A 55,091-nucleotide genomic window follows, 5' to 3' on the forward strand; every position below is an offset into this window, starting at 1 on the left:
CACTTACTAATAAAGTATCTATTAACGAATGCTGAGAGTTTCAACATATAGTTGTTACGGGACGGATGGATTGTGCTAATCGAAACGTGTCTTAGAACAAGAAGAAATAGCTGAAGAGCTATTTCGTCTGTTCGTACAAAATTCCTTTAAGTGTGTGCTAAGCTAGCGCTAGTTTAGTATGTAGCGTCGAGGCCTCAGGCATCAACTGGTGCCTGAAGCTGAGCTCTATATCAGGGCCTTGGTCCCATAACAATTAGGCTTTTATTAAACAAGTTTTGTATATGAAAAAAGCAATTTCATTATTCTATACAGCTAAAAATCAATAACAATAGAAATAATAGATATTTTCAATATGAGTTCTTTAAAAAATTTGCACATAAACTCTTTAATTTTTCCACATTGTGAAGGCAACACCCAGCACACCTCGATGACCCAAAACACCCAGCACACCTCGATGACCCAAAACACCCAGCACACCTCGATGACCCGAAACACCCAGCACACCTCGATAACCCGAAATACCCAGTATATCTTAAATACTCTATCGACCCGATTTATCTAATTAATCTATTTAATTCTAAAAACCCAGCGAACCTAGCTAGTCTGTTTACTACTTTTATAATATTTGTTTTGTTTGTCTTCCAAGCCGCCCTGTAACAGATAAGCTGTAGACTTATATTTTTTTTTTTTTTTTTTCTTTTTTTTCTTTTCTTTATACTTAAAATTCTTGTATCTTAGTACTAAATAGATTTATTTTAATTATTTAAACAGCTTTTATATAATTTTAAGTATTCTCTTTAATTTTTTTTCTTTTTCAAGTTTTTTAACAAGACTTACAGTTAATTTAATATTGTTACAGGACGGATGGATTGTGCTAATCGAAACGTGCCTTAGAACAAGAAGAAATAGCTGAAGAGCTATTTCGTCTGTTCGTACGAAATTTCTTTATGTGTGCTAAGCTAGCGCTAGTTTAGTATGTAGCGTGCGAGGCCTCAGGCATAAACTGGTGCCTGAAGCTGAGCTCTATATCAGGGCCTTGGTCCCATAACAAATATATAAATAGTTATATACAGACTCGGAAACCCGCCCCGCACACATATTATCGGCGATAATAAACGATCTTAGAAAATCTTATTAATTCATAAACTTCTAGAATAAAATATAAATCAGTTCTAATAAAGATTCTCTTTTAAAATTAAAAATCCTAATTCTTATAAAGATTAAAGACCCAAGTCAGTATAGCACGTGACTTCTAAAACTCGAAGCCCAAGATAAAATCCTAAAAACTAATTTTACTTACAGATAAGATCCAGGAAGCCCTAGAAAACAACATTTTTTAAAAAAAATTTACTAAACTATTTAAGAAAAAATCTAAAAGAATCTTTAAGATAATTTTAAAAACCCAGAACAAGTTTAAAGAACGGATTAAGCAACTAAAAAAAGAGAATAACAGGCTAAAAGCCGAACTAATCCAAGCCGAAATTAAAAAAAAAGTTTTAAATCTTAATATTAACAGTCTGCAAGCCCAGAAAAAAACAGTTCTTTTTATATTCCGAAACCTAGAAATAAATAGTTTAAAAAAAAAGTCTACGAAACTACTTGACCTACTGATATTTAAAGATAGAAAAAAAATATTTTTAAAAACTAGCAGCTTATATTAAAGCAGAAACTTAAGACTAATACTAATTACTATAATATCTTTGTACTATATAAGACCTACGTAATAAGTCGCTGCAAAAAAAAATATACTATTATTTTTTTTCTAAATTTTATAATAGTTTTATAAATCTATATACCGACTTAAGTAATATTATTAATTATCTAACTAAAATATATATTAACCCGAATAAGTAATAAAATATAATAATCTAATACTGTAAGCTGATTATAACCCCCGGACAAAAGTTCTATAAATTTTTTATTAGATTTAGCTATCTAGTAAAAAAAGCTAAAGTTAATAGTAGCCAGTAGAAGTATAACTTATTTTATATTCTTTTTCCATAACTACAGAAGATGGTGGCTATTAAATACTATAATAAAAAAATAAACTTTAATTATTTTATTAAAATCTGTACTAAAGTCTTCGAAAGTATTAATAAGATTTTAAAATATTAATACCGCAATCCGCTACCGGCAGAAAGAAGTCTAAAAAACCCTAGAATTTAAAATACTACTATTAAATTAAATCTAATAGAATAAAATAAATCTTAGATAGATCTTAAACTGCGATTAAAATTTCTAATAAAAAAAAGTATTTTTATTATAAAGAGTAGAAATATCTAAGCTGTAATTACTCTAAAAAAAACCCCCAGATCTAGTTAATCAAAAAAGATATTATTAATAATTCGAAAAAAGACTCTGTCTAAAAAAAATCTTTATCTTAGATAAACTTAGTATTAACTATAAATATGTTAATCTAAGAAAGTTATTAAAAAATTCTAAAAATAATTTTATAATTTAGATTTTTATTTTAAAAAACGCTACAGCAGTATCTGCAAGAATATTAATAAATATTAAAATAAATACTTTTATTTATATTAATATAAACTATACTATATAAATAAAAAAATTTCTGGAAACCACCGCAGCTAGACTTAAAAAATTAAAAAAGATTACTGGATTCAATAAAAAGACCGCTATATTTCTTATTTATATAATCTGATTTAATCTGATAGTAGACGAATATTTGTTTAGAAAAGTACTATTTCTAGTCTTAGATCTTAAATCTTATAATATAATACTCGGCAAGATATAGTTAGATAAACAGAATCTTCTTTTTAATTATAAAAATAAGTAACTAGTATAATCTTAAGACTTATTACTATAAGAATATATTAAAACTAAGTTTTTAAAAACTGTTTTCTTCCAACTAATTACCAGTCGAAAAGTAAACCAGGATTATTAAAAAAATATTAAAAAACAAAATTATAAAATAAAACTAGAAAATAAAAGAATATTAATCTAAAACTTAAAATAAAAAACCCTCCGAACCTATAAAAAGAATTTAATAAAGTTATTATAATATATAGACTAAAAATTTAAAAAGAAGCCTACAGACGATTAAGTTCTAATTAAATTAAAAATTATTCCGAATAAAATCATAAGATTCTTTTCTGCTAAAATTAAAATCGCGTTAATAAAAGTAGTTAGATTTTACAGATATCTAAAAAAATCAGAGATATTTATCACGTTTCTTGTAGAAATTAAAAAAGCTATTAATAATAAGACTTAAAAAAAAGTCCTAATAAGTAAACTAAAAAAAATTAAAAAAACTCTTTTAAAAAAATATTATAAACTAGTTGAAGTATTTTTTAAATATATATCTAATATACTTTTTTTAAGTTGTTTATATAACTATAAGATTAGTCTAAATAGTAATACTCTAGTCGGAATCTTTCTGTTGTATAGAATAACCGCTGAAAAATTAGAAGCAGTCTAAATCTATATTAATAAAAATCTAAGTAAAAGATTTATAGTTTCTAATTCTATTTTTTTTATATCTCCAATTCTTATAGCTAAGAAATCCGAAGAAGAACTAAAATTATATATAAATTATTAAAAACTTAATATTCTAATAAAAAAGAATTCTTATCTACTCCCGCTAATTAATAAGATTCTAAACTAATTAAAAACAGCAAAAATTTTTATTAAACTTAATATTAAGTAAGAATTCTATCGAATCAGAATATATTCTAATTTTAAGAATCTGATTATCTTCCGAACTTAATATAGTATATATAAATATAAGATTCTTCTATTTAGCTTGATAAATAGTCCTGCTGTCTTTTAAAAATTAATAAATAAAGTATTAAGCAACTGTCTTAACTTGTTTATTATAGTCTATATAAATAATATTCTAATCTATAGTTAGAATCCCGCAGAGTATAAACTCTATATATAATATATTCTTTAGAAACTAAAAGAAGTAGAATTACAAGCAGTTATTTATAAGTATAAATTCTATATTACCAGAATAAAGTTTTTTAGATTTATAGTTTTTATAAAGAAAATTAGTATAAACCCGGAAAAAATCTCTGTTATACAGAACTAGACCGCTCCGATAATAGTAAAAAAAATTTAATTATTTCTAGAATTTTATAACTTTTACTAATAATTTATTAAAGCTTACAGCCGGATTACTCGGCTTTTAATCTGACTAATTTATCAAAATATTTTATTTATCTGAAACAAAGACTGCTAGCTGATATTTAAATTATTAAAATAGTTTTTTATTTTTATTTTATTATTAAACTACTATAAATCTTCGAAGCCTATTCAAGTAGAAATTGATGTCTTAAATAAGATGGTTACCGGAATTCTATTATAAATAGACAAAAATTAATAGCATTCGGTAGCTTTCTTTTCTAAGATTATATTTCCAGCAGAATAAAACTATAATATCTATAATAAAAAGCTTCTCGCGATTATCCGTTTTCTTAAAATATAAAGAATAGAATTAGAAAACTTACTAAATACTAAATAATTTAAAATTTTAATAAATTACCGAGCCTTAGAATATTTTATAACTACTAAAAAATTAAACGCACGACAAGTAAAATAAACTAAGTTTCTGTTTTAGTTCTATTTTTAAATATACTATTATTCTAAAAGATCTAATATTCTGGCCGATATACTAACTTTTTAAAAGCAAGATAATATCCTTCCAGACAGATATAAGCAGATTCTATTATAATTAGAATAATTAAATCTAGAAATCCACCGAAATAGTATTATATATCTAATATTACTAAAAAAAACTATATAAATTATTAACCGGATTCTAAGAGTAAACTATGTTTTTGCTAATTTAATAAAAGCTTAGTATCTTTTTTTTATCTTAAAAAATAATTATAAACTATATAATAGACTGTTATTATACAAGTTATAATTATTTATTTTAGAAGAAAAAGATTTAAGAATATAACTTCTAGATAAAATATATTAACAGCTATTAACAGTCTATTTTAAATAAACTAAGATATTAAAATTAGTAAAGCAGTAATATTACTAGAATATATAAAATAAAAATATATACAGATATCTCGATAATTATCTGATATATAATAAAAAAAATTATTAATAAAAATCTTTATTTAAACTACTAAACCTGCTACTAGTACTTAACTAACTATAGTAATATATATTAATAAATTTCTGTTTTCTTCCAACAGATAGTTATAGTTATAATATAGTATATATAATTATCAACTATTTTAGTAAGTAAGTTATTTTAATTTTATATATAAAAAAGATTACTGTAAGAAAGATAGCTGAATTATTTTTTAAGTATATTTATATATAAACAGAATCTAGAGTGGCTAACGGCCAGGTCAGGTCAGGTTAATTGGAATTTTTATACCTGACTGCCAGGTTATAGCCAGGTTAAGGAAATTTTTATACCTGACCGCAGTATAGCTAAAAAAGAGACGATTAACTGTCTTAACTATTCTTAGCGCTAAGACCTGCTCGCTATATCTATTTAGACTCTAGCACGGTTAAGATATATTCAGATTAAGCAGTTATTAACCTAACTATTTTAACTATTGTCTAAAAGTATATAAAAACAAGCTTTTAAAATCAGAAAAAAATAACTAAAAAAAATATTAGTATTTTCTTTATTTTTATCTTAAAGAATTAATCAGAGATTTCTGATAGTATTAACAAAATTCAGCTTTTTATAAAATTATAGTTCTTACAGCAAGAAATATATATAAAAATATATAATTATAGTTCGGTTTAAGCCGTATATCTTAATTATAATATATAATATCAGAAAAACTATATATTTATTAATAATCAGACTACTAAAAATAAATATACTGTTTTTATTCTACTATTCTTTTTTTTACTTCAGCTTAGATAGTCTATTATATTTTTATTTTCATTTAAAAGAGCTGAATTATCTGTATAATAGATTAAACTTAAAGAAAAACCTATATAATATTATCTATATAGTTTTTCTCGGTAACTGTACTTTCCAACAACCATCTTATTAAATATCAGATACTATGAGGGCAGTCCACTATTTTTATTTTTTTAATCTAGTTGATTTTTTTTATTCTTTTTATCCAGTTGATTTTTTTAACCTATTTAATTTTTTTAACTTTAAGTATTCCAGAGACCTGCTATTAACTATACTAACTTTATTTTATTTATTTAGTTTAACCGACTCCCCTGTATAATAATAATATATATTCCGAAGTCTTCCCGCATTTTTCTTCTCTTTTCTTTTTTTTTTTATACTTAAAATTCTTGTATTTTAGCACCAAATAAATTAGTTTTTAATTATTTAAACAGCTTTTACAGATACTATATTTTTTATAAAGAGCTTTATATAAGTCTTTTTCAAACTTTTTTTATAAATATTAGAATAATCTGACTAACCTGACTAATCTGACCGACTAAAATAAATAAGATACAGCAGATACTTTAACTATATTTAAAATATAATAGATTATATTTATATAAAAGCACATTTTAAAGCAAAACAAACTGTTTTTATAGAATTTTCTACTTTTTTTTTTTTATATCTATTATTTGCAGAGTAGTCTTAGAATTATAAGTTAATTATAATTATTTAGCTTATTTTTAGAGAATATTATCAAGCCCTCTTTTTCTATTTCTTAGATATTTATAAACTATAATAATATTTAAACTAAGATAAGCTTCTCAAGCCAGATCTTTTCTTTTTTTTTAAATCTTCAGATTACGCGCGTCGCAAAGAATCAGAAGATTATTTTATATTTAACTTATAAAAAAAAATACTCTACTTTTCAGAATTAGTAGTAGAAGATAATCTTTTCTAAAATTTATATACAAGCTCAAAAACCGCTATTTTACTTCGGTTGGAAGAAGATATTAATAATATAAAACAGCTTTTAAAAAGATATATTATTTTTCGATAGAACCTCTTATATTTATTATATTACCTATCTTTATATCCTATAATACCCGGGAATTAAAAATTTAGAAACTAGTTCTATAAGCTACTATCTTTGTAAGAGTTATAAAAAAAAAATACTATTAGTAGTATCTAAGTAAATAATCAGTTAAATACTAAGTAAAGAGCTATTATAAATATTTATTTATTTTTTTAATATAAATCTTTTCTAATTGTTATTTTCTTTAGATTTTTACAGTCTATAATAAACAGAACTTTTAGAATCAAGTTCTATACTTTATAATTATCTGTCACCTATTATTTCGAACTATTAAGTATATTTAATTTAAACAGATAATTAATTTTACAGTTTTATTTTTTTACTAAAAATTAAGTCCTTCTAATCGAGTGCAGATTAAAAAATATTTTTTAGAATTATTAAAAAATATATATATACAGCTGTTATTAAAGTTTTTAAATACTAAAAAAATATTAGTTATAGTAGACTGCTGGATTAGTTTTAATTAAAAAGTATTTCTTATTTTAATTGGATATTTTTTAATAAAAGATATAAATTATTATAAAGTTTTACTGGGCTTCCGACCGGTATCTAGATCTTATATTAATAAGAATCTAGCTATAATTATTTTATTAGTCTTATATAAATATAATCTGTTCTATTAGTTGTTAAATATAACAACTAATAATACTAATAATAATAGTTTAATATTTAGTATAATTTTATCTAAACTTCGGACTCAGCTCAGCTAAAATATCTAGCTTTATAATACTTTACTTAATCCTAATTTTATAATAATTATTTAAAGCCAATATTATATATCCTATCTTATTTATATAATTCAGCTTATAGTTAATATTCTTCTGCGGAAACTTCAGATTAAGACTTTAAACAGTACTGTCGAATATATATAGAAGAATTATAATAAAAGTCTTAAAGTCTTTTCTAGTATTTTAAAAATTTTTAAAAAAATATATTCTAGAAGCTATTTGTAAAAGACTAATATAAAAAGTTTCTACTATAGTAGAGATTATTTAAATTAGTTTTTTATAAATAGATTTTAAAGGTCTTTTTTTAATAATAGTTAATAATACTAATTCTTAATTATAGATTTAAAAGATTATATAATTTGTAAATATAAGTTCTTAATACTATAAAAAGTTCCAGCTTATTTAACAACTTGAATTAGACTTAGTTTATTATTTTCTTCTTAACTATAAAACTTGCTGGAACTTAATCTATCTTATAATTCGCCGGATACTTAATTTTTGTTAAATAATTAATAGTTTTATTCAGTATTATAATTATAATAATATTAATTATTTTTACTCTACTATAATTAAGTAGAAACAGATAGAGTATCTTCTTAAGCTTCTATACTTCTTTTTTTTTTTTATATCGTATTTATCTGAGAACAGTAGGCCTACTGTTTATAAGATTTATAATATTTATAATAATTTTTTCGATTATTTGGATTATTTAATTAACCGACTGGTAAGAAAGCAGGTATTTTAAAAAAAAAAGATTCTTAAAGGCTTGTAGAATATATATCAAAAGCTCCGAAAATACTATTATTATATTTATTAGATAAAAGACTATATCTATATAATTATAACTATTCTAAATCTAATATTAAAGCTTAAAAAGTTTAAAAAGAATATCTGGCTGGATAATAATACTAACTAGTATCTTAAGTACCGAACTGTTTTTAAGAAGATGTTTTATTTCTATTATAGTTAGAATCCGGTTATTAATATACTATTAACTATCTTCGGGTCACTGTCAGGCCTGGATAAAGTTTTTTATAATATTTTTAAATACCGGAAATTCTTACCGGCAGCCGAGATATTTAAAAAACTTAAAATATATCTAAATATTAAAAATATATAGCTTATTAAAATATCTTTAATTAAACTGATACTGTTCTAGATACTATAAGATATACTAATATTCTTGCTTACTAGAAGTCCCGCCGTAATCAGTTTTCTATTCTTTATTAAATAGCTAGAGATTTTCTTTCAGTTGCTATTAATAGTATTAATATTAAATATTTATTTAATAGTTCTCGAGATATCTGCTACTATCGCCGGAGCCGTTTCTATTCTAATATAATTAAAGCAGTAATACTTCAGATATATACTAATTATTTTACTATTAATAAAAAGTACCAGAATATTTTTAATAATCTTAATCCGGATTCGATCATTTTCATACCTAAGAAGTAAAAAAAGAATAAAATAATTACTATTTTCTATATTAATAAAAATAAGAATATAAATAATCTTAAAGATAATCCAGAAAATAGATTATTATTAGAAATAGAAAAGCTAGCTTTATCTGAGTTTTTAAATATTATATATACTTAGATAGAGATAGAGACCCGGTCTTCTCGATTTTTTTACTACTATAATCATCGTTCTGAATAGTATAAAGAGTAGTATAATTTTATTAGTTTATTTAATATCAAATTTTATATTTTTTATACTGGATTCTATAAATATCTTTTTTAAAGCGTAGTATACCCCTCGGGACTACAGAAAAAGAGGTCGAGCAGGTCGAACAGGTCGAATAAATTAAACAGATTAAATAAATTAAATAGATCAAATAGATAAGCTAAATCTAGATAATATTACTATACTATAATTAAAAGTATATTATACTTTATATATTATTTATATAAGAGAAATATATATATTACTAATTAACCTGTAGTTATTAATCTATCCGCTATATCTAATCTTTCTGACCGGCAGGTATAAACAGTTAAAATAATAGTTATATTTTAATCTAACCGTAACCGTACGGTTAAAATTTTTTTGTACCTTAACCTGACCGCCAGGTTATGATCAGGTTAAGGTTAAGGTATAACGGTCAGGTTAATCCACTCTAACAGAATCTTCTAATATAATTATATTAGACTGCGGACCCCAGTTTGTTTTTAAGTTTTAGATAAAATTATATAAAATCTTATAAATTAAACTTAAGTTTTTAATAGTATACTATCTACAGATAGACAGCTAGATAAATAATATAAATTAATATTTAGTCTAAAAACTTATTTCTTTTATAAACTATTTTTAAAATAATTAGTCGGATATACTACTAATAATAGATTTTACTGCTGCTTATTTATCGTATATTTTCTTAAAAATCTTTTTTTTTAAGCTAAATAAGATTATTAATTATAACTTTTATTTAACTGAACAAAACTACTAGAAAGAAAGTCGGAAACTAAAACTATTAAAGCTATTTATTAAATTGCTTTTTAACTATAAAAAATATAAAATTTTATAAAAAAAATATAATTTAAGTATAAAAATAGTAAGTATTTAGTATTAACTAATACCAAAAAAATACAATCTTTAAGAAAAAAAAATATGTTTATAGACTATATAAATTAGAATTAGAAATAATCTTTAAAAAAATTAGCAGATAAGTAATACAGATCTTATAAAATTTTAAATAAAGTTAAAAATATATATTATTTAGATCTTCTATTCTCCGTCCGTGTTTATTTAGTCTTTTATTCTAAAAAATTATAATAAATAGTTATACTAGAACTTATACCGGGACAGATCTCGGACTAAGTAATTCTAATTATAATTTAAAAAAAAGCTGAATATAAAGTTAATAAAATCTTAGTATCTTAAATTTGCTGGAAACATCTGTTCTATTAGATTACCTAGAAGAACTATAATACTATAAATAATACTTAGTATCTAGTAGAAAATCTTTATAATACAGCTACTTTTCTAAAAAACTTCTATAATATATATTTTAAGTATTTAGAACCTCCGAAATATCTTCAGGCCTGGTTAACCGCAGTAGAAGCTAATAATCTATTAACAGACTATCTAGATAATAATCTTCCGAATATAATAAAAAGTCCTACTGAAACTGCTAAACGCCTAAAAGAAAGACCAAAAAAATACCTGTTGCCTGCAGACAGTTAAGACTAAGAAGAGGAGTTATATAAAGGCAATACCTAGTACACCTTAATAACCCGAAACACCCAGCATACCTTAATAACCCGAAACATCTAGTACACCTTGAATATCCCATTAACCTGATTTATCTAATTAACCTATTTAATCCTAAAAACCCAGCGAACCCAGCTAGTCTGCTTACTGCTTTTATAGTATTTGTTTTATTTGTCTTTTAAGCTGCTCTGTAATAGATAAGCTGCAGACTTGTGTTTCTTTCTTCTTCTTCTCTTCTTTTTCTTCTTTTTATACTTGAAATTCTTGTATTTTAGCACCAAATGGATTTATTTTGATTATTTGAACAGCTTCCACAACATACCGGCTTCAGAATCATTTTATCTGTTGTATGAACGATCTAAGTTTTTTTTAATTCGAGTAATAGAGGATTTTTGAATCTTAAAATGTAAATTTTAAAAACTATTATTATCTGCTTTTTTTAGGGCCTAGAAAGTGAACTCAGCAAGAAAAGCACAGTATGCATAGAATTGAAGAAACTCGTGATAGACTGAGTTGGTGCTAGAGCCTGAAAGCAAAGAAAGTACTATTAGTGCAATACTAGACTTTGCAGAAGTAATATAGAGATTTTAAAATTATAAACTATAAAACCTGTGGAATATAATACTAGGCTCTAGTCTCTATATATCTGAACAAGGCTCTATGTTTGTTTAGAAAAGCCATAGTTAGAAAGAAATAAATTCATATAGGAACTAGAGATAGTAAACACCTGAATATTATCTAAGGCAAGGGGTCAGTGTATGAATACTTACATATACACGCACTCTCTCTCTGTTAAGTTCATAATCATCTCGATCACTCCAGACAGTACCGTACATAGCGGGCCGAGGGGGTAAGTTACAGTGGTTGTACTGCGGTTTGCTCCGATTATATAGAGTTATAATAAAGTTATATAAAGTTCTGACTAATTATAAGTTCTTTAAATCTAGAAGTACTAATCTTTATATAAATAATAGATTATACTAAAATTATATCTTTTTTACTAGATTTAAAGTAGTTTTCATACTATTTATTATTATAATATATTTTAATTTTAGAGTTATACTAACTGTTATATTTTTTATTTATATTTATTTATAATAATAATTTAAACTATTATTATAACTGTTCTATTTTATAAACTAAAATATAAATAAATATTGTTGGCTTCGAGGCCTCGAGAAGACGATGAATTGATAACTGATGGTTGATTATTCTAAGATTTGCTAGCTTAACTGCCTATTTATATAATATCACCGGTCCGAAGGCGGTAAAAAAAGATATTACTTCTTAAGAAGTTGAATATAATACTTTCTTTTATAGAAAGATAAAAGTATGTTACTAAAGTAAAAAACAATCTCAGTAAAAAAAAAACAAAAAAGATATAAGTCTATTAGCTGGATACTAAAAGCCTAATTAACAGAGATGTCGATGCGATAAATAATTTAAAAAACAAAGAAAAATAATTAATAAGTTAAAATTATAAAAAATAATAAAGTTCTATTAGATACCGGTTAATCTTTTGCGAATCGTCTTATCAAGAAGCTATTATATTAATAGTTTTAATATAAAAATAAGATTCTATTTATTTTTACTCAGAAACTACTTTTCTATATTATATAGAAAATATTGGTAATAGAAGAAGAATATTATATTAAATAGTTTATTAATACTTAAGAAATAGACTTTAAGTACTAATATACAGAGATTCTAGATATAATTATGTTATACAATACCTACTGCTACAGCAGCCCATATCTACCACTATGGCAGCCGCTTCAGGGTTAATACAGATTCGTCGGGATTTTAATCCGGATGTTTATATTATTATATTACTTATTTTTCTTTTTTATATAATATATTATTCTAAGATTCTTTAAAAAAGAAGATTTTTTAAAAATTAATCTTAAAATTAATAAAAGACTGCTTTTAACTATTTTATTTACTTTATCTAACCAGCATATCTACTATGTTAAATAGTTTCTAATAATTTCTAATTCTTCTTACTTTTAGTTATTTAAAAAAAAGTAATATATTATCTAATAAATCTTTATTAGAATTATCTTAAAATATTTTATCTGCTTTTAAATCATATTATCTAATCTAAATAGATATTTAAAAAGTATAAGCTACTATTTACTAATTAAAATAGTTAAAATAATTAAAAAAACAGATTTAAATATTATAAACAGAATATAAAAATATTAAATTTTTAATAAAATTATAATAATATTATACTAGCTCGACCTTATCTTCTAAACAAAAAAAAAAAATTAAACTTAAAAAAATCTCTATTTTTTTTCTTTAGTTTAGTTTATAACAGAGAACAGAGTAGATTTATAATTTATTATATACTTTTAAAAAAGCCCCTTAAAAATATTAAACAGAAAATCAAAAAATTTTAATTATAGTTAGCTATTTGGACTCTATCTGTCGGCAGAAATAATATTAATATATTAATAAAAAATCTCTAAAAAACTACCGAAATACTAAAAAATTATAAGATTATTTTATTTAATAAATTTTTTCTTTTATTTAAAATATAGTTATTTTATAGTCTAATATTATAAAGCAGCTTAAACAGGCCTATTAATAAACTAATTAAAATCTAAAAGAATTTTATTTTTACTTAGATATCTTAAAGTATTATTTTAAATTTAAATAAAATAATAAATATATATTAATCTTCTTTTTAAAGCTGGTATCGGAACTTAGTTAATATATTTATAAATATATATTAAAACTAGCGGACTTCCGAGAGAAAATAGTATCTATTATTATCTATTATTAAAATATATTAAACTAAAAAAAAAACAAGATCTAGAGAACTGAGAATATTATTTAAATAAAATTTTTAAAAAATCCGGATTTTTATAGTCTAATAATAAGTTTTTTCTGTTTAAATCCCTTTAAAATAAAAGAAATTAAAAAAAAGAAATTCTTTGCTGTTATAAATATAATAGTAAATATTATTTAGCCAATCGATATTTTTATAAAAATAAAGATAGAATTAAACCAGAACTAATAAAAAAAAATAATAGTTAAAAAAATCTTTATATTTTTAATAAACTAATTTAAAATAGAAATTACTATTTATTTTAATATATTTATTTATTTTAGAAATATACTCGAAATCTATACAGACTTAAATTTATATACTAAGATTAATTTTATTAATTATTAATTTATTTAATAATTCTATCTAAATATAGCTTATTTTACAGTCCTACTAATTACTATAATTAATTACTTTACTATAAATATTTATAATATATAAAAAATTTCTATTACCGCTACTAATTCGAGAAAAACTATATAATTATTTATAAAATATTATATAGTTATTAATTATAATCCAGATCTTTTCGAAAATCTTATTTTATTTTTAATAACTATCTTAAAAAATCTATATATTTATTTATCTGTATAGAATTAACAATAATAGTATAAGACTTAAATATTAAAAATCTTATTTTTTTATAAATTTATAAAAGCTTGCTAAAATCTTATTTATATTTATACTATTATTAAACTTTTAGAAAATATCTAGCTACTAAAAAATAAAGCCTCTTTAAATTATTTATAAATTAAATCTAATAAAATTATATTATTTTTTAAGCTCTAAGATTTTATAGATATATTTTTTTTTAGTTATTTTTAATAATTTTTTTTACAGACCCTCGGACTATACTATTAATCTAAAAAATAGTAAAATTTTACTATATAAATTTATTTATTTTTTATCTTAAGTTAAGCTCTAATTCCTTTGTTATTATATTAATAAAAAATTTAATTAAAATAAATTTAACTTTTTAAAAGTTCTGTAGAAGCTTTTATTCTTTTTATATTAAAAAAAATAAAGATTTCTAATTATATATAGATTACAGAAAACTTAATAAGATTTTAATTAAAAATTATTATTTTTTATTTTTAATTTTAGAAATTCTAGATAGAATTACAGAAGCTAAATATTTCTTTAAACTAGATATTTAGAATATATATTACTAAATTTATATTAAATAGAAAAACAAATAGAAAACAGCCTTTCGAATCTATTATAAATATTTTAAATATCTAATTATATTCTTTAGATTAACTAATACTCTAGCTATATTTTAAAACTATATCTATTTAGCTCTTTATAATATATTAGATATTTTTTATATTACTTATTTAGATAATATTTTTATTTTTTTAAAGAACTGCTCTTCTTATATTCTTTATTTATATTAAGTATTAGAATACTTATAAAAAGCAGATCTTTATATTAAGCTATTAAAGTATATTTTTTACTAAGATTATATTAAATTTTTAGAATATATTATATTCTTATATAGTATGTTAATAGATTTCCAATAGATATCCGATATTCTCATATAGCCGATACCAACTATATACCGTGAGATCTAAGTATTCTTAGGATTCTGTAATTTAGTGTTTTATTAAGAATTATTTCTTAATTATATTGTTACTGACCTTCCTTTTAAAAGATATCCAGAATAGGAAAAAGTCTAAAAAAGTAGTATTAACTAGTATAAAAACAGCAGTATTTTAACAGTTTTTTTATAGTTTTAAGACTACATCTTTATTAAGATATTTTAATTCTTAATAAAAGATCCGGATAAAAATAAATATTTTTTAATAGAATATAGCAGAAATACTATTTTAGTTAGATAACTATAAAATATACTACTCTATTATATTCTAATTAAAAAAGTTTAATAGTACTAAAACTTACTATTTAATTTTAAACTAAAAGCTTTTTACTATTATTTATTTATTTAAATATTAGTATTAATATTTTAAAGAGCTATTATATACTGTTAAAGTTTTTTTAAATTATTAAAATCTTTAGATCTTTATAAAATAGCTGAAACTAAATAATTATTAGACTCAATAATATATATATTTTAATAGTTATAATTTTATTATTTAATATTAGTCTGATAGACACAATCCTACTAATCTACTATTAAAAATAAAAAAAAATTTAGAAGTTCTGTTTAATATAAAAATTCTAAAGTTAATATAGTATTAAATAGCTAGTAAATTTTTTATAAAATTATAGCTAGTCTTAAAAAAGTTCTAATTAAAATATAATAAGATATTTTTATAAAAAAGCCTTAAATTTTATATCTGCTAGTATATATTAAGTTTATTAAAATCTAAATATAATTAAACCGGTATAAAAGCAGTTGGCTGGATTATTAAAATAAAAATATTTTATAATCTATATATTAATATATTAACAATATTCTAAGTATATAAATATAAGAATTTATTATATTCTAAAACTATTAGAATAAGCTTGTTCTATAATAAATATATTAATATATTAGTAGTATTCTGAGTATATAAAAATAAAAACTTATTTTATTTTAAGATTAATAAGAAATTATATTTTCTAATTAAAAAAATCTAAAATAAAGATATAGAGATATATTATTAAAAACTTACTATTTTAAAAAATAATTCTAGATCTAAATATTAGAAAATTAATAAAAATAATCTTATTATATATAAATAGAGTGGCTAACAGCCAGGTCAGGTCAGGTTAATTGGAATTTTTATACCTGACCGCCAGGTTATAGCCAGGTTAAGGAAATTTTTATACCTAACCGCGGTATAGCTAAAAAAGAGACGGTTAACTATCTTAACTATTTTTAATATTAAGATCTATCTGCTATATTTATTTGGGCTCTAGTACAGTTAAGATATATTTAGATTAAGTAGTTATTAATCTGATTATTTTAACTATTATCTAAAAGTATATAAAAATAAGCTTTTAAAATTAGAAAAAATAATTAAAAGAAGTATTAGTATCTTCTTTATCTTTATTTTAAAGAATTAATCAAAGATTTCTGATAGTATTAATAAAATTCAGCTTTTTATAAAATTATAGTTCTTATAGTAAGAAATATATATAAAGATATATAATTACAGCTCGGTTTAAGCCGTATATCTTAATTATAATATATAATATTAAAAAAACTATATATTTACTAATAATCAGACTACTAAAAATAAATATACTATTTTTATTTTATTATTCTTCTTCTTACTTCAGCTTAGATAGTCTATTATATTCTTATTTTTATCTAAAAAAGCTGAATTATCTATATAATAAATTAAACTTAAAAAAAAACCTATATAATATTATCTATATAGTCTTTCTCGGCAACCATACTTTCTAATAATTATCTTATTAAATATTAAATACTATAAGAATAGTTTACTATTTTTATTTTTTTAATTTAATTAATCTCTTTTATTCTTTTTATCCAGTTAATCTTTTTAATCTGTTTAATCTTTTTAATTTTAAGTACTCTAAAAATCTGCTATTATTTATACTAATTTTACTTTATTTATTTAGTTTGACTGACTTTCCCGCGTAATAATAATATATATTCTAAAGTCTTTTCGTATTTTTTTTTTTTTCTTTTTTTCTTTATACTTAAAATTCTTATATTTTAGTATTAAATAAATTAGTTTTTAATTATTTAAATAGCTTTTACAGATACTATATTTTTTATAGAAGACTTTATATAAGTCTTTTTTAGGTCTTTTTTATAAATATTAAAATAATCTGATTAATCTGATTAATCTGACCGACTAAAATAAATAAGATGCGGCAGGCGCCTTAGTTATATTTAAAATATAATAGATTATATTTATATAAAAGCATATTTTAAAGCAAAATAAACTATTTTTATAGAATTTTTTATTTTTTTCTTTCTGTATTTATTATTTACAGAGTAGTTTTAAAATTATAAATTAATTATAGTTATCTGGCTTATTTTTAAAGAATATTATCAAGCTCTCTTTTTTTGTTTTTTAAATATTTATAAACTATAATAATACTTAAACTAAGATAAGTTTTTTAAGCCAGATTTTTTTTTTTTTTAAATCTCTAGATTACGTGTATTATAAAGAATTGGAAGATTATTTTATATCCAACTTGCAAAAAAAAATACTCTACTTTTTAAAATTAGTAGTAGAAGATAATCTTTTTTAAAGCCTATATACAAGCTTAAAAACCACTATTTTACTTCAGTCGGAAAAAGATATTAATAATATAAAATAGTTTTTAGAAAGATATATTATTTTCTGATAAAATTTTTTATATCTACTATATTATTTATCTTTATATTCTATAATATCCGAAAATTAAAAACTTAGGAACTAGTTTTATAAACTATTATCTTCGTAAGAATTATAAGAAGAAAATACTATTAATAATATTTAAATAAATAATTAGTTAGATACTAAATAAAAGATTATTATAGATATTTATTTGTTTTTTTAATATAAATTTTTTTTAATTATTATTTTTTCTAGGCCTTTACAGTCTATAATAAACAGAATTTTTAGAATTAAGTTTTATATTTTATAATTACCTGTCGCCTACTATTCCAAACTGTTAAATATATTTAATTTAAACGGATAATTAATCTTACAGTTTTATTTTTTTATTAAAAATTAAGTTCTTCTAATCGAGCGCAGATTAAAGAATATTTCTTAGAATTATTAAAATATATATATATATAGCTGTTATTAAAGTTTTTAGATATTAAAAAAATATTAGTTATAGTAGACTACTGGATTAATTTTAATTAGAAAATATTTCTTACTTTAACTAGATATTTTTTAATAGAAGATATAGATTATTATAAAGTTCTATTAGGCTTCCGACCGGTATCTAAATCTTATATTAGTAAAAATCTAGCTATAATTATTCTATTAGTTTTATATAAATATAATCTGTTTTATTAATTATTAAATATAACAACTAATAATACTAGTAATAATAGTTTAATATTTAATATAATTTTATCTAAACTTCGGACTTAGTTCAGCTAAAATATTTAGCTTTATAATATTTTACTTAATCCCGATCTTATAATAATTATTTAAAACTAGTATTATATATTTTGTCTTATTTATATAATTTAGTTTATAGTTAATATTCTTCTACAGAAACTTTAGATTAAGACTTTAAACAGTACTATCGAATATATATAAAAGAATTATAATAAAAGTTTTAAAGCTTCTTCTGGTATTTTAAAAACTTTTAAAAAAATATATTCTAGAAATTATTTATAAAAAACTAATATAAAAAGCTTCTACTATAGTAAAGACTATCTAAATTAGTTTTTTATAGACGGGTTTTAAAGGTCTTTTTTTAATAATAACTAATAATACTAATTCTTAATTATAGATTTAGAAGATTATACAATTTATAAATATAAACTTTTAATACCATAAAAAGTTTCAGCTTATTTAATAATTTGAATTAGACTTAGTTTATTATTTTTTTTTTAATTATAAAACTTGCTGGAATTTAATCTATCTTATAATTTACCGGATACTTAATTTTTATTAAATAATTAATAGTTTTATTTAGTACTATAATTATAGTAATATTAATTATCTTTATTTTACTATAATTAAGTAGAAATAGATAAAGTATCTTCTTAAGCTTTTATACCTTTTTTTTCTTTTTATATTATATTTATTTAAAAACAGTAGGCCTACTGTTTATAAGATTTATAATATTTATAATAATTTTTTTAATTATCTAGATTACTTAATTAACCGACTGGTAAGAAAGCAGGTATTTTAAAAAAAAAGATTCTTAAAAGCTTATAGAATATATATTAAAAACTCCGAAAATACTACTATTATATCTATTAGATAAAAGACTATATTTATATAATTATAACTATTCTAGACCCGATATTAAAGCTTAAAAAGTTTAAAAAAAATATCTGGCTGAATAATAATATTAATTAATATTTTAAGTACCGAACTATTTTTAAGAAGATATTTTATTTCTATTACAGTTAGAATCTAATTATTAATATATTATTAACTATCTCTGGATTACTATCAGGCCTGGATAAAGCCTTTTATAATATTTTTAAATACCAAAAACTCTTACCGGCAGCTGAAATATTTAAAAAATTTAAAATATATCTAGATATCAAAGATATATAGTTTATTAAAATATTTTTAATTAAACTAATACTATTTTAGATACTATAAAATATACTAATATTTTTACTTACTAAAAGTCCCGCTGTAATTAGTTTTTTATTTTTTATTAGATAGCTAGAGATTTTTTTTCAGTTACTACTAACAGTATTAGTATTAAATATTTATTTAATAGTTTTTAAAATATTTACTACTATCGCCGGAGCTGTTTTTATTTTAATATAATTAAAGTAGTAATGCTTTAGATGTATACTAATTGTTTTATTATTAGTAAGAAGTATTAGAATATTTTTAATAATTTTAATCCGGATTTAATTATTTTTATATCTAAGAAGTAAGAGAAGAATAAAATAATTTTTATTTTTTATATTAATAAAAATAAGAATATAGATAATCTTAAAAATAATCCAGAAAATAGATTATTATTAGAAATAGAAGAGCTAGCTTTATCTAAGTTTTCGAATATTATATATATTTAGATAGAGATAGAGATCTAGTCTTTTTAATTTTTTTATTATTATAATTATTATTCTAAACAGTATAAAGAGTAGTATAATCTTATTAGTTTATCTAATATTAAATTTTATATTTTTTATACTAGATTCTATAAATATTTTTTTTAAAGCATAGTATACCCCTCAGGATTATAGAAGAAGAAGTCAAGCAGATCGAACAAGTCGAACAGATCAAATAGATTAAATAAATTAAATAGATTAAATAGGTTAAATAGATTAAATAAATTAAACAGATTAAATAGATTAAACAGGTCGAGCAGATAAGCTAAATCTAGATAATATTACTATACTGTAATTAAAAGTATATTATACTTTATATATTATTTATATAAGAGAAATATATATATTACTAATTAACCTATAATTATTAATCTACCTGCTATACCTAATCTTTCTAACCGGCAGGTATAAACAGTTAAAATAATAGTTATATCTTAATCTAACCATAACCGTACGGTTAAAATTTTTTTATATCTTAACCTGACCGCCAGGTTATGGCCAGGTTAAGGTTAAGGTATAACGGTCAGGTTAATCCACTCTATATATAAATACTACTTATATATTTCTATAGAATAAAGTCTTTAGTAATATTTATTAAATCTTTATTATAATAATCGGCTAGCAGGCTATTTTAAATAATTAAAAATAAAAGTTCTTTTTAAAAAAAAGTTTTATTAAATAAATCTCTATAAAGATATAGTTATTTATATTAAAAATATTTTATATATTAAAAAGTTATATTTATTAAATATAAACTATATAGTAAGCTTAAATTACTGCCGATTTCTAACTAATTTTTTATTAAACTATTTATAGACTTTATTATAGATCTATCTTCTATTATAATAAAAAATAATATTTTAAATTTAATTTTTATTATTATAAATAAATTTATAAAATAGTATTAATTTCTATTTATTTTATATACTATAACTGCTCCAGAACTTGCTGAATTTTTTTATAAAAAGATTAAACTCTAATTTAGACTATTTTAAAATATAATCTTAAATAAAGATTTTCTTTTTACTAGTAAATTTTAGTTCCGAGTTGTTTATTATACTTAAATTAAATTTTATTTATTAACAGTATTTTAATTCTAGACTAATAATTAAATTAAAAAAATAAATCAGACTTTTAAATAATATTTTCGATATTTTATTAATAAAAATTATCTAAATTAGTTTATTTTACTATTTTTTGCTTAATTTATTTATAATAATACTTTAAATTTAACTACTAGTTATTTTTTTTAAGACTTTTTTAAACTATTTATTTAATTTTTATTTTTATACCGAGGTCGGTACTTTCCAGAAAAAGATTTTTATAGTTAAAAATTAAATTAATAAGCTAGCTATACTATAAAAAAATCTATAAAATTACTAGCAAAAAACTATTAAAGTAATAAAAAAATATTATAATAAAGAATATCAGCTAATAACTTTTAAAAAAAAGATCTTATAAAACTGTTTACTAAAAATTTAAAAATTAAGATTTTATTTTAGAAGCTAGCTTTTTAATATATTAAATCTCTAAAAATTCTAGCAGCTATTAAAAAATAAATATATTAAATTTTTTTATTTAACTATTATAGTCGAATCTATAATATTTTTTATATATTATTATTAGAATAATAAAAATTTAATATAGATTTATAAAACCAACTTTATTCTTTAGATTTAGAAAAGAAAAAGAAGTTTAAAATTAAAGATATTAAAAATAAGCAGACTTTTAATAATAAATAGTATTTTCTAGTTAAATAAACAGACTGATTAAATAAATATAATAAATAAATCCCAGAAAAATCTATAAATAATATTTAGCAAGCTATTCAAAGCTATAAAAAATAAAAAAAAAATTAAAATAATAAAAAATATTTTATTTTTAAATATAAAAAAGACAACCGAATCTATATTAAATTACTATATTAAATATATTTAAAAGTTAATACTAAAATATATAATTAAAATAAAAACTTTTATAAATAAGCTGGACTTTTATTAAAAAACTACCGGACCAACCCAGCTAATTAGTATTATTTTTACAGAAAATAAGTAGTAAAAAGCTAGAACTATTTTATTTTTTAAATATAAAAATTCTAAAAAGAGGTCTTGTTGCTATATATAATATATATTTTATAATAAATTTTTTTAAAGAATATCTGCTTGATTTTAGTTTATAAAAAAATCTGTTATTTCCGGATATCAGATAAAATATAATCGGATTATTTATAATAAAATAACAGCCTATAATAAAAAAATAATAAAAAATTAGATTAAAGTAGTAAATTAGTTTATAAATTAATAAAAAATTAATAAAAAAATATATAATAATCTTAGACTTACTAGTAATAATTAGTTTATATTTATAGTAGTAGACCAGCTCGGCTGTTCTAAAGCTAATAACTAGAACTAGAATTAAATAATTAATCTAAATATAAAATATCAGATTTTAATTTAGATTCTAGTCGAGAATAGTATAGTCGATAAAAAACTTCTAATTTTAATTTAAAATTTATAAAAACTTAAAAATATTTTTTAATATACTAATTAATATCTAGTTTTTATTAGCCTAAAAAATCTACCGAAAAACTATCGAAATATATTTAATAATAAATCTGATTTCTACTAGAATATTGTTCATATACTATAGATATTATAGTATTAAAAATATAACTAGATATAAAATTTTTCGTATTAATAATATTAAAATTTTTAATACTAGTTCTTAAATAATATAAATAGAAAAAGATTTTAGATATAATAGAGATATCAGCTAAATAACAGTAAATAATTATTAGTATTATATTAAAAAATAGTAGAAATAAAAATTTTAAAAAAATAAATTAATAGATAAGATATAAAATAAATAATAAAAATAAGAACAAAAATAATAAGAAAAAAGAATATAAAAAAAAAGATTTAATAAAAAGTTAAAATATAAAAATAAATAAAAATATATTAATTTTTTTTATTTATATATATATTTTATATCGGATTCTAATTAGATTATTAATAAAATATATATTTTATTTACTGTTCTAGAATCTTCTATTTATAGAATATACAGTCTATTAAATAATTCTTCTATTATTATAATACTAAACTTTATTATTTAAAAAATACTACTAATAAGAATATCTAATTAAAATAAATAATAAAACTATTTATAGTTATACTACCGTATTAAATAACCCGATTTAATAAAAGAATATAATTATTATATAATATTTACTGCTATAGCAGCCTATATCTACTATTATAATAGCTATTTTAGGATTAATACAGATTTATTAGAATTTTAATCTAGATATTTATATTATTATATTATTTACTTCTTTTTTTTATATAATATATTATTCTGAGATTTTTTAGAAAAGAAGATTTCTTAAGAATTAATCTTAAAATTAATAAAAGACTGCTTTTAACTATCTTACTTGCCTTGCCTAACCAGTGTGTCTACTGCGTCAAGTAGTTCCTAATACTACCAAAGTAAAGATAGTAGTAATTTTAAAGCTTAATTTTTTAAAAATTCTAATAGAATTAAACTATTTTATTAATCTAATAAATTAGTTAAAAGACTATATATTTTTTTATATAAAAATAATTTATTTTCTTTAACAACATAAGACTTTATTTATAAAAATAATTCCCGACGGTTTTAGCAAGACTGTATAATAAAATTATATAGTAAAAGCTTTACTAACTAAACTAATAAATATAGAGTTTTAGTTTTTTTAAATAATAAAGAATTTTTTCTATAAGAAACCAGTACTTATATATTTTAATAAAATACAGATACTCTATATTAATATTAATATATCAAAAAAAAAAGAAATAAAAATAATATTTTTCTATACTTTTTTAGACGACAAGTTAAGTTTAAAATATAATCTAAAATAAACTCTAATTTTAATTCTATTAATAAATTCTATTTAATTAATTTTTTTTCTAAATTAGAAGCTTAGTAATATAAAATATAACTACTAGTCTATAGAACTTAAAATATTAGATTTATCTTAAATAATCTATAAGTACAGATATCTTATTTAGACTATTTAAAAAACAGTAGTATATACCGACTATTAAATAATTAAACTATTTTTAAAGCAAGTTTTTTTAATATTAATATTAGTAACTTAATTAAACCTAAGACTTATTTGTATAATATAATATTTTTAATCTTTTTATTTAATTATAGTCTATAAATCTAAAAAACTATATATTATTTCTAATATATTTTTAAAACTATTATTCTTTACTACCGAAACAGTAAATAATAATAATTTTTATCTAGATATACTATAAAATAAACCTATAATACTATTAGTCTATTTTACAGAGAACTTTAAGAATTAAGTATATAAAAACTATTCAAAAAATTCTAAATAGTCGAAGATTATAAATCAGATTAAAAAAAATAAAAAAGTTTAAGTAAAAGTTAATTTATTTTTTTATATAAAGAATAGGCTATTTTTTAATATCTAGTATTCTCTATATATACTAAGTATAATATTTAAAGAAACTGTTAAGAATATATATAATATACTTAATTATTTAAAAAAAAATCAAATAATTAAGAACTTAAAAAGACTAATATTCTTATAATACAGATATTAAATAAAATAATATATAGTATACTGTTATAAATATTAGAAAAAAAAATTTTTCCGATACCAACTATATAAATAGTTATAATTTATTCTTTTTTTATCTATATCTTTTTATATTCTAACTATTAATATTATAACTGTACTTCTTAACAGCAAAAATAAATAAGATTATAATATTATTCTAATAGTTATTTATAAATATATAAAATATATTATAATTATACCAGGTTAATATAATTAAAATATAATATAATAAATAAGTTTTTTACTCGAAAGACTTGCTTTTAACAATTAAAATATTTCTAAAGTTTTTATTAGTAACCGAGATTTAAAGTTCTTATCTAATTTATAAATAATACTATTTAAGCTGTTTAGTATTAAGTAATAGTTTATAACCGCCAGCTATATCCAAGCCGATAAATAAAATAAAGAAACTAATTAAATAATAAAAATAATAAATATAGCTAATTAGTTTAAGCTGCTTTTCCAACTTTAAAAAATCTTAAACTTTTATAAAAATATATTTACTTAGTTTTTATTATATATATTAATATACGGTATAGAGTTACTAATAATATTAAATCTTAATATAGTAATATAGTTAACTAATTAACTATAGAATTTTTCGGTATATATAATAATAACTAAAATACTCTAAATAGTATAAATAAATATAAAATATTAATATAATATCTAGTATAACAATATACTATTTAAAAAAAAAATTTAATAAAGTTTTATCTTTACTAAGACTATAAAACTTTAGTAATATTAAAGAAGAAACTTAATAATATATTTATAGAATCTTTCGAGGTTCTAAAAAAAAAATTAGTATTAATATATTTTATTAAACTGCTTTCGGATTTATAAATTTATTTAGTAATTAGTATTATTTATCTAAAACTATATATTAGAAAGTTAAAAAATATTTTAAGAAAGAATTTTTTCGACTGCTAACTATTTAAGCCTGATCTAGTTACCGGAGATTTATATAAGATTAAGACTTTATTTAATTAATATTTTTAAAATAGTAATTTTAAGTATTTAGTAAAGTAGCTCAGATATATAAATAAATATAATATATAATATAAGAAACAAGATCTACAAAAAATAAAAAAATTAGTTAAAAAATATAATTAATAGTATTCTCAACCGATTAGTAACCTGAATCTAAGAAGACTAATATATATAACTTATGTTCCAAAATACAGTCGAGATTATCTAAGGTAATAGTAATTATTTATTTTGTTTTTACTAATATAATATATAATATTGTGAAGACAACACCCAGCACACCTTGTTGACCCAGTACACCTAGCATACCTAACTGATTTTAAGCACCCTAAATATCCCATCAACCCGATTTATTCAATTAATCTATTTAATCCCGAAAATCTAGTAAATCCAATTAGTCTACTTACTATTTTTCTAGTATTTGTTTTATTTATTTTTCAAGCTGTTTTGTAACAGATAAGCTATAAGCTTATAACTTTTTTTTTTTTTTTTTTCTTCTTTTTATGCTTGAAATTCTTATATCTTAGTATTAAATAGATTAATTTCGATTATTTAAACGGCTTTTATATAATTTTAAATATTATTTTTAATTTTTTTTTCTTTTTAAGTCTCTTAATAAAGCTTATAGTTAATTTAATATATAAATAGTTATATACAGACTTAGCAACCCTTCCCGTATATATATTATCGGTAATAATAAATAATCTTAAAAAATTATAATTATAATTTTTATAATAAAAAAATAGACTTAACTTAATTCTATTAATTTTTTTATTACTATAGCTGTAGGCTGCACGATAACCAATTAAATAAAAAAAAAACCAAACTGTTATTACAGCTGGAGGCTGTATAATAACTAAAAAACTAAAAAAATATATTATAATAGCCTGTAATATATAGAAACTAAAAATAATTAAGCAAAGTAGTAAAAGACTAATACTACTAATAAATAATATTTAGAAAGCCCTAGAAGAAGATATATTTTATAAAAAATTTAATAAATTTTATAAAAAAGATTTAAAATATATTTTTAAGATAATACTACGGATCTATAATAAGTTCGAAAAGTAGATTAAAAATCTATCTAATAAAATAAATATTTTAAAAAAGAAATTAGCACAGGCTGAAATAGACAAAAAAGTTTTAACCTAAAATCTAAATACTATAAAATTAAAGAAAGATTATATTGTTATATAAAAAAATACTATTTTAGTAATATATAAAAATATAAATCAGATACCTGCAAGTAGCCGAAAAATATTAAAAATTTCCAATCCTTCTATATTTAGTAATAGAAAGAATATTATTTTTAATAATTAAAAGTTTATAATAAAATAAAAGTTTAAAACTAATACTGATTACTTTAAGAATCCAGCTATCCGAAAGATATATATAACTAGCTGTTGTAAAAAAGATGCTAGATAATATTTATTATTTTAACTAAGAATAAAAACTGATTATCCGTTCGAAGATATATCTAATATTTTTATATATTTTATTAGTATTTATATTAACCCGAACCGACAGTAAAATATCTGCTTAAAATATATATAGTTTAAAATAAATTCTGGCCAGAAGTTTTACGATTTTTATATTTAGTTCTATTATTTAATAAAAAAAGTAGACATTGATACCGATTTTTAAAAGTTTAATTTTTATTAAAAGCTATTTTTTAAGCTTAAAAAACTGATTTTAGTTAAATTCTACAAGCCGAATGTTGATTTTAAGTAGTTTACTATTATCTATACTAGTATATTAAAAAGTATAGACAAAAATATAGAATATTATTAACTAATTTTTTTTTTAGTATAGAGGATTAGTACAACTATTAGTAATCTATTTATTTAAGCTAAGAAAGGTACAAAAGAAACTCCTAGATTCTATATAAATAATAAAACACAAGTAGTGCTGTTTGCTGAAGAAAAATATTTTTACTATAAAAAACAGAAATATCTAAATTATAACTGTTCTAAAAAAAAGTCCTAGATTTAGTTAATTAAAAAAAATACTATTAATAATTCGAGAAAAGACTCCGTTTAAAAAAAGTCTTTTTTTTAAGCAAATTTAATATTAACTATAAATATATTAATTTAAAAAAATTATTAAAAGATCTAAAAAATAGTTTTATAATTTAAACTCTTATTTTAAATAATACTATAATAGTGCCCGCAAGAATACTAGTAAATACTAAAATAAATATTTTTATCTGTATTAATATAAGCTATATTATATAAATAGAAAAGTTCTTAAAAACTACCGCAGCTAGATTTAAGAAATCTAAGAATATTACCGGATTCGACGAAAAAACCGCTATTTTTTTAACTTATATTATCCGATTTAATCTGACAGTAAACAGATGTTTATTTAGAAAAATATTATTTTTAATCTTAAATCTTAGATTTTATAATATTATATTTAGTAAGATATAGCTAGATAAATAAAATCTTTTTCTTAACTATAAAAATAAACAGCTGGTATAGCCTTAGAATCTTTTTTTATAGAAAAATATTAAGATCAAGCTTCTAAGAATTATTTCCCCGCATATAATTAATAATTAGAAAATAAATTAAAATTATTAGAAAAATATAAAAAAGCAAAATTATAAAATAGACAAAAAGAATAAAAAATAATTAGTTTAAATTCTAAAATAAAATACTTCTCGAACCTATAAAAAAGATATAATAAAGTTATTATAATATATAAATTAAGAACTTAAAAAGAAATCTACAGATAATCAGACTTTAAACAGACTGAAGACTATCTTAAATATAATTCTATAATTTTTTTTTACTAAAATTAAAATTATATTAATAAAAGCAGCTGGACTCTATAAATATCTAAAAAGATCAAAGATATTTATTATATTATTTATAAAAATTAAGAAAGCTATTAACAGTAAGATTTAAAAAAAAAATTCAGTAAATAAACTAAAAAAGATTAAAAAAATCTTATCTAAATAGTATTATAATCTAGCTAATAAATTTTTAAAGTAAATCTTAGATATTTTATCTTTAAGCCGTATATATAATTATAAAATCTATCTAAAGAATAATATTCTAATTAGAATCTTTTTTTTATATTAAATAATTATAAAAAAATTAGAAACAGCTTAAATCTATATTAAAAAGAATCTAAATAAAAGATTTATAATTTCTAGTTCTGTTTTTTTTATATTTCTAATTCTTATGGCTAAGAAATCCGGAGAAGAATTAAGACTATATATAAACTATTAAAAACTTAATATTTTAATAAAAAAAAATTTATATCTACTTCTGCTAATTAATAAAATTTTAGATTAACTAAAAACAGCAAAGATCTTTACTAAACTTAATATTAAATAAAAATTTTACTAAATCAAAATATATACAGACTTTAAGAATTTGACCATCTTTCGAACCTGTTATAATATATATAAATATAAGATTTTTTTTTTCGGATTAATAAACAAATCTACTGTTTTTTAAAAATTTATAAATAAAGTACTAAATAATTACCTCGATCTGTTTATAACAGTATATATAAATAATATTCTAATATATAGTCAAAATCTAATAGAATATAAGTTATATATATAATATATTCTTTAAAAGCTATAAGAAGCAGAACTGCAAGCTATTATCTATAAATATAAGTTTTATACTATAGAGACTAAGTTTTTAGAATTTATAGTTTTTATAAAGAAAATTAGTATAAACCTAGAAAAGATTTTTGTTATATAAAATTAGACTATTCCTATAATAGTTAAAAAAGTTTAATTATTTTTAGAATTCTGTAACTTTTATTAATAATTTATTAAGATTTATAATCGGATTACTAAGCCTTTAATTCTGCTAATCTATTAGAATATCTTTTTTATATAAAATAATAACTGCCAAATAATATTTAAATTATTAAAATAATTTTTTATTTTTATACTAATACTAAAATACTACAAGTTCCTAAGACCTACTCGGGTAGAAATAAACATCTTAAATAAAATAGTTGCTAAAGTATTAATATAAAAAAATAAAGACTAGTAATATTTTATTATATTCTTCTTAAAAACTATATTACCAGCTGAACAAAATTATAATATTTATAATAAAGAACTTCTTGTAATAGTTTATTTTCTTAAAATATAAAAAATAGAATTAAAAAAACTATTTAATATAAAATAATTTAAAATTCTTACTAACTACCAAGCTCTTAAATATTTTATAATTATAAAAAAATTAAATATATAGTAAGTAAAATAAACTAAACTTTTGTTTTATTTCTATTTTTAAATTTATTATCAATTAGAAAAGAAAAATATTCTAGCTAATATTTTAACCCGCTGAGATTAAAAAAATATTATTTTAAATAAATAAAAACAGATTCTGCTATAACTAAAATAATTAAATTTAAATATCTGCTTAAATAATATCGCATGTCTGGCGCCTCTAAAGAAAGTAGTATAAATTATTAATTAGATTTTAAAAATAAATTATATTTTTATTAATTTTATAGAAGTCTAATATTTTCTTTCTAATTTAAAAAGTAATTATAAACTATATAATAGCCTGCTGTTATACAAGTCTCAACTAATAGTTTTAGATATAAATAATATAAAAATATAACTTTTAGATAAGATATACTAATAACTATTGATAGTTTATTTAAAACAAACAAAAACTCTTAAACTTATAAAATAATAATACTATTAGAATATATAGAACAAAGATATACGCAGATATCTAGATAACTATATAATATATAATAGAAAAAATTATTAAAAAAATCTTTTTTTTAAACTACTAAATTTATTACCGGTGTCTAATTAACTATAGTAATATATTTTAATAAACTTCTGCTTTCTTCCAACAGATAGTTATAAGTATAATATAATATATATAATTATAAACCGGTTTAATAAATAAATAATTTTAATTTCTTATATAAAAATAATTATTATAAAAAAATAGCAGTATTATTTCTTAAATATATTTATATATAAACAGAATCTTTTAATATAATTATATTAGATTATAGATTCTAATTTATCTCCGAGTTGTAAATAGAATTATATAAAATCTTATAAATTAAACTTAAGTTTTTAACAGTATACTATCTATAGACAGACGGCTAAATAAAAAATATAAATTAATATCTGATTTAAAAACTTATTTTTTTTATAAACTACTTTTAAAATAATTAGTCAGATATATTATTAATAATAAGCTTTGCTGCCGTTTACTTACTATATATTTTTTTAGAAATCTTATTTTTTTAAGCCGAACGCGGCTATAAACTATAATTTTTATTTAACTAAATAAGATTATTAAAAAAAAAATTAGAAACTAAAATTATTAAAACAGTCTGTTAAACCGCTCTCCGACTATAAAAAATATAAAATTTTATAAAAAAAATATAATTTAAATATAAAAATAATAAATATTTAGTACCAACTGGTACCGGAAAAACACAGTCTTTAAAAAAAAAGAAAAAGTATTTATAGACTATATAAATTAGAATTAAAACCAGCTATTAAAAAAGTTAGCAGATAAATAGTATAAATTTTATAAGATTTTAAATAAAATTAGAAATATATATTATTTAAATCTTTTATTTTTAGTTTATATTTATTTTATTTTTTATTTTAAAAAAACTACGCCGTGCAGCTGTATTAAAATCTATATTAAAATAGATCTTAAACTAAATAATCCTAATAATAATTTAAAAAAAAACCAAGTATAAAGTTAATAAAATCTTAATATTATAAATTTATTGGAAACGTCTGTTTTATTAGATTATGTAGAAAAACTATAATACTATAAATAATATTTAATATTTAGCCGGAAATCTTTATAATATAGCTAATCTTTTAAAAAACTTTTATAACGCGTATTTTAAATATTTAGATTTTTTAAAATATTTTTAAGCTTGGCTTATCGCTGCAGAAGCTAATAATCTATTAATAAACTATTTAAATAATAATTTTTTAAATATAATAAAAACTTTTACTAGAATTATTAAATATTTAGAAAAAAGACTAAAGAAATATTTGTTGCCTGTAGACAGTTAAGACTAAAAAAAGAATTATATAAAAATAATATCTAGTATATTTTATTAATCTAATATATCTAGTATATTTAACTAATTTTAAGCACCCCGAATATCCTATCAATCCGATTTATTTAATTAATCTATTTAATCCCAAAAACCCAGTAAACCTAGTTAGTCTGCTTACTATTTTTATAATATTTATTTTGTTTATTTTCCGAGCCGCCCTGTAACAGATAAGCTATAGGCTTATATTTCTCTTTTTTCTTTCTCTTCTTCTTTTTCTTATACTTAAAATTCTTATATCTTAGCATCAAATAGATTGATTTCAATCATTTGAACGGCTTCCACAATATTTAATTACTTTTTTCCTACTAATATACTTTTTCTTTTTTTTCTTATATTCTTATTTTATTTTCTTATCTCTGATTTATTAACCCAAAATCTTTTTCTTTTTTTTAACCGAATCTTTTATATTAGATAAAGCCTGTTATAAACACAAACAAGCCCTCTGAGAAGAGAAGAAATAGAAAAAGACTAAACTAAAACTTTTTTAAAATATTTAAATAATCCCTGTAAAACAGGACTTTGCTATCTGACTATATAAAAAATACTTTTTTATTTTTTCTAATTTTTTTTTATAAAGAAATATATCTGTTATAATAAAAAGAAACTTGCTTTAAAGCCGGAACGGCGATAAGAATATTAAAAAGTTAAGAAAATAAATATTTTTCTAGATATAAAAATAGTCTAATTTAATAATTTTCTTTTTTTTATAGACTTTCTAAACTCTATTCTAAAATAATATTTAATTCTGGATTAGACTTCAGCTCTGTGTCAAGGTGCGGGCTGGCTGGGTGGTAGGAATAGCAGAGCTGGCTGAAAAAGGTCTTAATAACTTATTCTCTTTATTCTTTAACTGCTACTCGGGTCAGGCTATTTTTAGGTTTATAGACAAGACGTAGCTTAAAAAGCTATAAAAAGATTTAGAAACAGACAGATTTTTAAATAAATGTGGGATTACATGCAGCAGGCGGTCGGAAAAACAAATCAGATTACTAGAATTAATAAAGTTAAATAAATTAAGCAGATTAAACAGGTCAAATAAATTAAATAAATTAAATAAATTAAATAAATTAAATAAATTAAATAAATTAAATAAATTAAACAGGTTAACAGAATATCTAAAATTATTAAAATTAATAGAATTATACTATAATAGTATTTTTTTTTATAACTGAGCTCTGTTAAAGTTGTTAGAATTAGAATCTAGATTTATTTAGATATTAATAATAAAAATTCTCGATTATTTTATAGATATTATTTAGATATTTAGCAGACTCTGTAATAAAATTCAGATATTTTATTTATTTAATTATATAAATTAAATAAAGGCAGCTGTATTTTTTATAATTTTATAAAAAATTATAAATATTTTTAATTTTTTATTTTTTAAGTTTATTAACTTTTATATATAATAGCAGCAGCTGGTGCTGTTTTAATAAAAAATTTTTACTAACTAGAATTAATAAACTAATATAAAATATAAAGTATATTTTTATATTTAATAATAAAACTAGTCGGTATATATATAAGCTAATAATTTTTTTAATTTTATATAGTTTTAGATTATTTTAGTCGAGTTTCTTGCTGGATTTTAAAGTTTTAATATAGTAAGTATCTAGTTATATTTTTTGGTTTTTTTTTAAATCTTTTAGCTAGTCTATATTTCCGGTTGGCTTATTCTATATATTAGATTTAAATAATAATTATTTTTATTTTAGTAAACTTAGTAATAGTCTATATTTTTATAGTAAACTAATTTATATTTCGGATAGTAGAACTATTTAAAATAAAAATTAGTTTAAATTTTATATAAAAATAAAATTTATAGTTTATAAAAAATAAAATAGTTTTAATTATATCTGAATAAATTATATTTAATATAAACTCGGCTAGTAGAAGCTATTAATTCTAGTTATTTTATAAATAATTTATATAAATATAAAGATATTATTTAAGTATAGTATTAACTTGTTTTATTTAACTGTTAGTCTTAGAATGATAAATAGTTGAGAGTTTACTAATAATATTTAATTATTATATTAAATATTTTTAGAACTTAAAAATAAACTAAAAATTTTTATTTAAAAGAACTAATTAGAGTAGTCTGTATAGTTTTTATATATATTATATATATATTATTATAACAGCGGAAGTATTTGCCGTTATATTATAAAAAATTAGATATTTTATTTTTATTAAATAATTAATAATAACTAGTATAGTATTATAACTTTAGCTTTTTAATAAATATATAATAAAGTTTATAAACATATTTTACTAGACTTATTTAAAAACTGGTAATAGTTTTAGGATTTTTTATTTAGTTTTTTAAAAGAATATGATTTATTGGTATATATAATAGTTTTTTATTTATTAATCTATATAATAGTAGATATTAGACTAGTAGTATTTTTAGACTAGAAGTTTATAAATATAGGCTTTTTTAAAATATCCGAACACGGACTTATTATAGATTAAATATATTAGCTTAGTCTTAATCTAGTTATTATTAAATATTTATAGTTGGTTTTTATAAAATAAAAAGCTTTCTTTTTTTAATAAAATATAAATAAAACTTTTGGATAGTAGTTTTTATCGGTAGCTAGAACTTTTAATATTTTTTTAATCTATTTATTTATTTTATATATAATATAAAAGGATTTTTATATTTTAGGTAGAAGTTATAATTCTTATTTATTTTTAAAAGCTATACTTCGGGTTTTAATAATCGGAGCTAATACTTCAGTCTGTTTTAAAAAGTTATTATTTTTAATTTATTTAAGAAATTATTTTATTTTTTTTTATTATTATTTTTACTTTTTAGTGGGGTTGGGGATAGTATTAATAAATAAATAAAATTAATATTCTTTTATTTTAGAATTATTTAGCTTTAATATAGTAAATATTTATTTTTTTTTAAAAGATTGTTTAATCTTCTGGTTAGGCTGTTAGATTTAATTTTATATTTTTTTAATCAGTAAATAATCTTAAAATTAAAATAAAATAAAAATTCCAACTATCTGGTTTACCGGCAGTTTAATAACTTAGTAGATATAAAATATTCTAAATTATAATAATCTAATATAATTTATATTAGAAATAGTATTTTTTTTAATTTAGAGTACTATTCTTCGAAGTAGTAGATAATAGTAAGTAGTTTCTTATTATAAATCTTATAATTATACTCGGCTAATATATATTTTTTAAAAAAATAAATAATTAAATATAATATTCTATTATTTCTATACTAGAATAGAACTTTTTTTAAGATAAAATTAGAAGTATTAGTTTCTATTATAATATTATAGATCTAATTAAATAGCTGTAGAATAGAGGCTTTAATAAAAGTATTTTTTAAGTTTTTGAATATTTTCTAGCAGGTAGAAAACCAGTCGAATAAAATATTTTTTTTTATTAAATATATAAGTAGTATAATTAGTTTAAAAAAAGTTTTAATAAACTAATAGTAAAAGTTGCTAAAATCTAAAAAAACTTGTATATTAGTTATATAAGTCGGGATTAACTACTAAGCTACTGTTTTAATCTTTTTTAAGTCTATTCTAAATTTATTATAATTTATAATTAGATTTAAAAACTTTGTTTCTAATACAGTAAATTTATATTTTAAAAATTTTATATAAAAACCGGCTTTATATAGCTTCTGTGAAATATAGTAGATATATTCCGAATATTCGGAATAGATATAGCTATATATCAGAATATTATTAAGATATATAATATAAAAAATATTTAAATAATTTTTTAAAATATTATTAATATAATATTAGAATATAGTAGGGGCTTCTGTAAGTTTAAATAATATTATTAAAATCTTATAAAATTCTAAACAGGTTTTAAAAACAGTTAGATATTTTTAGTCTTTTTTAATCTTAATATTATTAAAGATGCTAATAATATCGATTTTTATAAAATATTATATTTTCTTAAGATTATTTAGAATTTTCTTTATAAGTAGTAGCGGATATTAGTTCTTAATTAATATAGTATTTAAAGTATAATAGTTAATACAGAATTATAATTTTTTTTTTAAATTTTTTAATAAATAGTACTGAAGAAGTAACTAGTAATAAGCTAAAATAAATAAAACTCTTTTTTAGATTTTTTAAAAACTATTTTTTTAAGGGTTGTAGTTTATCTTTAAATATTTTATATAAAAAGCTAAATAGTAGTATTTTTCTATTTTTTAGAATAATAATATAGTTATAATCTTAATATAAAAATAGTCTTTCAGTTTTTTTAGAAGAAAAGACATCTTTAAAATTCTTAAACTTTTTAAATAATATAGGTTCTTCTAATTTAGTAATATTGTTTAGTACTTTGTTAATCTAGTTTATAATAATTATATATATAAAATATTCTCAGCGGGCGTATATAGTATATATTACTATAAAAATAAAATAAATATTTTTTTTTTCTAAAAGTCCTAGAAATACTAAATTCTTTAGATATATCTATATAAATATATTATATAGAACTCTAATCTTCTATAGTATTAAGAGAATATTATAATATATCTAATAGTACTAGCTGGTAAACTAGAGTATATATTTAATTTATTCTATTCGAAAATTGTAGGCTTTTAACTAAGAAAGTGTTAGGAACTACTTGACGCAGTAGACACACTGGTTAGACAAGACAAGTAAGATAGTTAAAAGCAGTCTTCTATTAATTTTAAGACTAATTCTTAAGAAATCTTCTTCTTTAAAAAATCTCAGAATAATATATTATATAAAAAGAAGAGATAAATAATATAATAATATAAATATTCAGATTAAAATCCCGACAAATCTGTATCGACCCTAAAACGGCTGCTATAATAGTAAATATAGACTACTATAATAGTAGATATTATATAATAATTATATTTTTTTATTAAGTTAGACTATCTAATATGATAGTATAGCTATAAATAACTTTATTATTTATTTTTATTAGATATTTCTGCTAGTAGTATTTTTTAAATAGTAAAGTTCGGCGCTGTAATTAGAGTGGCTAACGGCCAGGTCAGATCAGGTTAATTAGAATTTTTATACCTGACCGCCAGGTTATAGCCAGGTTAAGGAAATTTTTATATCTGACTGTGGTATAGCTAAAAAATAGACAGTTAACTATTTTAACTATTTTTAATACTAAGATTTTTTTACTATATCTGTTTAGACTTTAGTACAGTTAAAATATATCTAGATTAAGCAGTTATTAATCTAACTATTTTAATTATTGTCTAAAAATATACAGAAACAAGCTTTTTAAATTAGAAAATAATAATTAAAAGAAGTATTAGTATTTTCTTTATCTTTATCTAAAAGAATTAATCAGAAAATCCTAGTAGTATTAATAAAATTTAGTTTTTTATAAAACTGTTGTTCTTACAGCAAGAAATATATATAAATATATATAATTATAGTTTGGTTTAGACTATATATCTTAGTTATATTATATAATAACCGAAAAATTATATATTTATTACTAGTTAGACTATTAAGAATAAATATACTATTTTTATTCTATTATTCTTTTTTTTATTTTAGCTTAGATAGTCTATTATATTCTTATTTTCTATTTAAAAAAGCTGAATTATCTATATTATAAATTAAATTTAAAAAAAAACCCGCTGTTAAATTATAGACTGGCAGATACGGGTAACAGTAGACAAAATAATAAAATAAATAATAAGCTGGCAGTATTTTGATAACTTATTTTTTTATTTTTAACTAGCTATTTAGTTAGATTATTTTTAGATTTATAAATAAGACGTAGCTTGAAAAACTATAAAAAGATTTAGAAATAGAAAGATTTTTAAGTAGATTTAGAATTATATAATAGGCGGTTAGAGGCAGCAGGTTCAGCAGATTAAATAAATTAAATAAATTAAATAGATTAAGTAGATTAAATAGATTAAGCAGATTAAGTAGATTAAGTAAATTAAATAGATCAAACAGATTAAATAGATTAAGCAGGTTAAACAGATTAAACAGATTAAATAAATTAAATAGATAAGTTGGAAGAATTAGAGTTATACTATAATATTTATATAATACTATTTATATAATTTTTCTCAGCAACTATACTTTCCAACAACTATCTAATTAAATATTAGATATTATATTTTTTAGAGGATTTTATAAAAGCCTTTTTTAGATCTTTTTTATTAATATAAAAATAATCTGACTAATCTAATTAATCTAATCTTTATAATTCTGGGCTTAAGATATGATTTTCTGCTTATTAAGCCTTTTAAAATAAATAAAATACAGCAGGCGCTTTAGCTGTATTTAAAATATAATAGATTATATTTATATAAAAGTATATTTTAAAATAAAATAAACTATTTTTATAAAATTTTTTATTTTTATCTTTTTATATCTATTATTTGCAGAGTAGTCTTAGAATTATAAGTTAATTATAGTTATTTAGCTTATTTTTAGAGAATATTATCGAGCTTTTTTCTTTTGTTTTTTAGATTTTTATAAATTATAATAATACTCTAATTAAGATAAGTTTTTTAAACTAGATTTTTTTTTCTTTTTTAAATCTCTAGATTACGCGTATTATAAAGAATCAGAAGATTATTTTATATTTAACTTATAAAAAAAAACTTTCTACTTTTTATAATTAATAATAAAAAATAATTTTTTTTAAAGCCTGTATACGAGCTTAAAAACTACTATTTTATTTTAATTAAAAAAAGATATTAATAATATAAAATAGTTTTTAAAAAAATATATTATTTTTTAATAGAATTTTTTATATCTACTATACTACATGTCTTTATATCTTGTAATATCCGGGAATTAAAAATTTAAAAACTAGTTTTATAAGCTACCATCTTTGCAAGAATTATAAAAAGAAAATATTATTAATAATATCTAAGTAAATAATCAGCTAGATACTAAATAAAGAACTATTATAGATATTTATTTGTTTTTTAAAGATAAATCTTTTTTAATTATTATTTTCTTTAGATTTTTGCAGTCTATAATAAACAGAACTTTTAGAATTAAGTTTTATATTTTATAATTATCTATTGTCTACTATTCCGAACTATCGAGTATATTTAATTTAAATAAATAATTAATCTTGCAGTTTTATTTTTCTGCTGAAAACCAAGTTCTTCTAATTAAATACAGATTAAAAAACATCTTTTAAAATTATTAAGAGATATATATATACAACTGTTATTAAAATTTTTAGATATTAGATAGATATTAATTATAATAAACTGCTAGACCAGTTCTAATTAGAAAGTATTTCTTACTTTAACTAGATATTTTTTAATAAAAGATATAAATTATTATAAAATTCTACTGGGCTTCCAACCGGTATCTAGATCTTATACTAGTAAGAATCTAGCTATAATTATTTTATTAGTTTTATATAAATATAATCTATTCTATCGGTTATTAGGTATAATAACTAATAATATTAGTAATAATAGTTTAATATTTAGTATAATCTTATCTAAACTTCGGACTTAGTTTAGCTAGAGTATTCAGCTTTATAATATTTTATTCTATTTTAATCTTATAATAATTATTTAAAGCTAGTATTATATATTCTATCTTGCTTATATAATTCAGTTTATAATTAATATTCTTTTATAAAAACTTTAGATTAAAGTCTTAAATAGTACTATTAAATATATATAAAAGATTTATAATAGAAGTCTTAAAATCTTTTCTAATATTTTAAAAATTCTTAAAAAAATATATTCTAGAAGCTATTTATAAAAGGCTAATATAAAAAGCTTCTATTATTTATAATAAAAACTATTTAGATTAGTCTTTTATAAACAGGTTTTAAAGATCTTTTTTTAATAATAGCTAATTTTACTGATTTTTAATTATAGATTCGGAAGATTATATAATTTATAAATATAAACTTTTAATATTATAAAAAGTTCTAGCTTATTTAATAACTTGAATTAAGCTCAGTCTACTATCTTTTTCTTAACTATAAAACTTACTGGAACTTAATCTATTTTATAATTTACCAAATACTTAATTTTTATTAAATAATTAAGAGTTTTGTTCAGTATTATAATTATAATAATATTAATTATCTTTATTCTACTATAACTAAATAAAAATAGATAGAATATTTTTTTAAGCTTTTATATCTCTTTTTTCTTTTTATATTTTATTTATCTAAGAACAGTAGGCCTACTGTTTATAAAATCTATAATATCTATAATAATCTTTTTAATTATTTAGATTACTTAATTAACCGACTAGTAAAAAAGCAGGTATTTTAAAAGAAGAAGATTTTTAAAAACTTACAGAATATATATTAAAAGCTTTAAAAATACTACTATTATATTTATCAAGTAAAAGACTATATTTATATAATTATAACTATTCTAAACCCGATATTAAAGCTTAAAAAGTTTAAAAAAATATCTGACTGAATAATAATACTAACTAGTATTATAAATACTAAACTATTTTTAAGAAAATATTTTATTTCTATTATAGTTAGAATCCGGTTATTAATATACTATTAACTATCTCCGGATTACTATTAAGCCTGGATAAAGTTTTTTATAATATTTTTAAATACTAAAGACTTTTACCAGCAGCCGAGATATTTAAAGAACTTAAGATATATCTAAATATTAAAAATATATAGTTTATAAAAATATTTTTAATTAAACTAATATTATTTTAGATATTATAAAATATATTAATATTCTTACTTACTAAAAGTCCTGCTGTAATCAGTTTTCTATTTTTTATTAGATAGCTAAAGATTTTTTTTTGGTTGTTATTAACAGTGTTAGTATTAAATATTTATTTAATAGTTTTTAAAATATTTACTACTATCGCCGGAGCTATTTTTATACTAATATAATTAAAATAATAATATTTTAAATATATATTAATTATTTTATTATTAATAAAAAGTACCAGAATATTTTTAATAATCTTAATCTAAATTTAATTATTTTTACACCTAAGAAGTAAGAGAAGAATAAAATAATTATTATTTTTTATATTAGTAAAAATAAGAATATAAATAATCTTAAAAATAATCTAAAAGATAAATTATTATTAAAAACAGAAAAGCTAGCTTTATCTGAGTTTTTAAATATTATATATACTTAAATAAAGATAGAGACCTGGTCTTTTTAATTTTTCTGCTATTATAATTACTGTTTTAAATAGTATAAAGAATAGTATAATCTTATTAGTTTATCTAATATCAGATACTATTTTTTCTATACTAGATTCTATAAAAATCTTTTTTAAAGTATAGTATATTCCTCAGCTCTACGGGGGAAGAGGTTAAGTAGATTAAATAGATTAAATAAATTAAGTAGATTAAGTAGATTAAATAAGTTAAATAAATTAAACAGATTAAGTAGATAAGTCGGGAGGATTAGAACTATACTATAATATTAAATAAATAAGCTAAATCTAGAGAATATTATTATACTATAATTAAAAGTATATTATACTTTATATATTATTTATATAAAAGAAATATATATATTACTAATTAACCTGCGGTTATTAATCTATCTGTTATATCTAATTTTTCTAACCGGTAGATATAAATAGTTAAAATAATAGTTATATTTTAATCTAACTATAACTGTACAGTTAAAATTTTTTTGTATCTTAACCTGACCGTCAGATTATGGCTAGGTTAAGGTTAAGATATAACAGTCAGGTTAATCCACTCTAGCTGTAATAGTAAAAAAATTATCTAGTAAACTATATATTCTATAAATAAAAGATTCTGGGGTAGTAAATAAAGTATATATTTTATTAATAATCTAATCAGAATCCAACATAAAATATATATATAAATAAAAAAGATTAATATATTTTTATTTATTTTTATATCTCAACTTTCTACTAAATCTTTTTTTTTATATTTTTTTTTTATTGTTTTTGCTTTTATTTTTATTATTTATTTTATATTTTATCCGTTGATTTATTCTCTTAAAACTTTTATTTTTACTATTTTTTAATATAATATTAATAACTATTTACTGTTATTTGGCCGATATATCTATTATATTTAAAATTTTTTTCTGTTTGTATTACTTAAAAACTAGTATTAAAAATTTTAATATTATTAATATAAAAAACTTTATATCTAGCTATATTTTTTATGCTGTAGCATCCGTAGTATATAAATAATATTCTAATAAAAACCAGATTTATTATTAGATATATTTTAACAGTTTTTCGGTAGATTTTTTAAACTAATAAAAACTAGACTTTAATTAGTATACTAAAAAATATTTTTAAGTTTTTACAGATTCTAAACTAGAGCCAGAAGTTTTTTATTAACTATACTATCTTTAATTAAAATCTGGATTAGAATCTAATATTTTATATTTAGATTAGTTACTTAATTTTAGTTCTAACTACTAGTTTTAAAACGGCTGAGCTGGTCTACTATTATAAGTATAAACTAATTAGTACTAGTAAGTCTAAAATTATTATATATTTTTTTATTAACTTTCTATTAATTTATAGGCTAATTTGCTAGTTTAATCTAGTTTTTTATTATTTTTTTATTATAGACTGTTGTTTTATTATAAATAATCCGACTATATTTTACTTAATATCTAAAAATAACAGATTTCTTTTATAAACTGGGGCTAAATAGATATTTTTCAAAAAGATTTACTATAAAATATATATTATATATAATAATAAGATCTTCTTTTAGAATTTCTATATTTAGAAAATAAAGCAGACCTGATTTTTTGCTGCTTATTTTTTATAAAAATAGTACTAATTAGCCGGATTAGTCCGGTAGTTTTTTAATAAAAATCCGATTTATTTACAGAGATTTTTTATTTTAATTATATATTTTAATATTAATTTTTAAATATATTTAATATAGTAATTTAATATAGATTCGGTTATTTTTTTTATATTTAAAAATAAGATATTTTCTACTACTTTAATTTTTTTTTTTATTTTTTATAGCTTTGAATAGCTTACTGAATATTATTTATAAATTTTTTTAGAATTTATTTATTATATTTATTTAGCCAGTCTGTCTATTTAACTAGAAAATACTATTTATTATTCAAAGTCTGTTTATTTTTAATATTTTTAATTTTAAACTTCTCTTTTTTTTTAAGTCTAGAAAGTAAAGTTAGTTTTATAAATCTATACTAAATTTTTATTATTTTAATAATAATATATAAAAAATATTATAAATTCGATTATAATAGTTAGACAGAAAAATTTAATATATCTGTTTTTTAATAGCTGCTAGAATTTTTAGAAATCTAATATATTAAGAAGCTAGCTTCCGAAATAAGATTTTGATTTTTAAATTTTTAATAAACAGTTTTATAAGATTTTTCTTCTTAAAAATTATTAGCTGGTGTTTTTTATTATAATACTTTTTTATTACTTTATTAGCTTTTTGCTAATAATTTTATAGATTTTTCTATAGTATAGCTAGCTTATTAATTTAATTTTTAGTTATAAAGACTTTTTTCTGGAAAGTACCAACCTCGGTATAAAAATAAAAATTAAATAAATAATCTAAAAAAATCTTAAAAAAAAAATAATTAGTAATTAAATTTAAAATATTATTATAAGTAAGTTAAGTAGAAAATAGTAAAATAAACTAGTTTAAATAATTTTTATTAATAAAGTATTAAAAATATTATTTAAAAATCTGATTTATTCTTTTAGTTTAATTATTAGTCTGGGGTTGAAATACTGTTAATAAATAAAGTTTAATCTAAGTATAATAGATAACTCGGAACCAAAATTTACTAGTAAAAAAAAATCTTTATTTAAAATTATATTCTAAAATAGTCTAAACTAAAGTTTAATCTTTTTATAAAAAAGTTCAGCAAGTTCTGGAGCAGTTATAATATATAAAATAAATAAAAATTAATACTACTTTATAAATTTATTTATAATAATAAAAATTAAATTTAAAATATTATTTTTTATTATAATAGAAGATAGATTTGTAATAAAATCTATAAATAATTTAATAAAAAATTAGCTAGAAATTAGCAGCGATTTAAGCTCGCTATATAGTTTATATCTAATAAATATAACTTCTTAATATATAGAATATTTTCTAATATAAATAACCATATTTTTATAGAGATTTATCTAATAGAATTTTCTTTTAAGAAGAGTTTTTATTTTTAATTATTTAAAATAGCCTGCTAGCTAATTATTATAATAAAAGCTTAATAAATATTACCAAAGACTTTGTTCTATAGAAATATACAAGTAATATTTATATATAATAAGATTATTCTTATTAATTTTCTAATATTTAGATCTAGAATTATCTTCTAAAATAGTAAGTTTTTAATAATATATTTTTATATCTTTATTTTAGATTCTTTCGATTAAAAAATATAATTTTTTATTAATTTTAGAATAGAATAAGTTTTTATTTTTATATACTTAGAATACTGCCGATATACTAATATATTTATTATAAAATAAACTTACTCTAACAGTTTTAAAATATAATAAGTTTTTATATTTATATACTCGGAACGCTGCTAATATATTAATATATAGATTATAAAATATTTTTATTTTAATAATCCAGTTAACTACTTTTATATCAGTTCGATTATATTTAAATTTTAATAAACTTAATATATACTGGCGGGTATAGGATTTAAAGCTTTTTTATAAAAATATTTTATTATATTCTAGCTAGAACTTTTTTAAGACTAGCTATAATTTTATAAAAAATTTACCAGCTATTTAATATTATATCGATTTTAGAATTTTTATATTAAATAGAATTTTTAAGTTTTTTTTTATTTTTAACAGCAGATTAGTAAAATTATATTTATCAGACTGATATTAAATAATAAAATTATAACTACTAAAATATATATATTATTAAGTCTAACAGCTGTTCAGCTTCGGCTGTTTTATAAAGATTTAAAAATTTTAATAATCTAAAAGAACTTTAACAGTATATAATAATCTTTTAAGATATTAATACTAATACTTAAATAAATAAATAATAATAAAAAGCTTTTAGTTTAAAATTAAATAATAAGTTTTAGTATTATTAAACTTCTTTAACCAGAATATAACAGAATAATATACTTTATAGTTATCCGGCTGAAATAATATTTCTATTATATTTTATTAAGAAATATCTATTTCTATCCGAATTTTCTATTAAGAATTAAAATATTTTAATAAAAATATAGTTTTAAAATTATAAAAAAACTGTTAGAATACTATTATTTTTTTACTAGTTAATACTACTCTTCCAGGCTTTTTTTTATTCTGGGTGTCTTTTAAAAAGAAGATCAGTAGTAATATAATTAAGAAATAATTCTTAATAAAATATTAATAAAAATTATAGAATTCTAAGAATACTTGGATCTTACAGTATATAGTTGGTATTAATTATATAAAAATATCAGATACTTATCGGGAATCTATTAATATATTATATAAAAATATAATATATTCTAGAAATTTAATATAATTTTAGTAGAAAATATACTTTAATAATTTAATATAAAAATCTGCTTTTTATAAGCATTCTAATACTTAATATAGATAAAGAGTATAAAAAGAACGGTTTTTTAAAAAAATAAGAATATTATCTAAATAAATAATATAAAAAATATCTAATATATTATAAAGAGCTAAATAAATATAGTTTTAAAATATAACTAGAGTATTAGTTAATTTAAAAAATATAACTAAATATTTAAAATATTTATAACAGATTCGAAAGATTATTTTCTATTTGTTTTTCTATTTAATATAAATTTAATAATATATATTCTAAATATTTAGTTTAAAAAAATATTTGGCTTCTATAATCTTATTTAGAATTTCTAAAATTAAAAATAAAAAATAGTAATTTTTAACTAAAATCTTATTAAGTTTTCTATAATCTATATATAATCGAAGATCTTTATTTTTTTTTAATATAAAAAAAATAAAGGCTTCTACAGAACTTTTAGAAGATTAAATTTATTCTAATTAAATATTTTTATTAATATAATAATAAAGGGATTAGAACTTAACTTAAAATAAAGAATAAATAGATCTATATAATAGAATTTCGCTATCTTTTAGATTAATAATATAGTCCGAGGGTCTATAAAAAGAAAGTTATTAAGAATAATTAAAAAAAAATATATTTAGAAAATTTTAAAGCTTAAAAAATAATATGATTTTATTAAATCTAATTTATAAATAATTTAAGAAGACTTTATTTTCTGATAGCTAGATATTCTTTAGAAGTTTAATAACAATATAAATATAAATAAGATTTTAATAAGCTTTTGTAAATTTGTAAGAAGATAAGATTTTTAATATTTAAATCTTATACTATTACTATCAATTCTATACAGATAGATAAATATATAGATTTTTTAAAATAGTTATTAAAAGTAGAATAGGGCTTCCAGAAAGATCTGGATTATAATTAATAATTATATAATATTTTATAAATAATTATATAGTTTCTTTTAAATTAGTAGTAGTAATAGAGATTTTCTATATATTATAAATATTTATAGTAAGATAATTAATTACAGCAACCAGTAGGACTGTAAAACAGACTATATTTAAATAAAATTATTAAATAAATTAATAGCTGATAAAATTAATTTCAGCATATAAATCCAAGTTTATATAGATTTTAAGTATATTTTTAAAGTAAATAAATATATTAAAATAAGTAATAGTTTCTACTTTAGACTAGTTTATTAAAAATATAGAGACTTTTTTAATTATTATCTTTTTTCTATCAGTTCTGATTCGGTTTTATTTTTATTTTTATAAAAATATTAATTAGCTAAATAATATTTACTATTATATTTATAACAGCGAAGAATTTTCTTTCTTTAATTTCTTCTATTTTAAGAAGATTTAGATAAAGAGAACTTATTATTAGACTACAAAGATCCGGATCCTCTGAAAGCCTTATTTAGATAGTATCCTCGGTCCTCTGGATCTCGTTTCCTCTCGGGAGTCCGGTAGTTTTAATATATGTTCATAGATATATCGACTGAGTTCCGGTGCCAGCTTTGAAAAAAAGGTTAATATATATTTATTATCTTATTTAGATTCAAAGTAATGCTCTAAGATATTTAAATAAGAATAAAACTTTCTTAAATTCTAATCAGTTCGCTGGTAGGCCTGTTTAAGCTATTTTATAATATTAGATTATAAAATAGCTATATTTTAAATAAGAAAAAAAGTCTATTAATTAAAGTAATCCTATAATTTCTTAGTATTTCGGCGGTCTTCCGGGAATTTTTTATTAATATATTGGTACTATCTCTGCCGATAGATAAAGTCTAAATAGCTAACTATAGTTAGAACTTTTTAATTTTCTGTTTAATACTTCCGAGGGGCTTTTTTAAAAATATATAATAAATTACAAATCTACTCTGTTCTCTATTATAAACTAAACCAAAGAAAGAAAATAAAGATTTTTTTAAGTTTAATTTTTTTTTTTTTATTCAGAAGATAAGGTCGAGCTAGTATAGTATTATTATAATTTTATTAAAGATTCGATACTTTTATATTCTATTTATAATATTTAAATCTATTTTTTTAATTATTTTAATTATTTTAATTGGTAAATAGTAGCTTGTACTTCTTAAATATCTATTTAGATTAGATAATATAATTTAAAAGTAGACGAAGTATCTTAAAATAATTCTAATAAAGATTTATTAAATAATATATTATTTTTTCTTAAATAACTAAAAGTAAGAAGGATTAGAAATTATTAGAAACTACTTAATATAGTAGACACGCTGGTTAGACAAGACAAATAAAATAGTTAAAAGCAGTCTTCTATTAATTTTAAAACTAATTCTTAAAAAATCTTCTCCTCTAAAGAATCTTAGAATAATATATTATATAAAAAGAAGAGGTAAATAATATAATAATATAGATATCCAGATTGAAATCCCGACGAATCTGTATCGACCCCGAAGCGGCTGTTATAGTAGTAGATATAGGCTGCTGTAGCGGTAGGTATTGTATAACAGAAAGTCTAATAATAATTAGATAAAATATAAGCTGGGTAATTAAAAATAATATATTTTTTTTAATATAGTTATATATTCTTAAAATTATATAAATATAATAGATAATACAGCCTGACTTCTTCTATCAGCTGTTAAATCCTACTATAATTTTTTAAATTTTTAGAAAATATAATAATAGTTAATAGACTTCAGCCTAATTTTTATTTATTATTTTTAATATAAAGCATCCGGTATTAATTATAATATATATCAGAATCTTCTAATTCGGGAGGTTTAATATAACAGAAATAACTATTAAATTAATTTTTTAAAATTTTTTTTTAACAGAAATTTCTTTAATTATAGTTTTAAAAATAGTATATAATTATACTAGGGCTTTAGCCTGTTGGTAGCTTAAAATAAACTTAATTTTTTTAGCTGTTTATTAGAATTAGAAAAATAAAAATATTTTAATTAAAACTAATAATAAAACTATAATATTTATAAAATCTAAAAATAAATTAATTTATTAAGTACAGCTTTAATTATACAGTAGAAAAAAAAACAAATATAAGATTTAAAAAATAATAGCTATATAAATACTGTATATAGAATCTTAATATTAGATTTAAAATAATTTTTAATATAATAATATTAGCAGATTCTGTAGTAGGATTTAAATATTTTATTTATTTAATTATATAGATTAAATAGGGGCGGCTGTATTCTCTGTAGTTTTATAAAAAATTATAAATATTTTTAATTTTTTATTGTTTAAGTTTATTAATTTTTATATATAATAACAGCGGCTGATACTATTCTGGTAGAAAATTCTTATTAACTAGAATTAATAAACTAATATAAAATATAGAATATATTTTTATATTTAATAATAGAACTAGTTGGTATATATATAAATTAATAACTTTTTTAATTTTATATAGCCCTAGGTTATTCTAGTTAAGTTTTTTATTAGATTTTAGAGTTTTAATATAGCAAGTATCTAGTTATATTTTTTAATTTTTTTTAAATCTTTTAGCTGGTTTATATTTCCAGTTAACTTGTTTTATATATTAGATTTAAATAGTAGTTATCTCTGTTTTAGTAAACTTAATAATAGTCTATATTTTTATAGTAAACTAATCTATATCTTGGATAGTAGAACTGTTTAGAATAAAAACTAATTTAAATCTTATATAAAAGTAAAATCTATAGTTTATAAAAAATAAGATAGTCTTAATTATATCCGAATAAGTTATATTTAATATAAATTTAGCTAGTAAAAGCTATTAATTCTAGTTATTTTATAAATAATTTATATAGATATAGAAATATTATTTAAATATAATATTAACTTATTCTGTCTGGCTGTTGGTTTTAGAATAATAAATAGTTAAAAATTTACTAGTAATATCTAGTTATTATATTAGATATTTTTAGAACTTAAAAACAAATTAAAGGCCTTTATCTAAAAAAACTAATTAAAATAGTTTATATAGTTTTTATATATATTATATATATATTATTATAACGGCAGAAGTATTTACTGTTATATTATAAAAAATTAAATATTTTATTTTTATTAAATAATTAATAATAACTAGTATAGTATTATAACTCTGTCTTTCTGGTAGATATATAATAAAGTTTATAAATATATTTTACTAGACTTATTTAGAAATAGATAATAGTTTTAAGATTTCTTACTTAGTTTTTTGAAAAAATATGATTTATTAGTATATATAATAATTTCTTATTTATTAGTTTATATAATAATAAATATTAAACCAGTAGTATTCTCGGGCTAGAAGTTTATAAATATAAATTTTTTTAAAATATTTGAAGACAGACTTATTATAGATTAGATATATTAGCTCGGTCTTAATCTAATTATTATTAAATATTTATAGTTGGTTTTTATAAAATAAAAAGCTTTCTTTTTTTTATAAAATATAAGTAAAACTCTCGGATAGCAGTTTTTATTAGTAATTAGAACTTTTAATATTTTTTAATTTATTTATTTATTTTATATACAGTACAGAGGGGTTCTTATATTTTAAATAAAAGTTATAATTCTTATTTATTTTTAAAAACTATATTTTAGATTCTAATAATCAAGACTAGTACTTTAGTCTGTTTTAGAAGATTATTATTCTTAATTTATTTAAAGAATTATTCTGTTTTTTTTTTATTATTATTTTTATTTTTTAATAGGATCGGGAATAGTATCAGTAAGCAGATAGAATTAATATTTTTTTATTTTAGAATTATTTAGCTTTAGTATAGCAAGTATTTATTTTTTTTTTTAAAAAAATTATTTAATCTTCTGGTCAGGCTGTTAGATTTGATTTTATATTTTTTTAATCGATAAATAATTTTAAAGTTAAAATAAAATAGAAATTTTAATTATCTGGCCTGCCGGTAGTTTAACAACTTAATAAATATAAAATATTCTAGATTATAATAATTTAATATAACTTATATTAGAAATAATATTTCTTTTAATTTAAGATATTATTCTTCGAAGTAGCAGATAATAGCAAGCAGTTTCTTATTATAAATCTTATAATTATACTCGGCTAATATATGTTTTTTAGAAAAATAAACAACTAAATATAATATTTTATTATTTTTATATTAAGACAGAACTTCTTTCAAAATAAAGTCGGAGATATTAGTTTTTACTATAATATTATAAATTTAATTAAATAGCTATAAAACAAAGATTTTAATAAAAATATTTTTTAAATTTTTAAATATTTTCTGGCAGACAGAAGACCAGTCGAATAAGATATTTTTTTTTATTAAATATATAAATAATATAGTTAGTTTAAAAAAATCTTTAATAAACCGGCGGTAAAAGTTGCTAAAATCTAGAAAGACTTATATATTAGTTATATAAGTCGGAGTTAGTTACTAAACTATTATTTTAATTTTTTTTAAATCTATTCTAAATTTATTATAATTTATAATCAGATCTAAGAACTTTGTTTCTAATATAGTAAATTTATACTTTAAAAGTTTTATATAAAGACCGGCTTTATATAGTTTTTATAAAATATAATAAATATATTTCGAATATTCGGAACAAATACAGCTGTATATTAGAATATTATTAAAATATATAGTATAAAAAATATCTAAATAGTTTTTTAGAATATTATTAATATAATACTAAAATATAACAGGGGCTTTTATAAGCCCGAATAATATTATTAAAATCTTATAAAGTTCTAAATAGATTCTAAAAATAGTTAGATATTTTTAATCTTTCTTAATTCTAATATTATTAAAAATACTAATAATATTAATCTTTATAAAATATTATATTCTCTTAAAATTATTCAGGATTTTTTTTATAAGTAGTAGCGGGTATCGGTTTTTAACTAATATAGTATTTAAAATATAATAATTAACACAGAATTATAACTCTTCTTCGGGTTTTTTAATAAATAGTACTAGAAAGATAACTGGTAATAAGCTGAAATAAATAAAACCCTTTTTTAAATTCTTTAAAAGCTATTCTTTTAGAACTTGTAGTTTATTTCTGGATATTTTATATAAAAAGCTAAACAGTAGTATTTTTTTATTCTCTAGAATAATAATATAATTATAATCTTAATACAGGGGTAGTCTTTCGGCTTTTTTAAAAAAAAGATATTTTTAAAATTCTTAAACTCTTCAGATAATATAGATTTTTGTAGTTTAGTAATATTTTTTAATATTTTATTAATCTGATTTATAGTAACTATATATATAAAATATTCCCGGCAGGTGTATATAGTATATATTATTATAAAAATAAAATAAATATTTCTTTTTTTTAGGGGTTCTAAAAATATTAAATTTTCTAAATATATCTGTACAGATATATTATATAGAACTCTAATCTTCTGCAGTATTAAAAAAATATTATAATATATCTAGCAATACCAATTAATAAATTAGAATATATATTCGGCCTATTCTATTTAAAAATCATAAGCTTTTAACCAAGAAAGTCTAATAATAATTAAATAAAATATAAACTAAATAATTTAAAATAGTATATTCTTTTTAATATAGTTATATATCTTTAGAATTATACAGATATAATAAATAATACAGTCTAACTTTTTCTATTAATTATTAAATCCTACTATAATCTTCTAAATTTTTAAAAAATATAATAGTAGTTAGTAGGCTTCAGTCTAATTCTTATCTATTACTTTTAATATAAAGTATCCGGTATTAACTATAGTATATATCAAAATCTTCTGGTTCTAAAAGTCTAATATAGCAGAGATAACTATTAAATTAGTTTTTTAGAATTCTTTCTTAACAGAAATTTCTTTAATTATAGTTTTAAAAATAATATATAATTATACTGAGGCTTCGGCCTGTCAGCAGCTTAAAATAAACTTAATTTTTTTAACTACTTACTAGAATTAAAAGAATAAGAATATTCTAATTAAAACTAATAACAGAACTATAATCTTTATAAAATCTAAAAATAAATTAATTTATTAAATACAACTTCGACTGTACAGCAGAAAAAAAAATAGATATAAAATTTAAAAAATAATAGCTATATAAATACTATATACGGAGTCTTAATATTAAATTTAAAATAATTTTTATTATAATAATAGTTTAATTTATAATAAAAATATTTATTATTATTACAGCAGAAGATCTTCAGATAAAAAAACTAATAATATATAATAAATAAATTTATAGAATTATATTTAGATATAATAAATTATTTTTAGTAATTATTATTCTAGAGCTTATACTAGTCTTTTTAAATATATAAAATAAAATTAGCTGAAGACTTTTATAAACAATTATAAATCTTATTAAATATAAAAATCTATTTATTTTTTAAATCTTATAAAAAGATAGTAAGTTTAAGATATAAACTATTTAAATTCAAAAAATCGCAATAAAATAGTATCATTTTAAGATTTTTATTTATAGTTTATTTTAATATAATTAAAAAAACAGCATCTGGTATTTCAGTTCCTATAACTAAATATTAAAATTTAATAAAAAATACTATAAACTTTCTGTTTTTCTAGTATAGTCGGTATAGTTTATTATAAATATTATAAATACTATTTAGATTTCTAAAGACTTGTTCTAGTAGTTTTAGAATATTAATATAATTTTAAATCTAGTAATATTTATCGCGGGTATAAAATAAAATTTAGATATAAACAAGTCTGATTAAATAGCTAGTAATATAAATAATTCGGGCTTTAACTATCAGAAAATAGTTAGTATTAATAATTATTTTATTTTTAATCTAAAAGATAAAATAGAAAAAGTTTTCTTAAATATTTTTAAACTTATTAGAATTAGATATATATTCGGAGAGATAAACAAAAATAAAAAATTTAGAATTAATTAATATAATTATTTTTACTAAAGTAACTACAGATTTCTTAATAATAAAAACAGTTTTTGGGGTCTATACTAGAATATTTATTATAAAAATAATAATCTGAATAATTTTAGCGTATTTATATTAAACTTAATTTTTTTTTAAAGATAATCTTTCAGGCTATAATAATTTTAATAAACTATTAGATTATTCTAATTTTTTTCTACTGGACTTGGTTAAAGTAATAAATAAAAAAAACTTTTTTTATTTTTAATTAGTTTTAGGCTTTTATAGTATATATATAAATCTGATTATAATAGTTAAACTATTTATTAAAGTATTTATTAATATACTAAATAAATCTTTCAGAACTGTTTAGTATTACTAGAAATTATAAAATTACTAGTATCTTATCGGCTGTTATTTTTAAGAAAAAAGCTATATAATATTAAAATATAAGCTGGCTGAATAATAAAAATAGTAAAACTAGCTAAAAAAAGTTTTGATAATTTATTTTTTTTATTCTTTAACTATTACTCGGGTTAGGCTATTTTTAGATTTATAAATAAGATATAATTTAAAAAGCTATAAAAAGATTTAAAAATAAATAAATTTTTAAATAGATACAGGATTATATACAGCAGATAATCAGAAAGACAGATTAGATTATTAAAATTAATAGAATTAAACAGATTAAACAGATTAAACAGATTAAATAAATTAAATAGATTAAGCAGATCAAACGGGTCAAGCAGGTTAACAGAATACCTAGGATTACTGGGGTCAATGGGGTTGCACCGTGACAGCTAAACAGATTTAGTTTCTTAATTTAAAAAATTTATTATCTTATTTATTACTACTTAAATTATTTATATTATTATTAAATCTTATTCTTAGTCAACCGTATAATATTTTTTATTTAAATTAAAAAAATCTTAATTTTTATTTTTAGAACTTTATATTTTAGATTTTAAATTTATAAGATATAAAAAAATACTTTACAGTACTTTAAAAAACTATTAAGTCTATTTATTAATCTTATTTTTTAGTATTTAAATATCTTTAAATATAGATATTATCCGAACTTAAATAAGTACTTATTCTACTTCTATTAGTCTTATAATATAAGACTAATAAAACTTAATTTTATTAAAAATATTTTAAATATATTTTAGTTTTAGTTTTAATATTTTATTTATAAATTAAACTAAATTTATTATTAGAATATATTATCTAGACCTGTGCTGTTATTATTTAAAAAATTTTAATAATTTTAATATATTATACTATTTTAATTCTAATAATATTCCGATTTATTATATATAGTTAAAAAGCTTTTTAGTATTTTATTATAGTTAGTTTATTACTTAAATCTTAAGATTTAAAAAGATTTATATTTAATAATAATATATTTTATTTTTTATAATATAAATAACTGGCTAACTGTTTATAAATAAATTATTAGTTTTAAAAAATAAATAACTCCGAAATCTTACTGTTGTAAATATTTATATTAAAATATATTTTTTATTATTTATTATAAAATATAAACTTTTAATAAACTATAATATATTAAATAAAAAATAAAAATATAAATAAATATAAAATAATTTTTTTATTATTTAAAATCTTAA

General features: G+C 18.6%; 3 protein-coding genes across 3 annotated transcripts; 1 reads left to right on the plus strand and 2 right to left on the minus strand.

Moving 5' to 3' along the window:
• Nucleotides 1–28,272: 28,272 nt before the first annotated feature.
• BO95DRAFT_377225 (uncharacterized protein) lies at nucleotides 28,273–28,437 on the plus strand (the record flags this gene model as incomplete). Its single annotated transcript, XM_025583245.1, has 1 exon — nucleotides 28,273–28,437. A coding segment is annotated over one exon (165 nt), but the record flags the coding sequence as incomplete, so codon positions are not given.
• A 7,184-nt stretch (nucleotides 28,438–35,621) lies between these two features.
• Nucleotides 35,622–35,834, minus strand: BO95DRAFT_377230 (uncharacterized protein; the record flags this gene model as incomplete). Its single annotated transcript, XM_025583247.1, has 1 exon — nucleotides 35,622–35,834. A coding segment is annotated over one exon (213 nt), but the record flags the coding sequence as incomplete, so codon positions are not given.
• A 14,970-nt stretch (nucleotides 35,835–50,804) lies between these two features.
• BO95DRAFT_377228 (uncharacterized protein) lies at nucleotides 50,805–50,972 on the minus strand (the record flags this gene model as incomplete). Its single annotated transcript, XM_025583246.1, has 1 exon — nucleotides 50,805–50,972. A coding segment is annotated over one exon (168 nt), but the record flags the coding sequence as incomplete, so codon positions are not given.
• Between the last annotated feature and the right edge of the window lie 4,119 nt (nucleotides 50,973–55,091).

Source organism: Aspergillus brunneoviolaceus, assembly GCF_003184695.1.
Source record: "Aspergillus brunneoviolaceus CBS 621.78 unplaced genomic scaffold BO95scaffold_125, whole genome shotgun sequence".
Lineage (NCBI taxonomy): Eukaryota > Fungi > Ascomycota > Eurotiomycetes > Eurotiales > Aspergillaceae > Aspergillus > Aspergillus brunneoviolaceus.